Source organism: Lontra canadensis, unplaced genomic scaffold (assembly GCF_010015895.1).
Source record: "Lontra canadensis isolate GAN:19392208 unplaced genomic scaffold, GSC_riverotter_1.0 scaffold12, whole genome shotgun sequence".
NCBI classification, from domain to species: domain Eukaryota; kingdom Metazoa; phylum Chordata; class Mammalia; order Carnivora; family Mustelidae; genus Lontra; species Lontra canadensis.
In genome coordinates, this window is record NW_022631006.1 from 6626498 (window position 1) to 6687865 (window position 61368).

General features: G+C 40.8%; 2 protein-coding genes across 5 annotated transcripts; one reads left to right on the forward strand and one right to left on the reverse strand.

Moving 5' to 3' along the window:
* Nucleotides 1-2128: 2128 nt before the first annotated feature.
* Nucleotides 2129-14576, forward strand: HOMEZ (homeobox and leucine zipper encoding). 3 transcript variants are annotated; one of them, XM_032856365.1, is made up of 2 exons: nucleotides 2129-2224; nucleotides 12873-14576. In XM_032856365.1, the coding sequence occupies exons 1-2, from the start codon at nucleotides 2137-2139 to the stop codon at nucleotides 14468-14470; spliced, it is 1686 nt and encodes a 561-aa protein (XP_032712256.1). In that variant the 5' UTR covers nucleotides 2129-2136; the 3' UTR covers nucleotides 14471-14576. The 3 variants fall into 3 exon arrangements, with proteins under 3 accessions (XP_032712256.1, XP_032712255.1, XP_032712257.1); XM_032856364.1 differs by lacking the exon at nucleotides 2129-2224 and adding an exon at nucleotides 7278-7497; XM_032856366.1 differs by lacking the exon at nucleotides 2129-2224 and adding an exon at nucleotides 12389-12412.
* A 2007-nt stretch (nucleotides 14577-16583) lies between these two features.
* RNF212B (ring finger protein 212B) lies at nucleotides 16584-42552 on the reverse strand. 2 transcript variants are annotated; one of them, XM_032856368.1, is made up of 15 exons: nucleotides 42468-42552; nucleotides 40712-40812; nucleotides 38976-39028; nucleotides 38515-38589; nucleotides 28585-28700; nucleotides 27898-27958; nucleotides 27109-27137; nucleotides 26099-26145; nucleotides 25834-25876; nucleotides 25635-25695; nucleotides 24975-25023; nucleotides 19360-19399; nucleotides 18975-19075; nucleotides 18666-18727; nucleotides 16584-17145 (listed from the first exon to the last, which is right to left on the reverse strand). In XM_032856368.1, the coding sequence occupies exons 2-15, from the start codon at nucleotides 40809-40811 to the stop codon at nucleotides 17080-17082; spliced, it is 903 nt and encodes a 300-aa protein (XP_032712259.1). In that variant the 5' UTR covers nucleotide 40812; nucleotides 42468-42552; the 3' UTR covers nucleotides 16584-17079. The 2 variants fall into 2 exon arrangements, with proteins under 2 accessions (XP_032712259.1, XP_032712258.1); XM_032856367.1 differs by lacking the exon at nucleotides 25834-25876 and having other exon boundaries at nucleotides 27009-27137.
* Between the last annotated feature and the right edge of the window lie 18816 nt (nucleotides 42553-61368).

Below are 61368 nucleotides of genomic sequence, written 5' to 3' on the forward strand. Positions count from 1 at the left end.
AATCTGATACGGGAAGCACTAGGAGTTTGGTGGAATCTTTAGAAATGTATTAGATGTTATGGGGATGGGTCCTTTCCCCTGAAGGCTGACTATATGAGCAGGAGCAGTTTGGTGTATACAGGTCAGCTGTGGACCAGGCAGTGCTAGAAGAGAAAACACTACCCTGGTCCGGGGCTTGGGTCCTTGAAGCAACACAACTAGAACACTTTTGCCTATTTCTCTCATCCAGACCTCAGATGTCTTCCTATACTTGCTTGTCTGACAGCCTTCCTCTCGTACCTTTGTTTCTCTTCATGACTGTAGCTCATTTCTCTTCACAGTAAGCTCTGGCTCCTGAACTTTCCAATCGAACTCCCACATCCCCTTGCTTCTAACACCTGCATTTTCTCTGGAGCTCCTCCAGATCTCTGGGTCCTTGCAATCAGCAAGGTCATACAATCAGAGACCTGGAAAAGCTTGTCTTTAGAGATCACTGGGTCCATGCTCCAGTACAAATGAGGACACAGGTCCAGAGATGAGAAGATTTCAGCAGGGTCAGAGAATTTCTTAGTGCAGCTCAAGATGGGGCTTAACCCCAGCCCTCCTGACCATATCCCACTCCCAGGCTACAAAGCGGCCTCTGTAGTCAGACCTGTAATTTTTCATGGCAAGGGATAATATTACAAATGTTTCATTTTCTGCTGCTAGTTTCCATTCCCTTCCCTATCCAGGCATAAAAAGAAACAAAAGGCACTTGTAGTTTTCTCTGTTTTCCCAGCTTGGGCACTTCTTCGGGTGATATTGCTAAGGAACAGTGAAGTTGCTAAAAAGACTGAATAATCCACCCATTGACTAGCTAACCTGAAGAGGAATTGAAAGTTTGCTATGTGGATCTCCCCCGACCACTGTTCTCATCAGGCTCTCTCAGTGTCCTCACCCTCTTCACAGTGCAGCCCTGTTCACTGGGCCCCAAACCCACGAGTATTGTGCCTCACTTCAGCTTCCTCATGCAACTGCCCTCCCTTCTGGATAAAAGACCTCATACTTGAAATAAAGTCGAAACATGAAAGTATATCATAAAATACTGAGAAGTATTGTTTGTTTGGGGTAGAGGGTGGCAAGAGACCAAGAAATGAGATTCCTCTCTCCCACCCCCTGGTATCTTGGTCATCTCATTTCTTAAAAATCTGTCTGCTGGTATCCTATTGCTCTGTAAAAGTTGGGTGGGCAAAAGATACGGAGGAGTTGGGCAGCCCTGGTATAAGACACCCCAATAGAATCCCACCACCATATTGGGTAGTGGTAGGAAAGTTATCAGGACCCAGCTTTAGGGCCCTGGCGCCCAGCACCAGTTCCTGGTGCAGTTAAAGGGTACAGCTTGGGTAAAAGTGCCAAATTTCCCCTCAGGTTGGGGGCGGGGGCTCTTCTTCCTTAAGGGGGCCATCTAAGTTACATCCTGCTCCGTAAGCACTGAAGGAAAGGGCAAAGCATAGGAAATATGATGACAAGGAAAAGCAAAGACCTCTGTCTAATCCAGAATGGAGCAACAGGTATTTGAGACATCCTCGAAAAAGATCAAGTTCTAACATAATATTGACTCCCACATCACCTGAACAATGAGAGAATCCAGTTACCCACAAAATAATCAGATGCTTCTTTTTACTTTTTTTTAAAGATTTCATTTATTTATTTGACAGAGATCACAAGTAGGCAGAGAGGCAGGCAAGAGAGAGAGAGAGAGAGAGAGGAAGGGAAGCAGACTCCCTGCTGAGCAGAGAGCCCAATGCCGGGCTCAATCCCAGGACCCTGAGACCATGACTTGAGCCGAAGGCAGAGGCTTAACCCACTGAGCCACCCAGGCGCTTCTCAGACAGTGTTTCTTTTCTATTTATTTATTTATTTATTTATTTATTTGACAGACAGAGATCACAAGTAGGCAGAGAGGCAGGCAGAGAGAGAGGAGGAAGCAGGCTCCCCGAGAGCAGAGAGCCCGACGCGGGGCTCGATCCCAGAACCCTGGGATCACGACCTGAGCCGAAGGCAGAGGCTTCAACCCACTGAGCCACCCAGGCACCCCTCAGACAGTGTTTCTAATAGTGAAGTCTAGCCTGAGAATAATCAGATGCCTCCTCATTACATCATAATGGCCAAGTTGTGATGTCATGGCAGAGCACCTACACTTACGTTGTGAAACTAGATATGCTGAAGGGTAGAGTCAGCATGAGGAGCAGACACCCAAAGAGAGGTAAGCAGGGCTTCCCAGGGTTCTCCGTGGCTTACTGCCTAAGGTCCCTCTGTGGCCAAAATGCCTTTCCAGGCCTCTTGTACCTTAGTTTAGTGCTAGGTCTGTCTGAAATCCTTCTTCCACAAACTCCACTGCAGCTTTTGCTATCCCAAATCTTCAATAGTTGCAGTTCTGATTGGTCAGCCCTCAGCTTTTGTATTTCTTAGGAGACAGGGCATAGAATGGTGAGGCATGGTTCTCCTAAGTGAGGCAGAAACTCACCATATCCATTTGGCTTGTCCCAGGTACATCCAAGTTTTGGAGTGCCTTAAATACAACTTTTGGAGCCTTTTAAAAGAAAAATAAATACATTAGGCCCTAAGGTGAAAACTTTAGAATGAAAAAGATAAATTAGGGGCGCCTGGGTGGCTCAGTGATTAAAGCCTCTGCCTTCGGCTCAGGTCATGATCTCAGGGTCCTGGGATCGAGTCCCGCATCGGGCTCTCTGCTCAGCAGGGAGCCTGCCTCCTCCTCCTGTCTCTCTCTGCCTGCCTCTCTGCCTACTTGTGATCTGTCTGTCAAATAAATTTAAAAAAAAATCTAAAAAAAAAAAGATAAATTAAAATTTTTTTAATTTTTTTTAAAGATTTTATTTATTTATTTGACAGATAGAGATCACAAGTAGGCAGAGAGGCAGGCAGAGAGAGAGGAGGAAACAGGCTCCCCGCTGAGCAGAGAGCCCGATGTGGGGCTCGATCCCAGGACCCTGGGATCATGACCTGAGCCGAAGGCAGAGGCTTTAACCCACTGAGCCACCCAGGCACCCCCTAAATTAAAATTTTTAAGGAGCTGACACCACAATATAAAAAAAAGAATCAAGGGCCCCTGGGTGGCTCAGTGGGTTAAAGCCTCTACCTTCATCTCAGGTCATGATCCCAGAGTCCTGGGATCGAGCCCGCATCGGGCTCTCTGCTTAGCAGGGAGCCTTCTTCCCCCTCCCTCTCTCTCTGCCTTGCCTCTCTGCCTACTTGTGACCTATGCCTGTAAAAAAAAAAAAAAAAAAAAAAAAAAAAATCTAAAAACAAAATAAAATAAAAATCAAGAAAAATAACAAATTTTAGAAATTACCTACTTGACTAGCATTTTTTTTTTTTTTACAATTTTGTTTTTGGGTGCATGCTCCTTGATAGATTTTTCATATTGATTATTATAATGTTTTCTATAAGAAGTACAGAAAAGTAATTCAGTTTTCTAGATGATTGCTTTTTTTTTTTAAGATTTTATTTATTTATTTGACAGACACAGAGATCACAAGTAGGCAGAGAGGCAGGCAGAGAGAGACAAGAGACAAGGAAGCAGGTTCCCCGCTGAGCAGAGAGCCCGATGCGGGGCTCGATCCCAGGACCCTGGGATCATGACCCGAGTCGAAGGCAGAAGCCTTAACCCACTGAGCCACCCAGGTGCCCCTACATGATTGCTTTTTTAAAAAAATCTTAGTGATTTAGAAAAATTTCACCTTCACACTTTATAAGTGATAATGTTACATGATTTTTTAGATTTTTGTCAAACTTGAAAAAAAAACTATCAAATTTCTTTGATACATGTGTAAAATTTCAGAGCATTACAAATTTGGAATGACTAATATACTCTGGATTGTTGACATTAGGATTAATGTATCTGTATTAGTCTGCTAGAGCTGCCATACAAAATACAACCCACTGGGTGGCTTAAAATGAAATTCTCTCTCAGTTGTGGAGGGTAGAAGTCTGAGATCAACATATCCACAGGGTTTACTTAATTCTGAGGTTCCTTTCCTTAGAGTCATCTTCTCCCTATGTCTTCCCATGGTCTTTTCTATGTTCATGTCTGTGTCCAAATTTCCTACTATAAAGATACCAATCATATTGGATTAGGACTCACCCTGAAGACCTCATTTTTTTAAAAGATTTTAATTATTTGTCAGAGAAAGAGAGAGCAAAGGCAGGCAGAGTGGCAAGCAGAGGCAGAGAGAGAAGCAGGCTCCCTGCTGAGCAAGGAGCCTGATGTGGGACTCCATCCCAGGACCCTGGGATCATGACCTGAGCTAAAGGCAGCCACTTAACTGACTGAGCCACCCAGGCATCCCTGAAGACGTCATTTTAATGTCATCACTTCTTTATAGAACTTATTTCCAAATACAGTTATATTTTAAGGTATCTGGAGTTAGGACTTTATCATATGAATGTGGGGTGGGGGGAATGGACGACATAGTTCAGCCCCTAACGCCATACTGGCTATTAAAGTATTTACAGAAATTACAGCAAACCATGGTCATATACCTATTCAACCCAAACTAAATGTATCCCCAACTCCATTTCTCTAGCCAATCTCAAAATACCCATGGCCTTTCCACTGCCACCTGACAGAAGGAGAAATATAATGGAGGGGAAATCAGAAAGGAAAGAGACATCAATCTTAGCGTTTCAGGTTAAATATTTTTTTTCAAATTTTACAAAAAGCCACGACCACATTAACACACCCTGGAGCTTCTCCAGTGCTTTGGAAGAGGTCTGTGCAAGAAGTGACCTTGAAACTTAGTTTCCTTAGGTATATGGTAAATGTGCCTCTGGTTAATCCTACTTATATCTAAGCCATGCAAAGGAAGAGAGAATTTTCACCAAAGATGGGGAATTAACATCTCTACATTGAGGATGACAAGTCCTCATTCTTTCAGCACTAGTCCCTGGAAAAGCTGAGAAGTTTTGTTGTCTTGCTAGAGGTATGGGCCCTCCCTTCTCTGATATTGTCAGCCTGCATCTATTCCTCTCTTCCAATCCCCATCCTAGTCCACTCCATCTTCTAAAGCTTTAAGGTGAAACCCACATAAGAGGGAGGCTTCACGGGGCACCTGGGTGGCTCAGTCAGTTAAGGGTCTGCCTTGGGCTCAGGTCATGATCCCAGGACCCTGGGATGGAGCCCCACATCAGGCTCCCTGCTGAGTAGGGAGCCTGCTTCGCCCTCTCCCTCTATCCCTCCCCCTGCTTGCACATGCTCTCTCTCTCTCTCTCAAATAAATAAAATCTTAAAAAAAAAAAAAGAAAAAGAGGGAAGCTTAGCACGCACTCTATAAAAGGGGTAGATGAGTTTCTTCTTTCCTTTAATTCCCCCTCTCCTAAACCTGTCTTTAATTCTGCTCCCTACTCCCAAGTCTCAGGAGTGAATGTCTTAATGAGACAAGAAAGGTGACAGAAAAGGTCCACCTTTCTTATTTCCAAAAGCCGGTGATCAGTGTTGCCCAGGGTGCCTAACTGATCCCACTACAGAGGGGCAAGCACTAGGTTCTCCCAGACATTGACAGGCTTTCCAGCCAGATTAATCACGAGTTCTTTCCAATCAACCCAGTCTTGTTATTTGTTTGGATTATGGGAGAGCAACTTCACTGAAAACTGAGGGCTGCTGCTGCCTAAAATATTTCACTTTTTCTTTTATTGTATACAAACTATTGGGGCATGGTAATAGTCATGATTTAAGACAAAGTCTGTTATGTACTACGAGCCCTAGCTTAAACCCTGAGGGATCAGAAGTTTCCAACTCTAAAGCTGAGTATATATATCTTTCCTTTGTTTACGCCTATGTTTTGCTGATGTGAAGACTGTAGGGCTGGCTCTTAGATTGAAATTTTTACCGAATGTAATGGGGCTGGGAGGTGGGCAGGTACAAATATAGGCATAATTAACATGAGGCTCAATGCTGAAGTTGAAAACCATTTCTGATGTCTGACAACCATGAAAGTGCTCTAGACCTTAAATTGGAGCAATAAAGAATCCATAGCGGGCATTGGTTTGGGGGCGGGGGAGTATATGGGAGGCGTGATGTCTGTGGGATACAGAGCAAAGTCTGAAATTGTTTCATAAATTATTTTAGTTGTGTAAACTATTAAGTGACCTAAAGGCAAAAAGAGACTTTTTCAAAGATCAGCATATGAGAACAAGAGAATCACTTCAGAAAGTACTGTTTCCAAGTTTTTGTCTAAAGACCGAGAATCCTAAATATACAAGCTTTGGCCCAAATTCCAAATATATTAACTTTTGTCCCACAACTTTTGTGACTACTCTGGTGAAAAGTCCCATTTTGTTGCCATCTTTTTTCTTTTTTCTTTTTTTTTTTTTTTTAAGATTTTATTTATTTATTCGACGGACAGCGATCACAAGCAGGCAGACAGGCAGGCAGAGAGAGGAGGGAAAGCAGGCTCCCTGCTGAGCAGAGAGCCCGATGTGGGGCTCAATCCCAGGATACTGGGATCATGGCCTGAGCCAAAGGCAGAGGCTTAACCTACTGAGCCACCAAGGCGCCCCGCCATCTTTTTCTTGACAGCGAAAATCAAGGTCCTCAAATATATGAGGCAGGTAATCCTCACTGGGACAGAGAGGTGGGCCTGGGGTCGGATTGTCTTGGGGGGTCCCAAACAGGTGCCCGCTTCCGGCACTTAGTCCGTGGGAACATCTGTGCAGTGTTCTGAAGGGGCCGGGCTGCTGGGATCCTCGTCTTTCAGGCTGCAAGACATTTGATCCATCTGGAGAACAAGTTCCCGGTTGCTCTGGGCGCTTCGTTTACAGTGACGCTGCTGACGGCCCTCCGCTGGGCAGGCGCGGCTCCGCTCTGGCTCTACTCGCGTGTAAGGCTGACAAGGGGATGCTGAAAAAAGTCTTCCTTCAGGAGGAACAAATGGGGAGTAGTTGCAAGTTGGTCTTGGACAACTGAACAAACTCCTGTGAATTCCTTGGGGCAATTCCGGGAGGACCAGGGCTCAGCGTACTCCGAAGGTCCGGCGCGGAAAGGTCGAAAGCGGGGGGTGGGGGGCGGTAGGGGTGGGAGGAGGTACCATTCACAGCACCCGGGCCCTGGGGGACATCTTCCCTGCCCCAAGCAGCCAATAGCCACCCCGGCTGAGGCCCACCCAGCCAATAACCGACTTCAGCCGAGACTCACGCAGCCAATGGCCGGCCCAGTGCGTTCCGCCGGTGCCCGCCTGCCTACTTCCACCAATCGGGACACGGGCTACCTTGGCACCGCCCCTGGAGCCCGCCCCACCCATCCGCCCCGCCTCCAACTCGTTCGAGCAGGGTTGGGCTATACGGGCGCGCTCTCGGGGACAGGGGGGGCAGTCCCGGTCCCGGCCCTCCGCGCGGGTGGGCTTGGAGCAGGCCGCACCGGGCGGGAACCCCACTCCCACCCCGGAGGCCCCCTGCCCTTTCTCCCCCTTTCCCCCCGGCCCATGGTGCGAGGCTGGGAGCCGCCGCCCGGGCCGGACCGCGGTGAGTGATCCCCAGCCCCTTCGACTTCCCCTCCCAGCCCCTGTAAGATCTCCGACCTCCGGAGCCCCATCCCCGCGCTGGGGGGGGCGGGTTGGAGAATTCTAGGCTCGAAGTCTCCCCGTTCTCTCTCCTTTCTCCTCTGGACTTTTCGGGTTCCCTGTTGTAACTGGGGGAGGGTGAGTGGGTGTGTAGGGAGGAGGGGAAGGCTGGGTTGGGACGCCCCCCCCGCGAGGGGAGGATTGAGATTCGGCTGCTCCCTGGGGCTCATCGCCCCAAGTGCAGCAACTTTTTGTTCTCTGACCCACTTTGGAGCCTTATAGACTGCCTGCGAAATGGAGGATAGTAGAAACGTTTCCTTCCCAGGCCTCTCCTCCTCCCCCCACGACTACCTCCCGGCGACCTCAACACACATACAGAAACCTGGTCTTACTTCTGGGAAGCGGTGGTATTTGGGAATGAGAGGTTTGGGAGAAACTGCGCCTTCTGACCCCCTACCCAACCATACTCAGAAAACAAACCAAAAAAGTGAGAACCCGAGTTCTCAGAGGTTCCTGGTTTTGTGTCCTAATCTGAGACTTCTAAACTGAAAGACTCAAGCTGAGACCTGTTTGGTAATGTGGGCCCTGATCAGGAGATCTTTTATCATATGAACCTCCTCCTTACCATACATTTGAAGCCCTTCTATATTATATGAGTAGGACAGGTAAATGGCAATGATTGAAAAAAACAAGCCAGTTAAACTTGGGAATTTTTTTAAATGATGCATACATCTCTTAAGCATTGTCATTAAAAGTATGTTCATTGCACCAATCTTTTGGGGTAGTGTCCAGGCGTTTTCTTTGTGTAAGTCTGCTGATTGGAGTTCCCAATTGTCTTTCCATATAAACTACACAAGCGAATTTCAAATCTGGCTGCACCCTGAGAACTTTTAAAAGTACTGATGCCTGGGCCCCAGTCCAGACTAATTTAAGTCAAAATACGAAGGAGGGTTCCCTCGTTTAAATTTCCCAGGTAATTCTAATGTGCCACTGCCTGTAATGTATGATTTCAAGGGGTTTTTTGTTTTATTTATTTTTTAAAAGATTTTATTTATTTGCCCGAGGTCACAAGTAGGCAGAGAGGCAGGCAGAGAGAGAGGGGGAAGCAGGCTTCCTGTTGAGCAGAGAGCCTGATGCGCAGCTCGATCCTGGGATCATGACCTGAGCTGAAGGCAAAGGCTTCAATGCACTGAGCCACCCAGGCGCCCCTGTTTTGTTTTGTTTTAATGCAGTGAGAATTTAAACACTTTTGGAGCAATCTGAATGCAGAATACGTTTGCGATTTCTAAGTCCCCTGCCCCTCTAATCTTTTACAGTTTCCTGCTACTCCCAATTCAACAACTATACAACACCTTAACATTTGACTTTGTTTTCATAGAAACAATTTTTAGCGCACTAATTTTTCATCGGTTTACGTGATATTTAATTACATTATTATATAAATAAAGAAAAAACAGGCATAAACAGGTTGGGAATCACCCGCAACTGGTCCAGGTTCATAGGGCAGCTGAAGGAAACAGATGATTTTGGCACACTAGAGAGTAGCCTACCATCCTCTAGTACATAGCACACTGTGGGTGTTGGTCATATAACCCAGTGGATCAGTTAAGTCACGCTCCTGGCCCAGTTGAACACCTCTCCCTTCCACTCTCTCCAATTAATATCACCAGTATCCAGTCCCTTCTAGACTTAAATTCTCTTGAGTATTCCATCCACTCTTTCCATTCATTCACATCAAGCATTTTGTTCCTCTTTAAGCAATTACCATCACTCCTTTTTTTTTTTTTTTTTTTTTTACTAAGTTGGAAGGACATAAGGCAGAGGTTCTTAAATTGGGCTTCTGGGCAGCCAGTGAATCCTTTGAGATTATATATATAATGTGTAAGTTTAGATGTTTATGGTGGGGGTAGTCATAACTTCCTGAGTGGTCCATACCTTTATCTGATTCTCAAAGAAGTTCATGACCCCAAAAAGTTGAGAAGCACGTAAGTTGAATACCACTGAAAATTCTTTTAAGGCCCTTAAAACTGTATCACCAAAACACATTTCAGGCAGTACTCCAATTCTTCTCTGAATAAAGATACAGGGTAATTTTGCAGGATCATTAGTTTCTCATTTGAACTGTCTCCTGCTTTATCCATAAGTCTAGAATCAACCCTAAAGTTGTGAACACCTCTTTTTCCTAGGATTGTATGTATACCCAAACTGGAAGTTTTAAGTTAGTCCATTCTTTTCTGCCATCTGTCCACAGGTATGGAAAGCCCAAAGGGAATGAAGGGTGTTATCCTCTATATATGAGATATATATATATATATCTCATTATATTTTTTACTAGCTATTTGAAGGAGTGGTAGGGCATATATATTTAATAAGGATACAAATTTAGTAATTATTCAGAATTGGTAATCCCATCATCACTACCATCTCTGCCCATAGGAGTCTTTATTTTTCCAGTTTTGATTCCCTTCTTTTTCTACCCTTTCCAAATGGAGGTATAAGAACACAAGACACTGTAGTGTCTTCATTGTGGTTTTGATTAATGTGGGGTCTGTTCTCCTTGTTAGAGTTCTCATGAGCCACTCTCCAGTTGTAGTTTCTTCCTGTGTCAAATTCTTCCAGGGAGATACCAGGTAGCTAGCTGTACAGCTAGCTGTGCCTTGATTTAAGCCACCACTCTACATCAGGAAATCTTCCACAGTTTGTTTTGTGTAATTGGAAAACTGGATGTATGCAGTACCCCAAATAAGGTATTTGCATTACTGTGTGTTATACTGAAACATCAAACTGATACCATGAGAATCTGGAGGATAGCAAACCACATGAATGAAAACAAAATGCTTCCTTGTAAGGCTTATAGCTGTGCCTGTCTTATTTCCTGTCTGGCAGTCTTCATCCTTAGCTGGACTGCTTTATTCCTTAGGCCACAGTTTTCTCTTATCTAAAGTATAATTGTGTCCTTAAAAAACAGACACAAATAAGGTTAAGTAGATGTCAAGTGCTGCAGTCATAAAGTGTTCTGCAGCTTAGGTTGGCGGTATTCCTGGTGGGCCACAATGTCTGAATGGTGGTTTAGCACCCATCTGTGCAAGCAGTTGCTCACAGGCCACTCAGGTGTGTCTGGGATGAACCTGGAGGGTAAAGGTAGAGCTAGTACTGCATTGGCAATTCATCTGGCAGTCAAAAAGGATTTATACCCAAGATACAGATTCAATTCTCCTAAAGCTGTGATTTTCATACTTCTTTTTTTTTAAGCAGCATAATCCATTCTGGAATGATATCCAACTCCCAAATGTAAAGAGCATAAAATCATGGATATCCTGGTTTTCTCCACTGCTCATTAGAATTAGGACCCTGAAAAAAGAGATGGAAAACAATGATTTTAAAGAATGCAGTCTGCTTCACTTTTCTGCGTGTTTAGGAAGAGAATGGCATTCCCCTATATCAGAATCGCCCTGTGAGGCTGAAGTAATGAGAAAAGCTGCCATTTATTGAGCCTTTTCTTTGTTCTAGGCATCACGTTAACTGCATTTTTTTCATTTAGCCATAAACTTGGAGGAAGGTGCTGTTTTGACCGCCTTTCTTTCTGAGGGGAAACTAAGGCTTTGTGAGATTAAATAATTTGCCCAAGGACAGGCAACATGCTAGGAAGGAGTGGAGCTGCAGTTAATCTCAAATCTGCCTCACCCCAGACCCCCACCCCAACAGCTGTGTTAGGTCTTGCCTAGCACATAGTAGGTTCCTGGTAAAAATATATAGCTTTATAGACATGCAGCACTGTGCATTTTTTACTCATGAAGAAACTAAAGCTCCTTTAAGTTCAGTAGCTTGCCCAAGATCATATAGCTGGTAAGTGGCAGAACTGGGATTCAGACTGCAGGTTGGCCTTAGTCAGGGATCACATTTCTACCCACTGTGCCATGTTGCCTCCATTTATCCTCTTCAGGTTCTCTTCAAGCTGTATAGCCTTTAGGATCTGCATGGCCTTCAGTTCAATAGATCAGATTGTTAAAAGGAAATGGAGACTCATTAAAATGCTTCCAAATTTTTCTAATCATCATATAAAATCCCTTGATACCACTATGTACTATAATGTCCTGGACTTGAGATTCTTCTCGGTTCATCATGTAGTGTTTACCTAGGAATCCTGTCCCATCCTTAACATATCAGAGGTAAATATTTATAAACTCAGATAGGATTCCTCTGGCAGTAAAGGGTGACAGATGTGTTAAAGAGTTTCTAATACCCATCCAGAGAGCTGAGTTAAAACCTGTTCAGAACTTTTCTGGGAAATAACCTGAGCAGGTATTTCAGGCATGATGCAGGATCAGGGGCTCTCCCTGCAGCCCCCACACCCACAGCCCTGGGAGCAGTGGTGCTGCTGGGGAGCCTGCAGGACCTGGCTTTGATTCATAGTGCATCTACCCACCTGGCCCTGAGAAGAAAGCTGCGCTGCAGAGATAAGACTGGCAGGCCTTTGGCCCTATGTGGAGGGGCTGTTACAGTCTGAGGGAGCTCTCCAGGCTCCCCAGAGAGAGACTGAGCTCTAGGAAGAAACAAAGGCTGGGGGGAGGGGCTAACCTTTGTTCTGAGGATGACTTGGTGGAAACAATTCCCTCTCTCTACCCCCACAGGACCCCCAAACCCAGGAGGAGTAAGCCCCATTTATCCCAGATATCTGACCTGTGTCTTGTCCTACAGAGAGAAAATAAAGTGGGTTTGGTTTTAGGGCTTAAAGGCACTATCATTCCCCTCCCTGAAGGACTCCACCACCAAGAAGGGAAGAGGAAAGGGGGCTGGGGGCTGGGCAGTGGAACAGTGCTGTCCTGCCTTCTAGATACTCCTCTCTTGTATTTCCCACCTGTCTCGACATTCTAGAGGTAATCGTAAATTGCCAGGAGTTAAAGGAATTTGCATCAGTTTTGAGATTACTGCACTTCATGTTTTTGGGGTTGAGATTTCATTTTGTGACTCCTGTTCCATGGACTTAGAGGATGAAGTGAGTTTGAATTAGAAAAATTAAGGCAACATAAGGATGAGTTTTCCTCCTTAATCTCTAAAGACAGATTTTTGTCCTGGTGATAGTATTCACTAGTCATGTGACTTGGGGTAATTTAACTTCTATGGACTTTGGTTTTTCCATACATACAACAGGAATTTTAATAGGCTCATAAAGTTAGGAAAATTAAATGAGAAATTACTAAAGCACTTTAAAAGCAATCCAACATGGTACACATAGATAGTTGATTGTATTGGAGTCCAGCATTTTGTTTGGCAGAAATTGAGCAATAGGCTGAAAGAGGAGCCCCAGTGATTGAGCTGTTTCTCTTCTTATTACAGCTATCTCTGAAGGGCACAAATCAGAAAGCACCATGCCTCCTAATAAAGAGGCCAGCAGTCTTAATAGCTCCCCAGCGGGGCTCATCTGTCTGCCTCCAATCTCCGAGGAGCTACAGCTTGTGTGGACCCAAGCAGCCCAGACCAGTGAGCTGGATGGCAATGAACACTTGCTACAAACCTTCAGCTACTTTCCCTATCCCAGTCTAGCAGACATTGCCCTTCTCTGCTTACGCTATGGGCTGCAGATGGAGAAAGTCAAGACTTGGTTCATGGCCCAGCGCCTCCGCTGTGGCATTAGCTGGTCATCTGAAGAAATAGAAGAGACTCGAGCCCGAGTGGTCTACCATCGGGACCAGCTCCATTTCAAATCCCTTCTCTCTTTTACTCATCATGCAGGGCGGCCCCCAGAGGAGGTGCCTCCTCCATTGCCACCTCCAGAACAAGTGGGTCTTGGAATAGTACCCCTGACTCTTAGTGAGCCGACCCAAATGAAAGGATTGAAGGTAGAACCTGAGGAGTCCTCAGAGCTGCTGAGTCACCAGAAAGCAAAGGAACCCCTGATGGCACCTGGCAGTGGGGCATTCCCCCACCAATCAGATTTTTGGCAGGATCTTCAAAGCAGTGGCTTCTCTAAGGAGCAGGCAGGCAGGGGTCCCCACCAGTCACATGGCCTAGGTTCTGCTTCCTGGAACCACTCCACAGCTGTCCACCAGCCACATGCTCGGGATAAGCCCCCACCAATCTCACTACTTGCTAGTAGTTGTAAGCAGGAGTCAACATCTAATATGACTCCTCCTTCTCCCTCTACCTCTTCTTCCACTTTCCCGGTACTGGCTAATGGAGCTACTGCCACCTCTAAACCCCTCCAGTCACTAGGCTGTATCTCACAGCCACTGTCACCCAGTGAACAGGCACTGCCCCCACATCTGGAGCCAGCTTGGCCCCAGGGGCTAAGACATAACTCAGTACCAGGTAGGGTTGGCCCTGCAGAGTACCTTTCCCCAGATATGCAACGCCAGCGAAAGACCAAGCGCAAAACCAAAGAGCAGCTGGCTATCCTCAAATCTTTTTTTTTACAGTGCCAATGGGCACGGCGTGAGGATTACCATAAATTAGAACAGATCACTGGTTTACCTCGACCTGAGATCATTCAGTGGTTTGGTGACACACGCTATGCCTTGAAGCATGGGCAACTAAAATGGTTTCGGGACAATGCGGTACCTGGTGCCTCTAGTTTCCAGGACCCAGCAATTCCCACACCCCCACCTTCAACCCGCTCCTTGAATGAATGGGCTGAGACACCACCTCTGCCGAACCCCCCACCCCCACCGGATATACGACCCTTGGAGAGGTACTGGGCAGCCCATCAACAGCTACGGGAAAGTGATATCCCTCAACTGAGTCAGGCATCAAGGCTTAGCACCCAGCAGGTACTGGATTGGTTTGACTCTCGATTACCTGAGCCAGCTGAGGTGGTGGTTTGTCTAGATGAAGAGGAGGAAGAGGAGGAGGAAGAACTGCCAGAAGATGACGAGGATGAAGAGGAGGAGGAGGAGGAAGAAGAGGATGATGATGATGATGTGATCATACAGGACTGAGTTGGAGGGACTAGGGGAGGGAAGGTCTGTTACTAAAAGATGAACCAACTTAGTAACTGTTTAAACAAAGAAACCACATTTTTTAAATTACTTTGTGGCAAAGAACTGAAAAGTTTTGTGTTCTTGAGGTTGGGGGATTGGGAATGTAGTGAGGGTGGACCAGGGAGGATGATCTAAAGAGAGGTGGGGATTGGATGAGCAGAAATCAGTCCTCTCTTCTCAGTGAGAAGTGCGCTAAGGATCTGGTCCAAACCATGGGCTGGGAAAAGGCTTTTTTGCTCTCTTCATGTCTGCTGTTCTTTTCCCTTAGTGTGCTATGGAAAGCCCAGACCTTGGCCATACATCTATAGGAGGACTGGAAAAGAAGAGTAAAGAATTTTGATTCAATTGATGATTCCATTGCAGACCCCAGTCCCACCATTTTCCCTGGAATGTAAGGCTGCCTCACACCCCTTTTCTTTTCTGAGCACAAGTCCATGTATAATACAGCTAAGAGTCTTAGTATGTCCCAGTCTCATCACTAGTCTTTCCTTAATGCACACCAACGTGACTGTATGGTTTACCTTCCTTGTTACGGAGTTGCACAGGTAGCAGAATGTTTTCATTTCTGATACTGGGACCACTTTTGCCTTGTACTTTTTTTTTTGTTTGTTTTAATCTTTTTCCAAAGTCCGCATTCTGTTCACTATTTGTCTCAGGGTAAATCTTCCCCATGGAGCTTGTGAAAAGTTTAATAATTGGGTGGAGAATAATTTAGACTGGATATTTATTGGATGTGGGAATTAGGGGAAATGTCCTTTTAAAAGGTAGAATTAGGTTACAGAGGAATAGAGGAGAGGGATGGTTTCTACTGTTCAGAAGGTGGGTGTGGTAGGTTCCAGGTTTGGTTTTACAAACCTGAAACTCCTTCCTGTCTAACTTGACAGAGACTAATATTTCATCTTTTTTGGTGTTGGTTCAATTTATGTCTGTAATTGAGACTTTCCTCTCTTTATAGGATCTGTCTTGGGGACAGAGGGACCCAGGTCTTTAACTGAATTGATTATTGATGCTTTAGAATGGTTTCCATCAGATGGAGTCAGATATAAAGATTTCAATGGGTTAACCATCTAGAAATAAGAGTGGAAGCCCCAAATTGCTAGAATAATAATAAAAGGCCACAAATAAAATTGTTTCTCTCTCCTCCACTTTGCCACTTCTATGGTTTAGAGATTAATGGAACCAAATCCATTAACATTCTGATTTAGTATACTTTTTTTTTTTTTTTTTTAACAGCAGGATATATTGAGGTAGATTAAGAAAACAAAACTTGGGGCACCTGGGTGGCTCAGTCAGTTAAGCACCTACTCATGGTTTTGGCTTAGGTTATCATCTCATGGGTCATGAGATCAGGCTCCGCGCTCAATGGGGCCTCTGTGCTAAGTGGGGCGTCTGCGTGAGGATTCTCCGTCTCTTCTCCCATTTGCATGCGCACATGCACTCCATAAAATAAATACATCTTTAAAAAAAATTAAAGGAACAAGAACTTTGAAAGGCAGTGTATTAGCATCTATCACTGAGCAGATTTGTTTCCTGTACCTGCTACAGCACAGGCTCTTGCCCAGAAGAGGTGTCTAGAAATGCCTTTAAAAATAAATTCAGAGGGCGCCTGGGTGGCTCAGTGGGTTAAAGCCTCTGCCTTCAGCTCAGGTCATGATCTCGGGGTCCTGGGATCGAGCCCCACATCGGGCTCTCTGCTCGGCAGGGAGCCTGTTTCCTCTCTCGCTCTGCCTGCTTCTCTGCCTACTTATGGTCTCTGTCTGTCAAATAAATAAAATCTTTAAAATAAATAAATAAATTCAGAGTTCCAGAAAGAGTTGGGAATCCTAGTTCAGCTTCAGGGTCATTTCCAGGACCTAATTTATTTCTGGCAGATGTCTGCTATCTTTACACTTTTTCAATATTTTTGCTTATGGTCTCCCTGCCAGTGGCTGACTCATTTAATTCCTCATTTCTGTTTAGTACCCAAAGAAGAATACAGGTTTCATCTAAGTTGTGGTGGTCTTTGCCCATTCCACCATTCAGAGCTTGTAATATAAAACCAATAGAGTTGCAATAACAATAAAAGGACACCTTTATTTTATCTATGTACTTTAGTAAGCTGAAAGTCTGGGTCTCAAAGGAAAATCAACATAGTTAACTAGGCATAGAGGAAACAATAGGCAAACATAAGTATAATAAATTAGGAGAAGGAACAGAGTTGGTGCTTCTTAACATTGGCAATGGGAGAATATATCCAAAGCTGAAAGAATGAAATATAGAAATAAACCATACTTAATGAGTATATTACCTCACCCCCAATGATGCCAAGAATTGTTTTTACAACCTTTAAGTTGCAGGAAATGAGAGAGCTATTTGAGTGTGGGAGAGATCTAAACATCTTCCTGTAGTACTAGCCTTATATAATGTCTGACCATTTTCCTAGAAGGTAATAGAGGATGTATATCATAAAAGTCAAGAGAGTGAAACCAGGAAACAAGGCAGGGAGACATTTTCCAAGGCACTTAATGGGTATTGGATGCTATAGGCCGCCTTTAAGCAACATGTTTAGATCAGACCTTGAAGACGATCTATCTGGAAGTAGTCCATGCTTCTCTTGACCTGGCTAATCCCATCTGTCTCTGTTCGTAGAGAGTCTGCAGCAGAGGGAAGGAAGGCAGATATGGGCATTTATAACAAAAAGGGTAATTAAGGCCCTCTCAAACCATTACATGAAGTTTATCAAGACAGCAGGTCACCACTGCTACTGCCCCATATTTTCTCCATTGTGTGATGAACTAACTTTTCCAAACTAAGATTTGACTCACTTAGTGTGACAGGCTTTGTTGCTAATTATGAAAATCTTAGAACATTTATTGTCTTATGGTAATAAGGCAGAATATTAAAAAAAAAAAACTATCTTGGAAGATATGGAGAGGAAACTGGAGACTATGCCAAGAGAGGATTAGCAGTGAGGCAGGATTCTTATGCCTCTGGAGAGGTGACACTTCCTTTAATAACTTTTTAAAAAAAAACTTTATTATTGAAGTTTTCAAAAAATACAAAAGTAAAGTAGTATAATGAGCTGATAAGTACCCATCACCCAACTTCAACAAATAACTCATAGCCAGTTTTTCTTTCATTTCTCCTCTCTCTCTCTCCTATGTCCACTAGATTATACTAAAGCAAACCCCAGAGAATCATTTAACTTCCTGTCCTTAAATATTTTAGTATGTTATCTCCAAAAGGTAGACTATTTTTAAAAATATAATAGCCATTATGCCTACAAAAGAAAACTATTAACAATTCCTTAATATCAAATATCCAAGAGGTGTTCAGTTTTCAACTTTCTCATAAATGGTTTTTGTTATTTTTTACAGTTTGTTTCAATCAGGATCCAATTAGGGGCCATATATTTGTAGATTCTTTTTTCATCTGTAGGTTAACCTCTCCATTTGTGAGGGTCTTAGGGATGTTATTTCCCCAGTGTTGCCTCTTAGGGCTTAGATCCTAATTTTTTGCCAATGAAAATAAAGGGCATTTGGAATACAAGAGCAAAATACTACCTATCTTAGGATGTTCTTGGGGTCACCAGGAGCTTGGCATTGAAAAAGGGCCTAAATATCCTCAAAACCTGGGCCATAAAAGACAACTTAAAAGGCAAGACTAGACTTTCCATGTAGAGCTCCTTACAAACCTCTCTTCTCGTTCCCTACCCTTTTTCTCTCATTGCCTATATCGTATCAGAGTCCTGTAAATTTATAAAGCATTACTCTAACCATGTCTAGAGAAGTGCACATAGCTTTTCCTTGTTCAAGCAGTACCTCTACCCAAAAGATCTATTCCATTGAAATATTTTTTTGTGGAAATTTTGGGAATGTTAGTTGTGTACACACTTAGTTCACACTGGCTGAGACCTTTCAGTTTAAAGCCATTCACTACCATGTGACCTCATTTTTAAACCCCAAACTAGGAAGCTAATCTTGTAGTAGGATAGGATTTTTGAAATGGAGACCATCCTGATAGATTGTGAACATATGATTACCACATTTGAAACCCATGTCATTCTCCACCGGTTAGATTCTACCACCTCAACAGGAGACCAAAAAGGCATTTCATGTGTAGGCCTAACCATGTGTTTTTCATATGCAGGCAAGTTAGATTAGCCTGGGCTCACCTGCTGAACTGGTAGCTGGAAACCAGGAAGACACTCTAGTGGGGTTCTGCTTTCCCTCTGACCTGAAGGATAGAATTGGAATGGTGAAAGATAACTCCCTTGGGCAGTTCTTTGGCAGTTTTACTTATGGGTCAGGGTAAATAGGTAGGTCTTAATCTGTAGAACACTAGTCAGAAAAACACTTAGCTAAGCAGTTTAAGTAGGTTATTAAGTCCATTCTCTTCTTAACTTCTTTTCACCTTGAAAATCTTTATTTAGTATATATGTCAATGGTTAGCTCCATTCCTTTGGGAATGTTATTTAACATACCTGAATTGTTGGGGGTGAGGACTCTTGTGTGGCCTGAATTCCCACCATTTAGTGATGGTCTAAAAGAAAAAATCCCCTGTCCCAAAGAAGCAGGTGAAGGCCTAAGGAGGGGAAAAAGAAGCATCAGCAGAGAAAAGGAAGGTAAAGGGAAAAAGTACATGTAAAGGGAGAGCCTATATATTTAGACAAGACAGGAAATAAATACCCTGCTTGTGACTGAAAGTAATTTGGACATATATAAGACACAGTACTATTAAATGCTCTCTTGTTTACAAGGTAGATTTTTAAACTTCAGTGGTATAAGCCAGTAGAAAAGTAACCCCAGGACTGCTGGCAGAATGTCAGTGTGAAGAGATTCCCAGTGAAAGGAAGCATAATCTCTTACCTATAAGAAAAGCTGTGAGTAGAAGCTGGTGAAGGGGTTTCTGGAAAACATAAAAGTGAAGCTATGAGATAACCCATAAACTAGAGAAGAGATTCGTTCAGGTATGCTTGGGACCAGGGCAAAGAAACTGGACACCAAAGATTTTCAGTTATGTTAGGCTTAGGGAGTCATATTAAGTCAAAAATCTCACAAATCACCTAGCAGTATCTCCTAAAGGTGCTTTCCTCTCTCTCTTTAAAAAAAGATTTTATGTGTGTGTGTGTGTGTGTATATATATATATATTTATATATATTATATAAATATATAAATATAATAAATATAATAAATAATGAATAATAAATAATATATATAATAAATATATATATATATATATATATATTTTTTTTTTTTTTTTTTTTTAAGAGAGCACAAACAGGGAGAGGAGCAGACCCAGAGGGCCTGCTGAGCAGGGAGCTCCCTGTGGGCCCAATGCCGGGATCCCGTGATCATGATCTGAGCTGAAGGCAGACGCTTAGCCGACTGAGCCACCCGGCCGCCCCCCATCCCTTTCATTAATCTGTGGACCAGGATTCATTACTTCCTTGATGTGCTCTAATATATCTGTGCTTGGTTTCCCCTCTAAGATGGTAATTACTAGAAAGAATGGCTAAAGACAAAGGGTCATTAAACTTGTTAAGAGTGATGGCAAAAAATGCATAAAGACCTCCAAAGTTCTCTCCATAAAAGGAATGAGAAAACTGGCAAAAATTGTCAGAATCAACTTTCTCAGAACTGTGTAAATTAACAAAGCGCTTGAAGCAGTCTGGGTAACATTTATTCCACAATAATAGCCAAATGAGTTTAAGAACAATGAACTTTGTGGCATTTTAACTTCCCCTATTCCCATTTCTCCTCCAGCTCCGTGGTAGCCTTGAAAACCAACATTCTGGCATCATCGTGGGGATGGAATGGGGTTGGAACTCTTTCAAAGCCTCATTCCCAGAAAATAATCATTTGACCTGTCCAGTGGCAACTGGAAGACTCCACTTGCAAGGCTGACTTTATTTGATCCGACCTGGAGCGCAAACTCATCAGGACTTGGAGCTTAGAGTTCATCACCTGTGAAAAGCCTTTTCCCTAGGAGTGTTTGTTGTAAACAATTAGAAGCACTTGTTTGGGCTGCTTGAGAATGTGAATATCAATTGGGGCAAATAATAGGCTAACCTGAAAGCATAGCTGGAAGAGATGGGGAATGAATTGTTGGTGGGGACTCTGAAAACAATACATTCTTGGAGTCTAGAACATATGCATATGCAGGACTATATGCATGCTCAGAAAATACCTGAAAAGGCCCCAATCTCTTACCTTGAGGTCATACAAGCAGGTTGAAGTCTAAGGTCAGTTGCCTGGCTAAGTGCTGAAAGAGAACCCCAATACATATACAGAAACCCTCAGCAAAGACAGAGAGACTTACTGGTTCCAAGTGTTTAAGAGAATCTCTGTCCAGTCGTTAGCTGACCACTAAACTAACTGAATAGACACTTTGGTGGCTCCACATGACGATACAGATTTTATAGAATTATTTTTAAAAAGTCACTAAACAATAAACAGCAAGAACAACAAAAAAAAACCCATGGGGAGGGGGAAGAATCTGATTCCAAGAATTGCCATGTTATATTATTTTAATGTCCAATTTCCAACAAAAAATGAGGTATATAAACAAGTATGACCCATATAAAGAAATAAAGCAATCAATGGAAACTGTCCTTGAGGAAGCCCAGACATTGGACTAAGCCCAGCCTAGATTTTGTCTAGACAAAGATTTTAAGTCAGGTATTTTATTTAAAAGATTTTATTTATTTATTTGAGAGGGAGAGAGCAAGAGAGGACATGAGCAGGGAAGAGAGGGAGAAGCAGGCTCCCTCACAGGGAGTCCCACATGATCCTCAATCCCAGGACTCTGAGATCATGACCTGAGCTCAAGGATGACACTTAATTAACCAGCTGAGCCCTAAATTAGATATTTCTTTTCTTTTTATTTTAAATATTTTATTTATTTATTTGACAGAGATTACAAGTAGACAGAGATGCAGGCAGAGAGAGAGGAAGGGAAGCAGGCTCCCTGCTGAGCAGAGAGCCCTATGCGGTCTCAATCCCAGGATCCTGGGATCATGACCCAAGTTGAAGGCAGAGGCTTTAACCCGCTGAGCCACCCAGGCGCCCCTCTTTTCTTTAAAGATTTTTTATTTTTGGGGACGCCTGGGTGGCTCAGTTGGTTGGGCAGCTGCCTTCGGCTCGGGTCATGATCCCGGCGTCCTGGGATCGAGTCCCACATCAGGCTCCTTGCTCATCAGGGAGCCTGCTTCTCCCTCTGCCTCTGCCTGCCATTCTGTCTGCCTGTGCTCGCTCGCTCTCTCTCTCTGGCAAATAAATAAATAAAATCTTAAAAAAAAAATTTTTAAAGATTTTTTATTTTCAAGTAATCTTATACCCAAGGTAGGGCTTGAACTCACAACCCCAAGATTAAGAGTTGCATACTTTTCCAACTGAGCCAGCCAAGTACCCTTACATCAGCTATTTTAAATATGCTCAAATATCTTTGGAAACCATGTCTAAAGCACTAAAGTATGAGTATGGTATCTCAGCAAATAGAGAATATTAATAAAGAAAAAATATATTTAAAAGAACCAAATATAAATTTTGGAATTGAAAAGTATAAAAATGAGAACTTCACTAGAGCAGCTCATCAGCACAAACAGAAGAAAAAAAAATCAGCATTTTGAAGTCCACTGAAATTATCCAATGTGAGGAAGAGAAAGAAAAAATAATGAAGGAAAATGAAAAGAGTTTCAGAGACCTTGGTGGAACACTATCAAGTTTATCAACACATGCATTATGGGATTTCTAGAAAAAGAAGAGAGGAACAAGAGCAGAAAGAATATTTCAAGAAATAATGGCTGACAACTTCCCAAATTAGATGGAAAAAAAAAATCTACACTTCCAAGAAGCTCAACTGCTAAAGAAGTCTGTTAGATTTAGTTGGTATATAATGTTCAAATCTTCTATTCCATCGCTTATCTTCTGTCTAGTTGCTCTATTTGTTACTGAAAGTGGGGTACTAAAGTCTAGTAGTTTTCTCTAGTTCTCTTCGATTCTGTTAGTCTTGCACCTTTGCTTCCTAAGACTTTTTTGTTTTATAAACACACACACACACACACACTTTATTTTTTTTTATTTTTATTTTTTAAAGATTTTATTTATTTGACAGGCAGAGATTACAAGTAGGCAGAGAGGCAGGCAGACAGAGGAGGGGGAAGCAGGCTCCACGCTGAGGAGAGAGCCCGATGTGGGGCTCGATGTGGGGCTCGATCCCAGGACCCTGTGATCATGACCTGAGCCGAAGGCAGAGGCTTTAACCCACTAAGCCACCCAAGCGCCCCATACACACACACATTTTAAAGGATTTTATTTATTTTAGAGAGAGAGAGAGAGAGAGAGAGAACAAATTGGGTAAGGGGCAGAGGGAGAAGCAGACTCCCTGCTGAGCAGGGAGCCCAACACAGGACTCCATCCCAGGACCCCAGAATGGTGACCTGAGCCAAGGGCAGATGCTTAACTGACTGAGACATCCAGGAGCCCGAGGCCATACATTTTAAAGTATCTAAATTATACAAAGTATTTTGTCCTACAACAATGGAATGAAATTAAAAATCAGTAACAGGAGGAAATCTGTGAAAATTAAAAATATGTTGATATTTAACAACACAGTGCCAAATAACCAATGATCCAAAGGAAGGAAAAAAAAAAGAAATTAGAAAAGATTTTGAAACGAATGAAAACAAAGCCAGAAAATATTAAACCGTATAGGACACAATGAGAGCAGTGCTTAGAGTGAAATTTATAACTGAAAATGTCTACATTAAAAATGTAGACCTCAGGGCGCCTGGGTGGCCCAGTGGGTTGGGCCGCTGCCTTCGGCTCGGGTCGTGGTCTCAGGGTCCTGGGATCGAGTCCCGCATCAGGCTCTCTGCTCGGCGGGGAGCCTGCTTCCCTCTCTCTCTCTCTCTGCCTGCCTCTCTGTCTACTTGTGATCTCTGTCAAATAAATAAAATCTTTAAAAAAAAATATAGACCTCCAATCAATAATCCAACCTTTTGTCTTAAGAAACTAAAAGAGAACTAAACCCAAAACAAGCAGAAGGAAAGAAATAAGGCTTAGAGCAGAAACAAATGGAATAGAGAACAGAAAAACAGAAAATCAACAAAACCAAAAGTAATTTCTTTGAAATGTTCAACTAGATTGGCTAGTCTTCAGCCAGGCTCTCCAAATAAAAGTAAAAAAGTAGAAAGCTTCAAATAACTAAAATCAGGAACGAAAGAGACTATTACTACTAACCTGACAAAGTCTCTAGAACTTCTACATTTTTCAAAGCGTGAATATGAAAGAATTGGAGGGAAACGATTTGGTGTTTTTCAAAAATGGTTATCCAAGGGGGGTTGGGGGGGTGGGGTTATTATGGACATTGGGGAGGGTATGTGCTATGGTGAGTGCGGTGAAGTGTGTAAACCTGGCAATTCACAGACCTGTACCCCTGGGGAAAAAAATATATGTTTATAAAAAATAAATTTAAAAAAAAATGGTTATCCAGAAAGAAATAGGCAAATTTCACAATTGCCTCTTATGAAAGAAAGGGAAATCCTCTCTCATTAAATATTCTCTATGGACTGAATAATACCCTTGAAAATAGTAATAATAAAAGTAGTTCTAAGGGGCGCCTGGGTGGCTCAGTGGGTTAAGCCCCTGCCTTTGGCTCGGGTCATGACCTCAGGGTCCTGGGATCGAGCCCCCGCATTGGGCTCTCTGCTCAGCAGGGAGCCTGCTTCCTCCTCTCTCTGCCTGACTCTCTGCCTGTGATCTCTCTCTGTCAAATAAATAAAATCTTAAAAAAAAAAAAAGTAGTTCTAAGCGGAAAGAGACAAGACATTAAGTGGGTATTCTTCACTGGAATATTTTTAAGTTTAATACACAGTAAAGAAGTCTGATACCCTTCATGTTAACATAATCCATGGCTAGTTAACCTTCCTTTTAGACCTACCTTCTACTGCCATCTTGTGGCAATTTAAAAAAAATCCAAATCTATTTACTCAAGTTAACCCTCCGTCTTTGACCAGAGGTTTTCTTTTTTTTTTTTTTTCTTTTTAAAGATTTTATTTATTTGACAGAGAGGGAAAGAGAGATCACAAGTAGGCAGAGCCAGGCAGAGGGGTAGGGGGAAGCAGGCTCCCTGCCAAGCAGAGAGCCCAATGCGGGGCTCGATCCCAGGACCCTGAGATCACGACCCGAGCAGAAGACAGAGGCTTAACCCACTGAGCCACCCAGGTGCCCCGACCAGAGGTTTTCAATGACTTTCTATTGCTCAAAAAAAAGTTTCTCCTTATTAGTTTGAGAACAGGAATATCATTATTTGAAAAGTAGTAATATATATCTAGATACCTTGAATCAGTGTCTGGAAAAAAATAAATGGCATTATCTTATGCACGGAAAATGTATAATGGCATAATTATAGAGAAAACCAGAAATCTGCTGGTATCTGCACAAAATATGTTGGTTTCTGACCCTTTTTTCTCCTTCTCACCGGTATAAGAGTCCCTGGGAGTGCTTCTTCCCTGCAGGCCTCTGGCTCCCTGATGGACAAAAAATAAACATCAATTAATAAATATATCCTAATTCTCTGGCTTCTGTATTCTTTGCTATTTCTCTATATCTACACATTGAAGCATATGTTGTTCTGCCAGAATAGGTATGCTAGCCCAAGAAGGATACACACTTTATTACTTTCAAAATGAATTATTACTGTTAATTCAGCCATTGAACATTTACACTACTTTCATCCCATTCATTCTCTGTGTTAGCTTCCTTTTTTAAAAAGACATTTATTTTAGAGTGAGTGAGTAAGTTGGGGGAGGGGCAGAGGGAAGGAATCTTTTAAGCAGACTGCCTACTGAGTGTGGAGTCCCACATGGGGCTCCATCCCCGGACCCATGAGATCATGAGCTCAAGATTTCATGACCCGAGCCAAAACCAGCCCCAACCAACTGAGCCACTCTGGCACCCTTCTCTGTGTTAGCTTCTAACATTTTTTCTTTTTAGCACTGCCAAACAAAAACAGAGCCCAGGCATAGCATTGGATAATTTATACCAAAACCAATATAAGCTTAATACTCTTGCCTGACATCTTTGCTTTCATTTAGCATTGGAAATCTCAATCTGGGAAGAGAAAGTAAATATTACTTACCTGTCCCAAGCTACTAAAGCCAGACATTCTGTAAGGGATAGATTCCACAGAGGGGGACCGACTGTATAAGGTGAGACAAAAAGAAAACAAACTGGGTTGAAACTTGACATAGACCCTACCTCTGCCATATCTAGGTATTTCTTTTATCTTCCAACTTTTGCCAGCAGTTTTCATGTGGCTGGGTAGGCTTCCTACTCACCTGACCACCTGGCTGCTATGCTGAGAAATGGGTCGTGGAGTGACTGGAAGAAAATCAAGTGAGGAATGAAGAGCTGCCATCCATGGCATGCCCTGCCTTGCTTAACCAACCCAGCACAAATGGGTATCTGGTTGTATGTTCTTCTCATATCATACACAAGATTAGGAAAATTGCATTATAGTCTCTGAGAGAAAACTATCTTCTATATGGGAAAAGGAGATTTATTCATCTCACACAGATATTTGGGCAAACAAATATTCTCTACCTGACTGTGATGGAGAAGTAACGCCCACTGGTCGAGGTGTGGCCAACCTGCAAAAGAAAAAAAGAGGAAGCTCTAAGCAGAAGTACCGCCTGAGAGGATCAATCAGATCACTGTTTTAAACAACAGCTTACTCTCTGAGTGTGAACTGCTTACTATCATGTATTACAGGTATCACCCCAAAATATGGAGGCAAAGTTTCCATATGAGATTCCTTGGCTGTCTAACTCCCTAAGTGAAACCTCCTCTACTGCCCACAATAGGAGAAATTTTGAAGTCTTCCTTCCTTCCTTCCCTTGGTGCCTTACCAAGTACTCTCAGTTTTATATGTACCTATCCATCTGTTTATCCACTCATAAATCCACCATTCCCTCACTCCCATTTTCTCATCCATCTCTCCAACAAGCACTTACTTAGTGTTTATACATCCTAGATCCTGAGATTACAAAGACAACTAGAATACAGTCCCTATCTTTGAAAGGTTCACAGACTAGTGGGAGAGACAAAAACAAATAAAAGCAATGCTAAGTGTTATTTATGGTGGGTATATCAGAAGTACAGAAGCATGAAAGAGCACTGGACTGTAACTTCTGTTGAGTGCAGGAGCCATGTCTCTCAACCCATCAATACAGGGCTGAGGTAAAAAACATTTAATAGTTGGTAGGGTACAGACTAATGGGTGATGTACACCCAGCATCCGGCATGGTACCTGATAAACAATAGGGACTTAATATTTGTGAATTAATGAATAACAGAATATCAAACCCCTCCTAATGAAGTCTTGACAGAGGAAATGACGTGTGAGTTGAATTTTGAAGGATGAGTAGGATTTCATGAGGGAGCGTTACATTCAAGATTTCACTTCAGCACTTCTCAGTGAGTTAACTGGGGAAGTGAAGATAAATTTACCCACCATCTCCTCCACCTTAGGTCCCACACAGGTGTTGCAGCCAAGAGTCAAGAAAGAACAGCAATTTTCAATCAGGGCTAGTATGGGGCCTGATAAAACTGACCTGCTTCCTTGGTACCAATTTGGAGATTCCTGTAGGTGAAAAAAAATGGGAGTGAAGGAAGCTGCAGCTAGGATTAGGGTTCTAATCAATGAATGTTACTTGCTAGATAACTAAGCTGCAATGTCCTCTAGCTGTGGTTACTAAGACTTACAGTAGGAGAAAAAAAATAGCAGCCATGTTTCCCTAGGAAATGATTAGCTTTGACAGAATAAAATTTTAGTTCCTTTTCATAAAAACACACTGGGAATCCCAAAGACTGATTTGTGTGGGAAAAGATGGAGAGTCTATGGAGGAGAGAAAGGAAAATGACAGGATAAAATATGCTAGAATAGTTACAGCAGTAAGATCAAGAGGAAAATCATACAAATACAAAGAACGTTCTTAGGAAGAAAGAAACGTCTGGGAAATAGAGTTGGATTGGAGGAAGAGGAAGAGTCCTGAGGTGCCTTGGGATTCTTGAAGAGAAACTTTTAAGTTACAACAGATGTCTCTTCAATAAGAGAGTTTCCCAAATGGTATGTCATGACTTAATGATGTTTGAGATTGGGTTACCAGTGTGCTACATATTGATCCTTCCAGTCCTCCTAGGTCTTCTGTGGCCTCGACCATTTACTACCGTGCACTTGTTGTATAAATATGATCAGTTATTTATGCCATGATGTGGAAAAGGTTAGGCAACATTGTTCTATACAGCATCTAGTTGGCTAGATGGGAAAAGTAGGAGAGAAAATAATAGTAAGGAATTCATTAGTAAGGAAATAATAGTAAGGAATTAAGGAATCCATTCACCTTTAGAATGGCAAGACATTTCTTCAGCTCTCCATTTTCCTTCTTTAAGACTGACAGCTCTCTGGGCAAAAGATAGAAATAATCATCTCCAGTAGGTCAGTGGGATACAAACCCTGATGTTTATTATTATTGACATCTGGTTAATGCTTACAGAGAGATGCTTGCCACTATACAAGGTGTTTCTGTCAGAGATCTAGGGATTCAGGAGACAGAGGCAGAGGGAGAGTCTGATGGCTGGGAGAATCAGGAGGACAAAATCAGCAGTCACTGGGTATGATTTCAGAGGAGTTTCCATATAGTTCCACACATACCCATGGTTTCCTGCTGTCTGAAAATGTCCTTCAAGGATTCCATCTTTTGGCTTAAGATTTCCAAAATATGCCTTCCTGAGGCAACATTTTAAATGCTATCTCTCATCTTTATCACTGAAAAGCTATGCTTTATTTCTCCAAAGAAGCAGTTTTTGTCAGGGAAGTACAAGAGGAAAGCTATAAAGTGAGGAGGGCCCCTACATGGAAGAAAGAAAAACAAAATGGGGATTAAGGGGACCAAAAATTCTGTACCTGATTTGCCCAAGACAAACATAAATACATGTGGCAATGTTCAGGCTTTGCAACCGTAAGGAAATAAGCACCACAGCTCCTCTGAAAGAAAAAAAGCTCTCTGGTGATTTAATTTGTCACTTACTTTTGCTGCCTGGTCACCATCTGCTGTGCCTCCTGCATGGCTGCTTCTAACTTTGTAATTCTATGCTTATAGAAGGCGATGAGGAGATCTGTTTGTTTCTTCTGGAAACTCCACACCTAACAGGGAAAAACAGATCTTTTTTTTTTTTTTAAAGATTTTATTTATTTATTTGACAGAGAGAGAGATCCCAAGTAGGCAGAGAGGCAGGCAGAGAAAGAGGGGGAAGCAGGCTCCCTGTTGAGCAGAGAGCCTGATGCAGGACCCTGAGACCATGACCTGAGCCAAAGGCAGAGGCTTTAACCCACTGAGCCACCCAGGTACCCCAAAAAATAGATCTTTGACATACACTTCCATAATTCCTTTCCTCTTACTTCTGGTAACAAAAGGAAATCCATCAATCAATTCATCCTTTAATACTGATCTCTTTTTTCTGGAGGATCTGGCCTAATTCATGACTCCCCAGAAGTAGAGGATTCGGCATTAGGGAAGGCCAAAGTTTCTCATTTCCAGGACAAGGACTTTTTAATATCTTTTTTAGAGGGAGAATTTTTTTTAAAAGATTTTATTTATTTATTTGACAGACAGAGATCACAAGTAGGCAGAGAGGCAGGCAGAGAGATAGGGGAAGGGAAGCAGACTCCCTGCCAAGCGGAAAGCCCGATGGAGGGATCGATCCCAGGACCCTGGGATCATGACCTGGGCCGAAGGCAGAGGCTTTAACCCACTGAGCCACCCAGGTGCCCCTTTAATATCTTTTTTAAAAAGGATTTTATTTATTTATTTGACAAAGAGAGGGACAGCGAGAGAGGGAACACAAGTCGGGGAGTGGGAGAGGGAGAAGTAGGCTTCCCACTGAGCAGGAAGCCAGATTCGGGGCTCAGTCCCAGGACCCTGGGATGATGACCTCAGCTGAAGGCAGACACTTAACAACTGAGGCCCCTGGAAGCCCCAACTTCTTAATATCTTATTGAGAATATTCTGGCATGGTAGAATGGCCCTTTAAAAACATAATCTTTCATCTTGAGCAAGAAGAGTGATATCAAAAAAACTTTTTCAAGCTTAGAACTTGTTCTAACCTAACTTGTCTACTATCCGTCTGGACTCAACTTCCACATTCCTAGCTATTACAGAGCACTGGTAACCAATTTACTTTCCCTGAGATACTCATACAGGGGCACTTACAGGCTGTTTATGCTGCTACAGTAAAGGGCAAAAAAGCACAGAAGGAGATTACCTATTCCTGAATTTTATTTCTGGGCATGGGCAAATAATTTTATCTTTTGCTTTGTTTTACCATTTGATATACTGATGTGCCTTTCAGGGGATTACTGAATCAGAGCAAAAGTTAATATTTAGAAAGTGTTTTAGCTTTGTCAGTTTCTACTTTTGAATACACAGCAGTATTTATGTCTCATCTGCTTTCTCCCTACTCAGACTATAAACCTTTTGTCTAAGGTCCTTCCTTAGATCTTGGTACTTTTGTCAAAAACTTTCTGTTCACACCTAATTTGCAAGTTGCTTTTGCCACCTTACTACAGAATTGTTCTTGAAAGTTTATATAGCCTCGAGGCGCCTGGGTGGCTAAGTCATTAAGCCTCTGCCTTCAACTCAGGTCATGATCCCTGGGTCTGGAATTGAGCCCTGCAAGAGGCTCCCTGCTCAGCAGGGAGTCTGCTTCTCCCCATCCCACTCCCCTTGCTTGGGTTCCCTCTCTCATTGTGTCTCTGTCAAATAAATAAATAAAATCTTAAAAAAAAAAAAAAAAGACCTTGCTTTAAAAAAAAAGAAAGTTTACATAGCCTCTAGCCTTTTGTCTCTCCAATCAAAAGCAAACTCAACTAATTCTGTTTACGTAAGATTTCATTATAGTCTTCTTTAGTATTTTTAAAAAGTGGTTGTTTTCATAAAAATAAAACATGATCATTTAAAAAAAAATCTGAACAGTGCAGCTGCAGAAAACCCCACTCAGAATCCCAGGAGTTACTTAAAGTGGCAAGGGGTTGGGGAGCAGTACATGTTACAGATAGATGTGATGTTTAGCCAAGGGACAGTATCCCAAACATCAGTGAAATATGCCTGATCCTAACTTAATTTACTTCAAAGGTATTGGTAAACTCATTATCTACTTTGACTCTCAAAACTTACTGGTCTTTTTTTTTTTTTTTGTCTTATCTATCTTTTATGAAACTGACTCCCTCATTTCACAGTATCTAAATGTTTTAGTATTTTAAATTATATCTCAAGGTAATCATATAGTTGAGAAAAGGAAGTCTCTCTTTACAGAAGTATTCCACCTAAAAAAATGAGTTAGGGGCGCCTGGGTGGCTCAGTCATTAAGCGTCTGCCTTTGGCTCAGGTCATGGTCCCAGGGTCATGGGATCAAGCCCCACGTCAGGCTCTCTGTTTGGTGGGCTCTCTGCTTCTCCCTCTCCCACTCCCCTTGCTTGTGTTCCCTCTCTTGCTGTCTCTGTCAAATTAATAAATAAAATCTTTTAACAAAATGAGAAAGGAATGATAGAATTAAATATGAGCATTTTGCAGCTCCTAATGAATCAACAGATCTGTGTAAAGTTCATTTCCTACCCTCACACAAAATAAGAGATGGAAGACTGTTATGTACCTCTTGGCGGAGCACAACACTGCTATAAAGTAGGCTTGCCTCCCACCCACCCCCAACCAAATAATCTGATTAAGGAAATATAGAGCACAGACAAGCATTATTAAATGACTTCACAAGGGTACAATGAACAAAACCCACTCAGGGAACAACTCTATAGGACAAAAGACCATTTTCTTCAATAACAATAAAAAAAGGAGGGACAAAAAAAAAGTGGCTTAGTCGGTTAAGCATTTGACTCCTGATTTCAACTCAGGTCATGATCTCAAGGTCCTCAGATGGAGCCCTAAGTCTGGCTTCATGCTTAGTGGGGAGTCTGCTGTCTACTTGAGATACTCCCTCTCCCTCTGCCCCTCCCCCAGTGCACATACACTCTTTTTCTCTCTATAAAATACAAAAATAAATATTTTTTTTAAATAATAAAAAAAGAAATGAGTGGAAACCTATAGTTCAATAGAAACTAAAGAGACACTAACAACCAACTGAACTATATGGACCTTACAAAACCCAATTCAAACAAAATTTTAAAATAATTATGAAACAGCTACAGAATTGTGAATACTGACTGATTACTGGATAAGATTAGGGGATTGTTATTTTAGTACGACATGGTTATATTTAAGAAGAGTCCCCATCTTTTAGAGACACATTCTAAAATACTACCAGATTAAAATCATAACATAGGGGTGCTTGGGTGGCTCAGTGGGTTAAAGCCTCTGCCTTCAGCTCAGGTCAGGATCCCAGGGTTCTGGGATTGAGCCCCACATTGGGTTCTCTGCTCAGTGAGAAGCCTGCTTTCCACCCCACCCCCACCTCCCTCTCTGTCTACTTGTGATCTCTGTCAAATAAAGAAATAAAATCTTTTTTTTTAAAGATTTTATTTCTTTATTTGACAGATAGAGATCACAAGTAGGCAGAGAGGCAGGCAGAGAGAGAGAGAGGAGGAAGCAGGCTCCCCGCTGAGCAGAGAGCCCCATGTGGGGCTCGATCCCAGGACCCTGGGATCATGACCCGAGCTGAAGGCAGAGGCTTTAACCCACTGAGCCACCCAGGCGCCCCAAATAAATAAAATCTTAAAAAAAAAAAATCATGACGTATCTGGTTATGGCTTCAAAATGGTCTGGATGGGGTGTGTGGAAGTACAGATAAAGGAAGATTTGCCATGAGCTGATAATTGGTGAAGTGGGGTGGCAGATACATTAAACTGGAAATACTAAGATGGATAGTATGAGTTCTTGTCCTTTAGTAGTTCGTCACCATAGTACAAGGCATTCAGACATGTGAACCAATAAATAAAACACAAAATGATATGCAAAACAGAAGAAATATGTGTAAAGTATAGAATGAATAAGAGTTAACTATTTGGGGGTTGCCTGGGTGGCAAAGTTGGTTAAGCGTCCAGCCCTTGATTTCAGCTCAGGTCATGATCTCAGGATGCTGGGATTTTCTGCATCAGGCGCCACACTCAGCAGGGTGTCTGCTTGAGAATTCTTTCCCTCTGTCCCTCACCCCACTCACCACCCCCAAATAAATAAATAAATAAATCTTTAAATTTAAAAAAAAAAGGGTTAACTAATTGGTCTTCAGAGTGTAGAAATCAGGCATTCTGGGCACACATAAAAGAACTTCAAAGAACTAAATCTACCTTATAGATTGGGTAATAAATAGCCTACATAAGAAATTATGTTGGTATAAAAGATGTGAGGTGGTCACTGTGGATGTGACTGGAGAGGTTAGGAGAAACCAGACTATTAAGAGAACTAGGTGTCACTCTGAAAAATCTGAAACACAAGTGATGAAAAGCCATGAAAGGGTCTTGAAAAGGCAGTTGCATGTTCAGACTTATAATTGAAATAGATTATTGTGGGACTCAGAGAGAACAGATTTGAGCAAAAAAGATCCCTAAAAATGCTTCCTTATCAAAAACAATTAAAGGACTGTTATATCAGAGGTACCCACTCTGAATAGCAGCCCACCAAGTGGGAAGTGAAGTTTTGAGTTGCATAATTTGTGATCAAAGCAATACTACCTCTCACACTGCAACCTCCTGCTCAGTAAAGTGATTAAAAAAAACTAAAGTAGGGGTGCCTGGGTGGCTTAGTGGGTTAAGCCTCTGTCTTAGACTCAGGTCATGATCTCAGGGTCCTGGGATCGAGCCCTGCATTGGGCTCTCTGCTCAGCAGGGAGCCTGCTTCCCCCTCTCTTTCTGCCTGCCTCTCTGCCTACTCGTGATCTCTCTCTCTGCCAACTAGATAAACAAAATCTTTAAAAAAAGAAAAAAGAAAAAAATACTCAAGTGTACTGATTCAGAAGTCCTAAATATTGACAAATTACCTTCTATTTTTCAGTAGGCAGTAGTACTTTTCAAAGGCATCAGTGATTATCTCAATTGTTCAATTTTTAAATTCAAGTAAGGGATGAATAATGGTCTGGTCTACTGATAAGATCAGGCCTTGACCTGATTTTAGTCAACTGGCATATATGGTAGTTACTTACATATATGTTAGCAGAACATATGACCTCAAAGTCAGCAAACTACTGACGGGGCCAGCTGCCTGTTTTTGTAAATCAAGTTTATTGGAACACCATGCCCATTTGTTTACATACTATCTATTGCTGCTCTGTACTACAACAGAGTTGAGTAGTTGCAACAACGATTGTATGGCCTTCAAAGCCTGAAATATTTACTGGTCTTTTAAGAAAAAGTTTATCCGGGTGTCAGTTGGTTGAGCGTTCGACTCTTGGTTTTGGCTCAGGTCAAGATCTCATGGGTTGTGAGACTAAGCCCCAGGGGCTCTGTACTCAGTGTGGAGTCTGAGAATTCTCTCCCTCTGCCCCTCCCCCCACTAGTGCAGGCTCGCATGCGCTCTCTAAAATAAATAAATTAATCTTTTTAAAAAAGGAGAAAGTTTATCAATCCCAACACTAAATTTATGAAAGTCTTTATATATCCATTTCTGTCTTTTTCTCTGAATTTTTCTTTGTGAATTTATATCTTTCCTTCTTTTTCTATCAATCTCTCCTATTTCCTACACTATTTGATGTCCTACTTTGTCTATTCTTCCTATTTATATTTATTTAATGGACATTTGGATTATTAAAACAGATGGGCCCAAAGAATGGGACAAAATGTGTGCAAATCAGGGTGCCTGGGTGACTCAGTTGGTTAAGTGGCTATGTTTTGCTCAGGTCATGAACTCAGGGTCCTGGGATGGAGACCTTTATTGGGCTTCCTGCTCAGTGGGGGAATCTGCTTCTCTCCTGCCCCTCCCCCAACTCGTACGCACATGTGCGCTCTCTCTCTCTCAAATAAATAAATAAAATCTTAAAAAAATAAAAGAAAATGTATGCAAATCATATATCTGGCAAGAGACTTGTACCTAGAATACATAAAGAACTCTTATAATTAATAATATAAAGATAATCCAATTTAAAAATGGGCAAAGGATCTGACAGACATTACTTTGAAGAAGATATATAAATGGCCGGTAAGAATATGAAAAGATGCTCAACATCATTTGTCATCAGAGAAATTAAAATCAAAACCACAATGAGACACTACTTCGCACCATTAGGATGGTTACAATAAAAAAGATAAAAACAAGAGTCGGTGAGGAAATGGAGAAATCAAAACCCTCATACACTGCAGGTAAAAGTGTAAAATATTGCAGGCATTTGAGAAAACAGTCTGGCATTTTCTCAAAAATTTAAACATAGAGATACCACTTAACCCAGTAGTTTAATTCCTACATATGTATCCAAAAGAAATGAAAATATATGCCCACACAAAAACATGTACACAAATGTTAACAGCAGAACTGTTCAGAATAGCCAAAAAGCAGAAATAACCCAAATATCTCTCAATTGGTGAATGAATATGTGAAAGTATACCCACCTACACAAGGCAATATTATTTGGTCATAAAAAGGAGTGAAGTACCAATGAGGTCTTAATACATGCTACAACATGGATGAACCTTAGAAATATTATGCTTGTGGGGCGCCTGGGTGGCTCAGTGGGTTAAAGCCTCTGCCTTCGGCTCAGGTCATGATCCCAGGATCCTGGGATTGAGCCCGGCATCGGGCTCTCTGTTCAGCGGGGAGCCTGCTTCCCTTTCTCTCTCTGCCTGCCTCTGACTACTTGTGATCTCTGTCTGTCAAATAAATAAAGTCTTTTAAAAAAACTATCTATGTCATTATGAGTTCCATATTTATATCTTATCCTTGACCTATGTCCTGAGCTTCAGAATAGTAAATCTATCCACCTTTGTGATTTCTCCTCCTGTAGTTCTAACAATCACCTATGCCCTAATATGTCCAAAATGGTATTTTTCTTCAAATGGTCTTCTCAGCCTTGGTGAAGAGTATAATCATCCCATATATTTGTCTTGTTTTGCTCAAGACAAAAACCCAGATGTCTTCTTTGATTCCTCTCTTTTTCTCATTTCCCACATCCAAATCTACAATGGTTCTATCAGTTCTTCCTAGAAAACATCTAAGATTTGAATACCCCTCCCCATTTCTATTGCTACCATTTTAGCTCAAGAAGTCTTACTTAGATCTCTCCCACAGCCTCTTACGTGGTCTCCCTAATTCTACTCTTAACTTCTCTATGGTCTAGTCTCCACTCAGCAGCCAGATTCTCTTTTAAAAGTATATATCAGATGGGCGCCTCGGTGGCTCAGTGGTTGGGCCTCTGCCTTTGGCTCGGGTCGTGATCCCGGAGTCCTGGGATCGAGCCCCATATCGGGCTCCCTGCTCACCGGGAGGCCTACTTCTCCCTCTCCCACTCCTCCTGCTTGTATTCCCTCTCTCGCTGTGTCTCTCTCTGTCAAATAAATAAATAAAATCTTTTAAAAAAGTATATATCAGATAATGCCATTTCTGTGCTTAAAACCCTTCAATGGTGTCCACTGCCACTTAGAAGAAAATCTAAATTCCTTACCATGGCCTACAAGTCCCTATATATTGGCTCAAGCCTCTCTGACCTTACTTTGAATCATTTCTACCTCCCTCCCAGGCTTAATGTGCACTCATTCATTTAACAAACATTTCTTATTCACTTCATTTGTGTTAGGTACCTCTTTTGCCATTGGGCAATACAAAGTTTTTATCTGTCTTTCAAAACTTTTGGTTAAGTGAGAGAAACGTAAGAACAAATAAATTAAAACACCTTTGCAGAGGTAAGAGTAAGGTGTTATAGGATTACAAAGGACAGTGCAAAAATCTGCCTATAGGAATCAGGGAAAGCTTTATCAAAGAAGGAACAATTACTGGCATGCATTTGAAGGATGGCTAGTAATGGATAATGGCTAGTAATGGATAATCTATGACCTAGGATTAGAAGAAAGCTCACAGGTTTATAGGAGGCTCTCCAATCCCCAAATATATTTAGTTTTATCTAGAGATGAGTAAAGATTTCAAAACAGGAAGTTTTAACTATTGGCCATAGAGTAGTACAGCAGAAAAATACCCTTGGCAGGTTGTTTCAAGAGATCTGGGATGATTAAAACACAAGTGGATATATAGATCAATATACCATTCATTCATTTAACAATTTTTTAGTGTCTACTACATATTAAGAGCTATCCAAAGGGCTGGGTATACAACAGCAACAACAAAAACCTACCAAATCTCTGAATTTATGGAGCCTACATTCCAGTATTGGATTCAGACAATAAATAAGTATGCAACGTTAAAGATAAGAGCTATGATGAAAAATAAAGCACGGTAAGCAGCAGACAGTGCTGGGGCTACCATTTGATATATGAGAGTCAGTAAAGGTCTGACTGAGAAAGAAAAATTTGAGCCGAGGCCTGAATGAGGCAATCTAGATTATTATTTGGATCAGTTTTTCAACTTCACAGATAGGAAAACACATTTTCAGACATTGCTGACTTCACCAAACTGGTCCTTCACTAAAGTGATGATTAACTGACCCTTTCCATTTATTTTATCTTGATTACTTGACCATGTGTAATTGGTACCTTGATTAGGTAGGTTAGAATTCAGACTACATATAATTTCTCTACTGATCATTAGCTAGTCCTGAGTTTAGTTATTAACCAAAAGTCTGCTCTTTCTCATGTGACCTTGTTTACATTTCTCTTTCAGTCTCAGCTAGATTTTATCTCCCCATAATGTTAAATAGTATCTCAAATATGATGGCTCACCCAAGCAACTAAAAGCTGAATGCAGTGAAAGCTTTAATTACTCTTCTTCTATTTCCAGAGTTAGGATTGAGGGGTGAGACACCAGTGAAAATTAAATCTACTATCTGCAGCCAGAGCATGACAAAGGATAATCTTCATGTTAAGGAAAGGATTACTCTCATATGAATGAGAGTAAGAGTACAAAAGAAAAAAACAGTGATTAAATCTTTCAAGAAATACACCAAGATAGAAATCCCATTAGGCTATAAAATAATCTCAGTAGAGAACTGGAGAGTGGAAGGGGAAAACCAAAGTTTTTACAATTTGGGAACTCTCAAGTGGTTATTCTGTCTTCTCTCCACTTCCTACCATATTCCTATTGCTCTTGACCAAGTCAATGGTGTACGAATATAATGATGTATCAGGAAAGAAAAATATTTTCTGAAATTCAAGCAACCAACTATAAACACGAAAAAAATTAAATATATATGTATTACTAAAAAAGATCACAAAAAATGAGAATAGGAATTAAGAAATCTCATCTGAACATAGGTCTTTAAGCAAAAATTTGAGAGCTAGCCCATTAAATCCACTGACTACAGGGTCAGGTTTGTATATCCAAAACAGTTTTTAGAAGATTCATTAGTCTGCATGGAAAGATGATAAAGCTCCTAGAAACTTTTTTATTCTTTTCCAAGGGGGAAAGGGGATGGAGTAAGGGAGAGGGAGAGAGAGCATCTTAAACAGGCTCCACGTCCAGTGTGGAACCAGATGTGAGGCTTGATCTTACAATCCTGAGATCATGACCTGAGCCATTCATTATCAAGAAAAGGTCAGACACTTAATCGACTGAGCCACCCAGGTATCCCGAGAGCCTTCTTTATTCTAAGAAATTACTTAATAGAATGAGGAAGTATAAGGCAAGATATCAGCTACATAGTGGTTTTTACAGTCTATCACAGGTTTGGGGTCAGTAAAAAAGTTAACTGTTGAGATTTGTATCCTTAGGGAAGAAAGCAAATGAACAGTCAATCCTCTCCATTGTGTACAAATACAAAAATATTGTGTACAAATAAATCAAAGAAACTCTGATTTAAAAAAATAAGATGCAATTAAAATTTCCCTAGCGAATTTGATTTTCTTCACTTTTTGTTTCTCATACCTGAGAGATGTGACTAAAATACTGCAAAGCTGTCTCCACAGGGCTTTTGAAATATATCTTCTCCTGAGGTTTCAGCTATGAAGAGAAAGAAAGACAAACACTGAGCATATCCACAATGGAATGAAATAAGATACTGAAAAATATGGCAAAGGATGTACCATCCTTTCTAAAGCATCGTATTATTTCACTATGCTAAGTACGAAGAAGCTTACCACTGTCCTAGGAGATGTTGATTTTATGTTCTAATCCTCCTTAACTCATACTTCTATATTAGCAGCCACAGATAATTCTTCTATCTGTTGTTTACCCCCTCCTTTTTTCACAACTGCTGTGAGTTTTGTTTCTTTTTTTTCTTTTTTTAAAATTTCACTGCTTAGTCACTCATTTACTGTACTTCTTGTATACTCCCTACAGACCAGGAATGGGATAAGATGGTTTGTGGCAGGGGGAGAAAAACTTACATTATCAGAAAGAGCCAGATGCTTGCAAGCATTTCCACAAACAGCACATTTTTCTAGGGGGAAAGGGAAAAAAATGTTTGGTTCTTATGGGCAAGAGGTAGGATCTTCCTAAAATACATGGTAACAGTCAAGTAGGCTAGCAAGAAACAGTTTCTTACTGAATTTAGAATATTTTTGTGCTATAAAAGGACATCATCTTGAGCTCTCTGTTCTCCACACCAGTATTTCCAAACTTGTATGTTGATGACAAGTATGGCTTTCACACTGTAGCTCTACCCATCTCCTCTTTTTTAAAAAAGGTTTATTATCTATTTTTGAGAGAGAAAGTGTGCACGAGTAGGGGGAGGGGCAGAGGAAGAGAGAGAGAGGGAGACAGAATTTCCAGCAGACTTCCCACTTACCTGGGAGCCCAACATGGGGCTTGATCCCAAGACCCTGAGATTATAACCTTAGCCAAAGTCAGACACTTAACTGAGCTACCCAGGCGTCCCTACCCATCTCCTCTTTAAGAATTTCCAGTTTTCTCCTGCAGATGAGGGGGCAGTTCTAACCACCCAGCAAGAGTACTAGAGCACACTTATGAGAGTACTAGGAAGAACACAACAGTACCAATGGTTTCAACTGTATGTTGCTCTTTTTTTTCCCTATCTACCTGACAGCAGGCACACTGTAGACACTACAAGAAACTTCCCAATTATTCCTGCCTTATTCTCACTTTGCTAAAATTCCTAGAACTTGCTTTGGAGCTCTTCTGCTCTCATTCTCTAATTAACCCAATCTGAAACATGTAAAAATTAAAATTTCTAATCTTTCTCTTAAGTTAAAATTCTAGTAGTGGTGCTGGTTATTGATTAAGATAAATGCCACATCAAGAGAAAACATCACATGACATATGCTTCACCAAGACAAACCTCTCCAAGGTGAGCTGCTGTTACCATGGTAAACAGTTTTGTTACTTTAGCAGATAAGTTAAAAGGGTCACGAGATCCATATAAAGAAAAAACCTTCTCCAGAGGCTAGTAACCTCACTCTTCTTTCCTTGAGGACTAAAGGTTTTTCCCAGTCTTCCCTCCATATCATTGCCAGAGTGAGCTAGCAAATACAAAACACAAAACAAAGAAACTTCCCCAGCTCTCTATCACCTGCAGGATAAAGTTCAGGCTCTTCAATTTTGTACATAGGCCTTTTCAACATCTGGCCATTGCCCACCTCTCTAGCCTCATCTTTTGACCATTTCTTACTTTAGTCTCTATGCTCTACCAATCCCAATGATGTGTAGCCCCCTGCACTTGTGGGTTTAATGTGGTATGCCTTTATACATATTGTTCTCTTAAACTAGAATGATCCTTCCTGCCTTATCCACTTGGCAACTCCAGTTTATTATTCAAAACTCTACTGAAGCAACAGTTCTTCTATGAAATCTTTCCCTGATCAAAGCACCCTATCCTAAGTCCCTCTTCTGAGCTATTTCTTGTATATACCTTGTGGCTTTCCCTGTCACAGGCCTCAAAACACTGATAAGTACCTTCTGGTGTTCAAGTATTAGATATTCCATTTGCTAAATCATTCTTTATTAATGGGTGCCTCAAATTTCCATAATCAACGTTCCTACTGTATCCACACTAACTTTGGCCCAATATGTGATTTTTATCCCCAGTCACATAGAGAAATGGCTAATCATTATTTTTAGGTTAAAAACATTTTTGCCTGAATCTGAAAACAGTTAAGGCACTCACCCAGGGTCACACACTTTTTACAGAAAATATGGCCACAGCTGGTGACAAAGAAATTGTCCCCATCTTTTCGGAAACATTGGTTGCAGTGAAACCAATCCATTCTGGAACAGAAAAAGAGAAAGAGGAAAAATAAACCGGGAGCATAATATAATTACAGATGTTCCAAAATCTATGTAACAATGTTTACTTAGCTTCTGTTATCTTTTGGGGATGTAGGCAGTATTATTGTGGGGATTCCAGTTGGTCGTAAGGAAGTACATATACCTTCGAAGTGGAAAAAATCAGAACGCAAACCATGTCAAACCATTTTAAAAAAAGGAAAAATACGTATATATTTAGAAAAGTAATGGAACACTGAGTTTTTTTTTTTTTTTTTTGGGAATGGTAAGATGAGTATTTGTGTGTGTGTGTGTGTGTGTGTGTATGACCTTTACATTTTTGTTTTGTTTTGTTTTCCAAGTTTTCTGGATTAATTCATGTACTAATTTGTAATCAGAAAAAAACAATCTTAAAAAAAAAAAGAACCATCCATTTCTTTCCTAATAGTTCCCGGTGATACAGTGAGATGGAGCAAGGAGGAAATAGTGGACAAATAATGGATCTCATATTAGTCACTTGGTACATATTTTATCTAAGGGAAAGATGGTTTGTGAATGATAATGTTGCCTCAGCTTGTACACTTTCCCTTCTACTCTACAGACACTCAGAATCATAGATCTGGAAGGGGCTTAAAAATCATTTAACATCTTGTCCTATCCCATCATTTTTCAAAGATATACCTCACCTTCACTGAAATTCAATGACTTGTCCAAAGTTCCATCTTTAGTTAGTGTCAGCTCTAGGATTAGAACTGGAGTCTTCTTACTTCCTGTGTCAAGCTCTGGCTACCATATCAAATAAACCTTTGTGTTAGACATGGCAACCATACATCCTGTATTTTCTGCCAATACTAATTCCATCCATACACTTGGTGAAATATATAATTATGTAAATGTGACTTTGTAAGATTTTTAAATGAAGAAATTGACATATCAAAAAGCATTTAAAAACATAAAAAAGATTTTTAAATGAAAAAATTGACATATTAAAAAAACCACGTTTTAACATATTTTAAAAAATAAATGAGCTGAAACATATTAAGCTGTAATTAGTTCATACCTATAATGAATTCACACGTTTCATTCCATGACTATGCTATTTAAGAATATAATATCTATTAGTTTGATTTCCTTTAAAATTACATTAGGAAAATAACCCAAACAGAAGGTAACATTTTTTTTCTCCACCCGAGTGTTTTCTTTAAAAAGAGTCTTTAAGTAGCTTATGGAGAGGTTTGCTAAAAGAATGATGGCTAGTTTGCACCACACTTTAACATTTTTGTCACAAAAGACAAGATTCACGATCAAGACTTGCTGAATAATCAGTGCAAAGGCATTACACAGTCATGAGTTTTAGATTTCGATTTATTGCTCACAATACACTAACTTCTACAGCAAGTGAGTCTGAAAAACTACTGAAAAAGTCCCACTATATATATATACACCCTGCTTTGAATAAGGGCAGCAACAACAGTGTTACTCAAAGGAGTTGTCCACAGGAACCCCTTATAAGAAGGGCAGTTAAGGGCTTCTGAGGGCAAGACTTGCTGGACTTCTGGAGGTAATGGCGATTTAGAAGTCTCACGACCAGTAGTTCTTTTCTAGCTACGTTCCCTGCCCGCTTGGCCGCCATGATCTCAGAAGCCCTGGGATCTCACCGAAATCATCCAGTTCTCCTCACGAACAGCTGGAAATGGCGGGAAAATATACACCAAAGCTGTCACCAAGCAGAAGCAAGAGGCTGGCGACGTCTCCTGAGAGGCGTGGGCGGGCCTCGAGGCGGCGGCTGAGGGGGCGGGGCCTGGGGCGTACGCGAGGCGTGGGCGGAGCCCCCGGCCACGTAGTGGGCGGAAAGTTGGACTTGCCATACCTGGCAAGAGGCAAGGGTTCTTCTTGGTAGTCGAGGAAAATTTATTTCTTTTAAGAATGGGTACAAATGACGACTATGACCTAACCCCATACAAGTTACTGTGGGAACAAGGTAAGAGTAAAGCGAATAACATTCCTATAGATAGTAACACACTAGAAAAATGTCACAGAACAGATGAAAATTTCAACCAATTTTTAAAAAAGATTTTATTTATTTATTTGAGAGAGAGAGAGAGAATGAGCAGTGGGGAGGAGCTGAGGGGGAGAGAGAGAGAGAGAGAAGCAGACTCCTGGCGGAGCAGGAAGCCCCATGTGAGGCCTTATCCTAGGACTCTGGGATCATGACCTGAGCTGAGGGCAGATGCCTAACCGACTGAGCCACCCAGACGCCCTTCAAACATTTTTAAATGAAGTAAATAATGGATGTTTTGAAAGAAAAGCATAAATCAGAAATAGAAAAACTAAAAAGTGACATGGATAGAGAACATATTAAATAAGAACTAACAAATCTCAATTAAAAAATCTTTTAACTTTTTTTCAGAAATAAAAGAATGAGGGGGGAAAAAGCACAATTAATGGCTGAAAGAATAGTTTGGGTTTTTTTTTTTTAAGATTTTATGTACTTATTTGATAGAGATATATAGAGAGAGCACAACTAGGCAGAGCAGGAGGGAGAGGGAGAAGCAGTCTCTCCAAGGAGTGAGGAGCCCAATGCCGGACTCAAAACCAGGATCTTGGGATCATGACCTGAGTGGAAGGCAGGTGCTTAAATCACTGAGCCACCCAGGTATCCATCAATAGTTCTTTCATTTTTGTTGCTAATATTTCACTTTACTTCATTTCACACTTCACTTTATACTGAGTAGTATGTATATCCTACAATTTGTCCATTTATCTGTTGATGGATATTTGAGTTGTTTCCAGTTAGGAGCTGTTATAAATAAAGCTGCTATAAATGTCCATCAAATCTTTGCACCTGTGCTCTCTTTTCTCTTAGGTAATTTCCTAGAAGCTGAATGGCTAGATCATATAGCAGGTGTGGTAAGTATATATTTAACTTTTAAAGAAACTGCCAAACTTCTCCAAAGAGGTTGTACCATTTTACATTCCCATCAACAATGTATGAGAATTTCCAGTTCTCTATGTTATTGCAAGTCCTTAGTATGTTTAGTTTTTTTAAATTTTAATGATTCTAGTTAAGTATGTTGTAGTACCTTATTGTAGTTTTATTTGCGTTTTCCTCATGGCTAATGATGGGGAACGTCTTTTCATGTGCTTATTTGCCATCTGTATACATATTTTTGTTGAAGTGTCCAAATCTTTTGCTAGTTTTTAATTGGATTATTTATTCTCTTATTATTGATTTTAAGACTGCTTCATATATTCTGAAGAAACTCCTTCTTCAAATATATGCCCAGTTTGTGGCTTGTATTTTCAGCCTTTCTTAATAATGGTTTTTGGAAAGTAGAAGGTTTTATTTTTGATAAGGTCTAGTTTATCAGTTTGTTCTTTTATGGAGTACTTTTTGGTGTCATATCTAAGATATCTTTGCCTAACCCAAGGTCACAAAGAGTTTTCCATGTTTTCTTCTAGAAATTCTAGAAATCTAAACTATATAGTTTTGAATTTATACTTAGGAATATGATTCATTTTGAGTTAATTTTTCTGTATGGTAGGTATGGATTAAAGTTATTTCATGTTTATATGTGTGCTGTTTTGTTTTTGTTTTCTGCATATCGATATCCAGTTGTTCCAGCACCATCCATTGAAAAGATTATCTTTCCTCAACTAGATTGTCTTTGTCAAAAAATTAGTTGTCCATAAGAAAATAACTCCATTTACAATAAGATCAAAAATAATACAATACTTGGGAATAAATTTAACCAAGGAGGTACAAGACTTGTACATGGAAAACTGCTTAATATTGTTGATAATTCTACCCAAAGCAATTCACAGATTCAATACAATCCCTATCAAAATGTCAATGGTATTTTTTGCAGAAATTGTAAAGCCCATCCTAAAATTCATATGGATTTCAAAGGATCCAGAATAACCAAAGCAATCTTGAAAAAGAAGAAAGTGGGGCACCTGGGTGGCTCAGTGGGTTAAAGCCTCTGCCTTCAGCTCAGGTCATGATCCCAGGGTTCTGGGTTCAAACCCACCTTGTGTTCTCTGCTCAGCGGGGAGCCTGCTTCCTCCTCTCTCTGCCTGCCTCTCTGCCTACTTGTGATCTCTGTCTGTCAAATAAATAAATAAAATCTTAAAAAAAAAAAAAGAAAAAGAAGGAAGTTGGAGAACTCACATTTCCCAGTTTCAAAACTTACTACAAAATTAAGTAGCGCTGGCCTAAGAGTAAACATATGGACCATGGAATAGAATTCAGAATCCAGAAATAAACCCTCACATCAATGGTTAATTAACTTTCAGCAAGGATGCTAAGATCATTCAGTGGGGGAAAGAATTTTCAGTAAATAGTTTTCAGTAAATTATTTTCAGTAAATAGTGCTGGGAAAACTGGATATCCATATGAAAAAGAATAAAGTTGGACCCTTACCTTATGCTATATGCAAAAATTAACTAAAAATGGATCAAAGATCTAAATGTTATAGGAAAAACTATGAAACTCTTAGAAGAAAATATAAGGGCAAATCTTTGTGGTATTGGATTTGGTGATGCTTTCTAAATATGACAAAAACACAAGCAACAAAAGTAAAAATGGATAAATTGTACTTTATTAAAATTAAAAACTTCTGTGTATCAAAGAACACTATCAAAGGAACAAAAAGGCAATCCACAGAATGGGAGAAAATATTTGCAAATGACATATTTGATAAAAGTTTAATATCTAGAATATATAAAGAACTGTACATCTCAACAACTAAAGACAAACAACTCTGTTAAAAACAGAGCAGGGCCTCTGGGTGGCTCAACTGGTTAAGCATCCAACTCTTTTTTTTTTTAAGATTTTATTTATTTATTTGACAGACAGAGATCACAAGTAGGCAGAGAGGCAGGCAGAGGGAGAGGGGGAAGCAGGCTTCCTGTTGAGCAGAGGGCCCGACACGGGGCTCGATCCCAGGACCCTGAGATCATGACCTGAGCCAAAGGCAGAGGCTTAACCCACTGAGCAACCCAGGCATCCCAAGCATTCAACTCTTGATTTCAGCTCAGGTCATGACCTCAGGGTTGTGAGATCAAGCCCCACATAGGGCTCTATGCTCAGTGTGTAATCTGCCTGGGATTCTCTCTCCCTCTCCCTCTGTACCACCTCATGACCCCTCCCCATCTCGCTCTCTCTAAATAAATAAAGTCGTTTAAAAAACCAGAGCAAATTATTTAAATAGATATTTCTACAAAGAAAAGACACAGATGGCCAATAGACACATGAAAAAAATGCTCTCTATCATTACTCATTGAGGAAATGAAAACCAAAACCACAATGAGCTATCATTTCACTTTTGTTAGGATAACTATAATTTTTTTAAAAGGAAAACGAGTTGGGAGGATGTGGAGAGATTGAAACTCAGGTATGTTATTGGTGAGAATATACAGTGATGCCTTTGCTGGAAAATAGTCTGGTGATTCCTCAAAAAGTTAAACACAGAACTGCCTTACCATATGACCCAGCAATTTCACGTGTAGGTTTATGTCATGAAGTATCAAAAACGGACTCAGGGGCGCCTGGGTGGCTCAGTGGGTTAAAGCCTCTGCCTTCAGCTCAGATCATGATCTCAGGGTCCTTGGCTCAAGCCCCGCATCAAGCTCTCTGCTCGGCAGTGAGTCTGCCCCGCGCCCCCCGTCCCCCACCGCCTGCCTCTCTGCCTACTTGTGATCTCTTTCAAATAAATAAATAAAATCTTTAAGAAAAAAACAATAAAAACAGGGACTCAAACAGACACTTATACATTAATGTTCACAATATTAATGCAGCATTATTCACAACAGTCAAAAGGTGGAAACAACACAAGAGTCCATTAACAGATGAAAGGATAAACAATGTGCTGTACCCATACAGTGTACTATTATTCTGCCACAAAAAGGAATGAAGTTCTGATATATGCTGCAACACGAAGAAAACTTGGAAACATGCTAAGTGAAATGAACCAGACATAAAAGGACAAATATTGGGGCACCTGGGTGACCCAGTCGGTTAGGTATCTGCCTTCAGCTCAGGTCATGATCCCAGGGTCCTGAGATCGAGCCCCAGGTTGGGCTCCCTGTTCAGCATGGAGTCTGCTTCTCCCTCTGCCCTTCCCCCTGCTCCTTCTGTCTCTGTTGCACTCTCCACTCTCTCTTGTTCACTCAAGTAAATTTATTCGGGAGAGAGAGTGAGTGCTGGGTGGGGTGAGGGGCAGGGGGAGAGGGAGAAGCAGACTCCATGCTGAGCAGGGAGACAGATGCTTAACAAACTGTGTTACCCAGGCACCCCAAAATAAAATCTTTTTTTAAAAAAGGGCAAATATATTGTATGATCTACTTATATGAAATATCTAGAATAGTCAAATTCATAGAGAAAGTAAATTAGAAGTTAGTATGGACTGGGAGGAGAGAATTGGGGAGTTACTATTTAATGAGTACAGAATTTGTTTGAGGTGGTGAAAAATTCTGGAACTAGAGGTGATGGTTGCACAACATTGTGATGACACAGTTTTTAAACAACAATACACATAGGGGCTCCTGTGTGACTCAGTCGGTTAAACACCCAACTTTTGATTTCGGGCCCAGTCATGATCTCAGAGCCGTGAGATCTAGGCCTTCGTCAGGCTCCGTGCTCAGTCCAGAGTCTGCTTGTCCGTCTTCCTCTGCTCCTACATCCCCTTGCATTCGCGTGCTCTCTCTCTATAAAATAAATAAAATCTTAAAAAAAAAAAAAAGAATACCACATAGATGCAAGTGCCCTTTTCATCACATCACATTGGGGTGTTCATGATATCAACATGACAAAATAGTGATGTTAATCTGATGACTTGATTAAGGTAATGTTTGCGAGATTCTGCCTTTAAAGTTCAAATATTATTCCCTTTCTATATTCCTTGGAAGCAAGATTACAAGTCTAGCACACCATCAAAGTGGGAAAGCAGTGTTTAAGCACTACCTCCTATAAGGGAGAATATCTACATACATTATTTGGAATTCTGTAAAGAAGATTTGTTTCTACTCCACCATTCAGTTATGTTTTCAGTCAGTTAACTATATCAATATAGACACTTCTATATTTATTTTACACTTTGGATTTTAACCTAATACTGCACTATTTTATTGCTCAAACTATTCCATTTGGCTACTAGGGAACTCCTCAGGTTGACTCCTCTAACCTTTTGAAATTTCTTTCCTTTCTGGTATCACAAGATGCTCCAGACTTATTTTTATTTTCCTTGACCCAGTTCTAAAAATCAGACATTTCAGCAGGGATCCTTGGTTGCTTTTATTGGAGAACGGTATTTTGAAACCAAAATCTGAGCACAAGGTGTGACCATTCCTATAGGGATGTCATTGCTTCTAGGCCCTCTCAGTAGATAGCCCTAGGTAATATATGTGTGTATACTAATTTGTGTATACACGTATTTCTGTCATTGTTTCTTTTTATCTCCATATGTACGAAGTTAAACATGAGTTCATACTCATGTCTCCAATTCTAACCATTACCACAGGGTTCATTCTAGGCCTTCCTTCTTGTTTTCTTCCTGTCTTCTTTCTGACAGTGAGAACCGTAGCTCCCAACATCCATTATACATTTATTTATTAAATGAACCCCAGTATATATGTAAACCGGTTTCAGAATTGTTAACCCATACGTACCCCATGGAAAGTAAATTTACCAGCTAGAATGCAGTGTTTATATACAGTATGTGGACCTTTTTCAACACTTGAAATTTGATTATGGACTGGATATTAGCTGATACTAAAGGATTATTAATTTTTGGATATGATAATGGCTTTGTGATTATGTAGCAAAATATCTGTTTTTTTAAGAGGTGCTTCCTGAGATATTTAGCAGTAAAATGATGTCTGAAATTTTCTTTAAAATATTTCAGCAAAGGGGCACCTGGGTGGCTCATTTGGGTGAGTGTCTAACTCCATCTTGGCTCAGGTTTTGATCTTAGGGATGTGAGTTCAAGCCCCACATTGTGCTCCGCAGTAGGCATGGAGCCAAATAAATAAATAAATTAAATGTCAGCAAAGAAGACAAATGAAATAGAGGGGGAAAGAATAAATAAAGCAATATGACAAAATCTTGATAATGGTGGAATTGGGGTAATGATTCTGGCATGTGGGAGTCATTGTATTCCTCTCTACTTTTGAGTAGAAATACTTCATTTTACAAAGTGTTTTATTATTGTAAATTATATTTATTTTTGGTAGGCAAATTATTTAGTGAAAATTCATAAGTTATCAAAGGATATAGAGTGAAAAACTAGACTTTTATCCCCTGTTCCTAGCCACTAAATCCTCATTTCCAAAGGCATTAATAGTGTTGCTTCTTGCATATTTTCTGTAGATCATTTATATATTTACAAATGTATGTATATATTTCATTTTCACACACACACAAATAGTAACGTACTTTATATTCTGTTCTATACCTTTTTAAAAGCATTTTTGTAATTTCACACTTACAGAAAATTACATAGAATTTCTGTTTACTTTAGTCCAGATTCTCCAAATGTTAGCATTGACTACATTTGCTTTGTTATTCTCTCTCTATTATTATTTTTCCTGTTCCATTTGAGGGTAATTTGCAAGCATAATGCCTCATTACTCCTAACTATTTCAGTGTATGTTTCCCATAAATAAGGACATTTTCTCCCATAAATACAGTACCATTAACAAAATCAAGAAACTAACATTGATACGGTACTATTATCTAATCTAGAAACCTTATTCAAATTTCACCAATTGTCTCACAAGTGTCCTTTATAGAAAGAGAAAAATATTGTTTTTTTCTGTCCAGAATAATATGTTGCTTTAAAAAAATTAGTTGTCCAGGGGCACCTGGGTGGCTCAGTTGGTGAAATGACAGCCTTCTGCTCAGGTCATGATCCCAGGGTCCCGGGATTGAGCCCAGCATCTGGCTCCCTGCTCAGCGGGGGTCCTGCTTCTCCCTCTCCCTCTGCTATTCCCCCTGCCTGTACTCTCCTGCTTTCTCTCTATCAAATAAAATCTTTAAAAAAATTAGTTGTCCATTAAAACAGAAGTTTATAAATTGGGAAGTGAGAACCTATTGCTCTTATCCTATTCCCCGAAGACAAACATGGTTGATAGCCTTTATATAAATCCTTCTATAATTTCTTTCAATGCATATACCAACATACATATATGTTATACACCTTTAAACAAAAATCTGATATACACATCTACAATTTGTTTCTAGTTAAAATTTCATTTTTATACATCATTCTTTTCCAAATTTGCATGTTTTGGTTCATTGTACCTTATTTAATTAATAAATCCCATATTGATGGACTCAGTATCCATCAAATTTTAATTATTGCAAAAACAAGTTGTAATAAACGTCTTCATGTTATTTATCTTTGAGCATCCATGCAATTATTTCTAAAAGTAGTTTTCTAGACATGCAATTGTTCATTAATTTTATATTAATTTTATAAACATATCTTGAATCCACTGTCTTTCCATTTTACCACTCTTGCCTCTAGATCTGCCCAGCTCCATTCCATCCTACCATTGTTGCCAGATCCAATCACTCTTCTGCTTGAAACTGCCCAGTACTTTCAAGACCATTTATTGAGCATGGCACTCAAGCTCTTCATGATCTACATTTCTCTTCGTATCTCTCAGTATTTGGTCACCATGCACTTCAGTCTCATTAAATTTAAGTCACACTCTCTCACTTGTGTGCCTTTGTGCAAACTGTTTCCTTTGCTTGACATATCCTCATTAACTTTTATTCATCCTTCCAGACTTAACTCAGAAATCACTTTCTCCAGGGGCGCCCAGGTGGCTCAGTCGGTTGGATATCTGCCTTCAGCTCGGGTCATGGTTCCAGAGTCCTGGAATCAAGTCCTGTGTTGGGCTCTCTGCTCAGCGGGGAGCCTGCTTCTCCCTCTCCCTCTGCCTGCAACTCCTCCTGCTTGTGTTCTCTCTGTCAAATAAATAGGTAAAATCAAGAAAGAAAGAAGGAAAGAAAGAAAGAAATAAATAAATAAATAAATAAATAAATAAATAAATAAATCACTTTCTTCAGATGCCCTACTCTGGCCTGTCCACAGAGTGGAGTTCCCAGAGCATCCATTGCATATCTCTATCATGGCCCTGTCTCACTGTTTTATAATTGTTCAGTTCTTTCTCTCTCCAACCAGACTGGGAAATAAATAAATAAATATATCACTTTGGGATCAGTAATCCTAATTCTAGCCACTGGAGATATAACAAAAAAGATAAAGTCCTGGCTCTCATGGAGTTAGTGTTCCCTGGGGTTCTATTAGGGTAGTTGTATCTAAGCTCCTACTGTATCCCAGGTGCAGAGCTACATGGGAATGGGGGAGGTACAAAGACATAAGAGATATTATATATCCCTTTAAAAATCCTGTGACCTAACAAGGGAATTGTTATGTATTTACAACTCTACACACTACAAAGCAGAATATGTGATCATTTCAGAAACATTAATTCACCCAGTCAACAAACAATTGAGTACTAACTGTATATGGTAACAGATATGGCTCTTGCCCAAGGTACTTACAGTATAGTAGGAGAAAAAGACACTTAAAAAAATCTCACAGATAAATATATATCCATTAAGTACGTTACTGTCATAAAACACAAAACACCTAGAACAATGAAAGCAAGTGATTTGGGAAGGCTTCCTTGAAGACATGCGGAGTGGGAACACAGAGAAAATAGAGGTCAGGTTAATTCGGACAGATTTTCAAATGAACAGATATTTAAATGAACCTAGTGTAAGTTTCACCCTGCAGAGGTGGAGGGGAGGGGAATTCCAGGTGTAAGGAAAGCATCAGTAAGGACATCAATGTGGGAAAATACAGGGTGGTCCAGTGTGATTGAAGGGGAAGAGTGAGTGGAACATAAAAAGGGAAGGTGAGGAAAAGAGGAGGTTATGAGAAAAAGCTGGAAAGATGGATTGAAGCTTCTATACAAGAGTTCAGAATTTTATTTTATAAGCTAGTGGTTTCCTCAAGCAACAAGCAGATCCACTGAATTAGAATCTCAGAATTTGGTGGGTGAAATGAAGATAGGCCATTGCATGAAGTTGCCACCAGAGGGTACCATAGGAGAAGGTCTACCTGAGAAATTGAGAACTTCCCCTGTGCCAAATGTATATTTCCCGGGGTAATTGTGGTGCTCTGTCAGCCAGCCATAGGGACCCCTGCTTTATATAATGGAGAACCATCAGAGGCTCTTGGGTGGGAGAGAAAGGTGATCAACCCCATATTTTATAATTCTAGGGACAGAATGAAGGGATGGAAAGTCACAGGCAGGGAGATTAGTTGGTAGCCTATTGCAGTGGGGACAGAAAAGAGAGAAGGATTTCTGGAATAGGGCAACAGCTATGGGATAAGAAGACAGTTGTGAGACAATTTTCAGAGGTGGAACCAACAGAACTTCATGACCAGTTGGATATGGGGCTAAGGGAAAGGGAGGGGAAAAAAGATGAAGGTCTCAGGCCTGGTTGATTAAGACCATGATGCTATGATAGCAAGATGCTATGGGCATAGCAAATGGGAACACAGGAGAGAAGAACAGTTTTGTCTGGGTAGCTGAGAGGAGTTTGGTTTTGAAACCAATGACTGGTATGACTTAATGGGGCTAAAACCAGGGCTCAGAGCTGGGTCCTCTATTCTCACTCTAAACACCCTTTTGAATATATGAATTGTAATTTTTTGGAAGTTTTTTTCTGCTCCTTGCATCATCCATGTTTTTTCTTGTCTATGGATTTCGTGCTAGAGCTTTCCTCAATGTCCAATGATCCTTTGTCGGGGAATCCAAGTAACTAAGCTGAGAACTTCAGGAGGAAAGAGAAACACCTAAAGTGTCTGTATCTAAGGTCCTTGTATTATGCAGAGTTCTGCAGGGAAACAGAACCAATAGGGGATCATGGACGTATGGATGGTTGGGTGGAGATAGAGGTTAGATAGAGGAGACAGAGTTTTATTGCACTTCACAGATACTGCATTTTTTTACAAATTGAAGATTTGTGGGAACCCTAATGCCATTTTTTTCCAACAACATTTGCTCACTTGGTGTCTTCATGTCACATTTTGGTAATTCTCTTAATGCTCTAATTTTTTCATTATTATTATTATGGTGAGCTGTGATCGGTGTTCTTTAATATTACCATTGTAATTATGGACGTTATGAACAGCTCCCATATAAAATGGCAAATTTAAATGTTGTGTGTGTTCTGGCTGCTCTACTGACCACCCATCCCCTCTTCTCTCTACCTCTCCTTGGGCTTCCCTATTCCTTGAGACACAATAGTATTGAAGTAAAGCCCGCTAGTAACCTTAAATGGTGTCTAAGTGTTCAAGGGAAAGCTAGAGTTGCACATCTCTTGCTTTATTTTATTTTATTTATTTTGAGAGAGAGAGAGAGAGAGAGAGCACGCAAACTGGAGGCAGGGGCAGAGGGAGAGGGAGAATCTTGAGGAGGCTCCATGCCCAGTGTGGAGTCTGACACAGGGCTTGATCTCATGACCCTGAGATCATGACCTGAGCTGAAATTAAGAGTCAGATGCTTATCTGACTGAGCCACCCAGGTGCTCCAAATGTATCTCTTACTTTAAATCAAAAGCCAGAAATTATTAAACTTAAGTTAGGAACACATGTCAAAAGCCAAGATAGGGTGAAAGGTAGGCCTCTATACCAAACATTTAGCCAAGTTGTGAATTCAAAGAAAAGTTGTTTTGGTTTTTTTTTTTTTAATTCTTTCTTTTTTTAAGATCTCATATATTTATTTGACAGAAAGCACAAGCAGAGGGAGCGGTAGGTAGAGGGAGAGGGAGAAGAAGACTCCCCACAGAGCAGGGAGCCTGATGTGGGGCTCAATCCCAGGAATCTGGGATCATGACCTGAGACGAAGGCAGATGCCCAGCTGACTGAACCACCCAGGTGCTCCCAAAGAAGAGTTCTTGAAATGAAAAGTGCTACTCCAGTGAACATGGAAATGATAAGAAATCAAAATAGCCTTATTGCTGTTAGTGTTAGTTGTCTGGATAGATCAAACCAGTCACAACATTCCGATAAACCAAAGCCTAAGGCCATATCTCTCCTCAATTCTTTGAAGGCTGAGAGGTGAGGAAGCTACAGAAGAAAAGTTTATAGCTACAACAAGTTGGTTAATGAGGTTTAAGGAAAAAAAAAAAATCTCGATAACATAAAAGTGCAAGGTGAGGCAGCAAGTGCTGATGTAGAAGCCACAGCAAGTTACCAGGAAGATTCAGCTAAGATAATTAAAGGTAGCTACACTAAAGAACTGATTTTCCATGTAGGTGAAATGGCGTTATATTGGAAGAAGATGCCATCTAGGACTTTCATGTGCTGGGGAATCCTTTGTGAGAAGAGGAGTCAATCAACGTGGCAAACTTCACTGTTGCCTTATTTTAAGAAATGGCCACAGCCACCCCAGCCTTCAGCAACTACGACCCTGATTAGTAGACAACCATCAACATCAAGTCAAGACCCTCCACCAACAAAAAAGATTATGACTTGCTGAAAGCTCAGATGATGGTTAGCATTTTTTTAACAATAAAGTATTTTACAACTAAGATATGTACATTTTTTAGACATTATGCTATTACACATAATGGACTGCAATATAGAGAAATGTAATTTTTAAAAATTAAATCTGTGTTAGTCTTTTTTTTAAAGATTTTATTTATTTGTTCGACAGAGAGAGAGAGTACAAGCAGGGGAGAGGCGAGAATAGGGAGAAGCAGGCTCCCCGTCAAGCAAGGAGCCCAGTGAGAAACTCAATCCCAGGAACCCTGGATCTTGACCTGAGCTGAAGGAAGGCAGACACCCAACAGACTGAGCCACCCAGGCACCCCTAAATGTAAATTTTATATACACTGAGAAACCAAAAAATTCATTTGACTCGCTTTACTGCAATACTTGCTTTACTGGAACCGAATGTGTGATATCTCTGAGCTTTGCCTGTATAGATACAGGTGGAGGTCAAAATAGATACAGAGACAGAAATGGAGTTAGAGGTATTATGATAAATTGGCTCATGCAATTATTGAGGGCTGAGAAATCCCACGATCTGCTATCTGCAAACTGGAGACACAGGCAAGCTGGTAGTGTAATTCATTGAGTCCAAAGGCCTGAGAATCATGGGAGGCAACGGTTAAAATCCAATCCAAAGGCTGGAGAAGATGAGAAGATGAGATGTCCCTACTCCAGGCAGCAGATTTAAAATAGGCAAACAAGGACAAATTCCTCTGTTCACTGTCTTTTGTCCTATTCAGGCCCCCAACAGATTGGATAATGCTCACTCAGATTGGGGAGAGCAACTTACTTTACTGAGTTTACTGATTCGAAGGCTAATCTCACCCAGAAACACCCTCATGAACACACCCAGAAATAATATTTAATCTGTGGCCTGTGGCCAGTCAAGTTGACATATAAAATTAATCATCACATGCCTGAGGTCCTTGAAGCAGGTCTTTGCTCACCATTATATTCTTAGCACAGTAAATAGTTGATTAGATTGGCTGAGTAGTTTAATGAAATTAATTACACCCAGTTACATGCAATTCTACTAGAATTGCTTTCGCTATTAGTCTAATAAATTGTGTAGTATTGGAAATTTCCTAAAAGACACATTTTCTTTTAGGGATTTTTATATTCAATATCAGTGATCTCCACACTGTAGGCTGGCAAAAGTTGTAAGTGATTGGATCCATAAATTTTCACCTACCGAGACTTTTGTATTTCCTTCCCAACTTTGCTATGCTATTCTAGTATGGGAGATCACAGTTAATTACCATGGTTTGGTGAAAAAGAGGAAAGAACAAAGCTATGTTTTTAAAAATTAGTCTTGTGGTGGCACCTGGGTCGCTCAGTGGGTTAAGCCTCTGCCTTCAGCCCAGGTCATGATCCCGGGGTCCTGGGATCGAGCCCCGCATTGGCCTCTCTGCTCGGCGGGGAGCCTGCTTCCCCCTCTCTCTCTGCCTGCCTCTCTGCCTACTTGTGATCTCTCTGTCAAATAAATAAATAAAATCTTTAAAAAAAATTAGTCTTAAGGAAAATAATTAAAGGCATAGCTATCACCAAATTAGCCACATGCCATAGCTTTTGGCATCCTCACAATTAGGACATTCTTGGACTCAGGGCCCAGAAGGGGGTACTCTTTATAAAATCCTCGTTTGGAACTTAGAATTTAGATTTTCAACAATTGGCAGTAAATGATTAAAACTTATTTTGAAAATATACCTTTATTCTTCTGATTCAGTATGCAATGACTGTTGAATGAATATGTATTTATGAGTTTTTTAAAGGCAAAATTCAATTGAGTAAATTTGAAGATATAGTTAACTTTATTTAGCAATTCATGAATCAGGCAACATCCCATTTAGAAAGTGGAAAGGGGCTCCATGGAGCTGTACAAAATGGTAGTCTTTCATAGGCAGATGAAGACAGAAAAAGGAATTTTCTAACAATGAGTGGATTATTTCAGGCCAGGTTACCTTCCTTTGGGAGAAGGGCAGGGGGTCTATCAGGAAGATTTCCTCACTAGTGCTGATCAAGTAATACCAGATTGATTAAAGTTCACATTGCTGGGAAAGGCTGAAAATGCCGTTAGATTAGATATAAAGCCTTGGTTTGCTGACATAGGGCTTAGCACAAGTGACTCCATTTTGAGCCTGTTTTCTTTCTTTTTTTTTCTTTAACAAATTCTTCCTATATGCTAAGCACTGCTTTAGGCATTAGGGATATAATGGTAAAGAAACAAGCAAAGTTTTGTTTGTTTGAATGAAAAAATTTAAACATGTACAACCCAAGTTACTCCTATCTACCTACTATCCATCTTAAATAATATCAACTCATAGTTGACCTTCTTTTATTAATAACCTTTATTAATAACCTTTCTATCCTTCCCCCTATATTATTTTAAAGTAAGTCCAAGATGTCATATTATTTCATCCATAGATATATTGGCATATATCTCTAAAAGAGAAATATTCTTTTTTTAAAGATTTATTTATTTTGGAGAGAGAGAGAGCAAGAGAGACCACAAGCAGGGGGAAGAAGGAGAGGCAGGCTCCTTGCTGATCAGGAAGCCCAGTGAGGGGCTTGATGTGGGGCTTGCTGTGGGGCTGGATCCCAGGACCTTGGGATCATGATCTGAACTGAAAGGCTGACGCTTATCCAACTGAGCCATGCAGGTGCCCCTAACAGAGTAATATTCTTTAACCATGACCATAACCCACCTCAAAAAAACAAAAATTCAACAATCTGGAGCTTACATTCTAACAGGAGAGACGAACAACAAACAAGCAAACAAACATACAATGTTAAGCAGTGCTGATAAAAATAAGGTACACTGGGTGGTCAGAGCAACCCTCTGTGAGGAGGCAACGTTTACTGAGGAAATATGTATAACATGACAGAACAAAGAGGGTGACTGTCTAGAGGAAGTGTTCCTGAGAGGCCCTAGCTAGTCCAAAGTCCTGAGGCAGAGCTCAGCCTTCAAAGAATAGTGAGAAGTCCTGTGAGTCTGGTAGTACTAAGTGGAAGGAAGAGCAGAAGAATATAAATGTCGAGTGGCCAATGGGATCACGATAAAGAAGACTTCAGATCTGAATCTTCTGTATGCCGGGCAGCCATTGAAGGGTTTTGAGCAGGGGGTGACATGATCTGATTTATAATTATAAAGGGTCATTCTGGCCGCTGTGTTGAGAGGAGGACATTTGTCACAAATAAGTATGGAAATGAGAAGACCAACTAGAAAGCTACTGCATAGTCCAGGGGATATTGCTGAGGATGAGATGGTGATGAATTAGGGTGGTAACAGTGGAGATGTTAAGAAGGGATTCATTTCTAGATAAGCGTAAATCTACAGCTAACATGATTGGCTGACAAGACAATTGTAGGGCACGTGAGAGAGACCAAAGTCAAGGCTGACTTCAGGGTATTTGGCTCAACCAACTAACTGTTTGCCGTTTCCTAAAGTGGGGAATACTGGAAGAAGAGAGAGTTTGGAGATGCATGAAGGCGCTAGACATAACTACGTTTGAGGTTCCTATTAAACATCCAAGCAGAGACATCAGGTAGATAGCCAACTGTAGGGCGCCTGGGTGGTTCAATTGGTTAAGCATCTGCCTTCAGCTCAGGTCATGATCCCGGGGTCCTGGGATCAAGTCCCACATCAGGCTCCCTGCTCCTTGGGGAGCCTGCTTCTCCTTCTGTCTCTGCTGCTCTCTCTCTCTCTCTCTGTCTCTCATGAATAAATAAATAAAAATCTTTTTAAAAAAGATAACCAACTCTAGAGTTTATGAGTGAAATGAGGGCTGGATCTAAATATTTGGGAAATATCAGTGTATAGATGTTTCTGAAGGTCATAGGACTGGATGAGATTACCCAGTCAGGGACATTAGAGAAGAGGAGAGGTTGAGAAGAAAAAAGATCCAGCTGAGGAGCCTGTGAAGAGGCCCGCGAGGAAGCGGAAAGCCAGGAAATTGGATGTCCAGGAGACATGTTGCTGTGAGACCAGTAAGACGAAGACTGAAAAATGGCCACAAGATTGGAATATGTGGTGGCTATTGGTCACTTGACAAGAATGGATTCAGTGGAGTGATGGAAATGAGAGCTTAAGTGTAGTGGGTTCAAGCATGAATGAGGTGAAGAAGTAAAAACAAGGGATCAAAGAAGTTGGATGGAAGCTGAAAAGGAATGTAGAGCAAAGGGAAGTTGCTAGGGGTCGGTCTTTCTTTCTTTCTTTCTGGGAAGTATTACAGCATGTTTGTTTGCTGATAGCAATAATCCCCTTAAGAGTGAAAAAACTGATGATGCAGAAGAGAGGGGAATAATTATAGGAGCAAAGTCCCTGAGTAGGTGTTAGTCTGGGAAGCTGATGCAGAAGTCAGGAAGATACATAGAACAGGCACAGCACATCCATTTCTATGGGAAAGAAGACAGAATATGTGGGTGCGCTTCAGGCAGACCAAATGACCAAGTTAGTGGTTGGAGGATATGGAAGTTCTCTTTGCCTTTCTGTTTTCTCCATGAAGCAATAAGCAAGGACATCAACTGGAAGTGAAGATTTAGGGGATGGTACTTGCAGAGAAGAGAGTGAAAGTCTCCGTTGACTGCAGGACAGTGGTAAGAATGCCAGGCATTGTTAGGGGGCCTGGTTGAGATCTGTGTTCCATATGAAACGATCTTCAAAGTCAAACATTTGATTGTGTTTTTCTCCTCCATCTCCAGTCCAGCTTCTCTCTAAGCACTGAGGACTACATCTTACTATAATAAATCCACACATCAGTCCATCAAATATTGTTTAATTATTATGCATTAATGTGCATTACCATTCATTTATTCAGTCAGTCAATCATATTTACTGAGTTCCGGCACCATTTTTGGTACTGGGGTTACAGCAATGAACAAAATAAATCTTTAATTTCAGGGAACTTATTTTCCATATCCTAAAAGATAAGAGTGTTTATCTTTGGTAAACATAAATCCTCAGTGAAAACCAATTAGGAACTGGAAGTTTCCACACTTAAGTACTCAGCATTTGAATCACCTAAATGCTTAGAAAGAATACCAAGGTCCTGAGACAGATTTGCCCCGGCAAAGGAATTAAGGACATGCAGCTGTCCCAGGGACCTTTATTTCTTTCCCACTAGCGCTGGGCTAGCTCCCTGGAATCCAGCCAAGTGCAGCAGACAGAAGAGTAATCTGCTGGAATTTTTGTCTCTAGTGTCAGAGCAAGGATTCATCATTATCTCCAGAAGAGCATGAATTAATTGACCATCATAACAAAACAGGATCTTCTCCATCCAAATTATCAGGACTGCATAAACCCTAGAAGATATAACTTCCTTTGAACTTATGAATATGTCCAAAATCCAAACAGAGCATACACCAAAAAGGGCTTATCATCTAACTACATCTCCTCGTTTCATCTTCTTTTCTTTCTGACTTGTTTTGGCTTTTACTTTTTTATTTCTTTGCTCTTTGCTCACTAATTTTCATCTACTTTCCATTTTGAATGAAATAAAGGGTCCCAGATCCACTAACTCAGGAAACCACTGTTTGACTGTTTGACCATAGGCCAGTGGTCACTATGACTTTAGGAAGAAAGCTGGCTTTAATTGAAACCAGGGTTTCCTCTGACTCTGGTCATGTTGGTGCAAGCAGAAGAATGGAGTGGGAGCATGGACTGTGAGTTTCCTCCAGGAAGAGATTTGGGTCTTCTCTTTGTGATCTCAGACTTCACAGCTCTGTTAGAACAATTGGGTCCCAAAGGGGGAAAAAAAAAGAATGAGTAAATGAACTTTGTGCTCTATTCCTCTTTATTAACAGATACTTCTTAGCTGTTGTTTCAAAAAGGGACTATATATAACAGCATGACTGTTTTTGTTCAATATATACAAGTAGCGTGTTCCTGTGCCATATCTTTCTTTGTGCAGTAGGTGTCAGCCTCATACAGCCTTTCTCTTGGTAAGTCCATATTCATAAGAAAACGACCCTTTTACAAAACCACCCTTTCCTTTGTTGAAATGACCACTTTCTTCCCACCGTAAGTGTGCAAATCAACAATAAACAGTCACCCAGATACTGGAAATAGAGCTGTACTAATGCAGTTGGAAAATGGCCAAACTGAGGACTATGTGAAGGGAGTGACAAATTTTGGAGGGGAGGGCAGACTGAGTCCTGTGGGTCTCACTGAACAGATATTAAGTGTTGGCATCAAGATGGCTCTCTAAAAGGCACTGTTATGGGACACCTGGGTGGCTCAGTCGGTTAAGCTGCTGCCTACAGCTCAGGTCAGGATCCTAGGGTCCTGGGATTGAGTCCTGCATTAGGATCCTTGCTCAGTGGGGAGCCTGCTTCTGTCTCTGCCTCTGCCTGCTTGTGCTTTCTCTCTCTCTGACAAATAAATAAATAAAATCTTTGAAAGGCACAGTTTAAAAAAAAAAAGATTTTGTTTATTTATTGGACAGACAGAGATCACAAGTAGGCAGAGAGGCAGGCAGAGAGAGGGGGAAGCAAGCTCCCTGCTGAGCAGAGAGCCCAAAGTGGAGCTTGATCCCAAGACCCTGGGATCATGACCTGAGCTGAAGGCAGAGGCTTTAACCCACTGAGCCACCCAGGTGCCCCTAAAAGGCACAGTTATGAGACCAACTCAAGAAGATGTGGACATGGCCCTGACCAAAGACTTTCTGTTTCCCTTATGTGAAAAAAGTTTAGCATCAGCAAGTAGCTATGTAGAATTTTCCCAGGAAAATTCTCCATGTGTAAACTATTGGCATCCACTTCCCCAGAAACAGATTGTCTTGTCTTTGACCTCAGGTAAGACATTTCTCCAGGGCTCAGCTTCTTAATCTTCATAATAAGCAAAGTAACTGCCTTGTCTACCTGAAGTATTTAATAAAGAAGAAAAAAAATAATAAAACCCTGAGCTATTGGGCATAAAACAGTTTGTAGATTGTGAAGCAGCACTATTTAAGTGTAGAAAGTAGAATAAAAGATATAAAGTTAA

Coding starts and splice junctions, on each gene's coding strand:
- HOMEZ (XM_032856365.1), top strand. CDS start 2,137: ATGTCATGGCAGAGCACCTACACTTACGTTGTGAAACTAGATATGCTG. Junction 2,225..12,872: donor GAGCAGACACCCAAAGAGAG/GTAAGCAGGGCT, acceptor TTCTTATTACAG/CTATCTCTGAAGGGCACAAA.
- RNF212B (XM_032856367.1), bottom strand. CDS start 40,811: ATGGATTGGTTTCACTGCAACCAATGTTTCCGAAAAGATGGGGACAAT. Junction 28,701..38,514: donor ATTTTAGTCACATCTCTCAG/GTATGAGAAACA, acceptor TTTCCCTGTTAG/GTGTGGAGTTTCCAGAAGAA. Junction 19,076..19,359: donor ACTCACAGCTTTTCTTATAG/GTAAGAGATTAT, acceptor TCCCCTCCTTAG/GCCTTCACCTGCTTCTTTGG.